Source organism: Bos taurus, chromosome 24, assembly GCF_002263795.3.
Source record: "Bos taurus isolate L1 Dominette 01449 registration number 42190680 breed Hereford chromosome 24, ARS-UCD2.0, whole genome shotgun sequence".
Taxonomy (NCBI): domain Eukaryota; kingdom Metazoa; phylum Chordata; class Mammalia; order Artiodactyla; family Bovidae; genus Bos; species Bos taurus.
In genome coordinates, this window is record NC_037351.1 from 47,320,945 (window position 1) to 47,393,033 (window position 72,089).

The window sequence follows — 72,089 nt, forward strand, 5'->3', positions numbered from 1 at the left end:
AAAGACAGGAGGTAGCCTCCCCTTCACCTCTGGCCCATTGAGAGGGGACTTGGGAGGGACGCCCGGAAAGCATGCTGGGTGTCCAGGAGCTGGAGGCAGTCTTGGCTGGGTGTGACAGGGCCGGAGGAATCGCAAAGCCAGCGGCTCTGGCTCCTGGCCTGAGGGAACAGGGGTGAGAAGGCCATCTTGCCGCACTGGCGCCCCCTTGAGGCAAAGCAAGCCAAAGAGGAGCTGGACCCTGGAGACCTAGCGCTACCCGGAAGGTATTCACGGCTCACCTCACCACCCTCACCACTTCCGCAAATGCGCTACCCTTTGCAGAAGTGCCGTCAAGAGTTCCCGATAGAAACCTTCAGGGAAGTGTCCCTGAGGAGAATAATCAGTTCAGAACTTCAGCCAACACAGAGAAAGTCAGTATGAGTTACCAGTTTCCAGATGGGAAAAAATCAAAGTCAGGCTGTGTAAGGCCCTCCCTTCTCTCTCCATTCTTACAAGGGATCGGTCCATGCCTGTGGGGCCAGGGGCAGAGGCAGGGAGGAGAAATGGAGAAAAAGCCGATTCTAACCCACTCGGCCACCAGCCCCGCCGATCCAGGCTGCCAGAGAATCCTGGGCTATGGGAGGGGCAAAAATTTACATTTAGACATTATTTTATCAGACATTTAATTACTAATGTGAGGTTATTCTTCTGGCTGGATGGGCCTTGAAGAACATTCATTATCTGAGGGCCAAACAGACAGGCTATGGGTTTCCTCCAGGGGCAACTGAGGCTCAAGACCCACGGAGTGGGTTTGGTGGGCCTGTGATGGGGTGAAGGGGGGATGGAGAATATAATCGTTTCCTAATTGAACCCTAATGAATTAGTTTCCTTGGGCTGCTTTGTAAAGTACCACAGACTGGGTGGCTTAAACAAGAGACATGTATTCTCTCACAATTCTAGAGGCTGGAAGTTCAAAATCGAGGTGCTGGCAGGGCTTTGTTCTCTGAGAAAGTGCCAGCAAAGATCTGTTCTAGGCTTCTCTCCTAACTTCTGGTTGCCGTTGTCATTCAGCCACTGAGTCGTGTCCAACTCTTTGAGACCCATGGACTGCAGCACACCAGGCTCCCCTGTCCTTCACCAGCTCCTGGAGCTTGCTCAAACTCATGTCCATTGCGTCGGTGATGCCATCCAACCATCTCATCCTCAGTTCAAAAGCATAAATTCTTCTACTGGTTTCTTTTTTCTTTGAATTGTTCACTTAGGAAGGCTTTCTTCTCTCTCCTTGCTATTCTTTGCAACTCTGAATTCAGATGGGTATCTCTTTTTATCCTTTGCCTTTCACGTCTCTTGTTTTCTCAGTTATTTGTAAGGCCTCCTCAGACAACCATTTTGCCTTTTTGTATTTCTTTTTCTTAGGGATGGTTTTGATCACCCCCTCCCATATAGTGTTATGAACCTCCCTCCATAGTTCTTCAGGCACTCTGTCTATCAGATCTAATCCCTGGAATCTAGCTTCCAGTAGCCTCAGGTGTTCGTAGATGGCCATTTCTCCCCAAGTCTCTTCACCTTCACTCTGTGCATCTCTGTATCCAGATTCACCCCCCCCTTTTTTTTTTATAAGGATACCAGTTGTTTTGGATGAGGGTCTACCCTAATGACCTCATTTTAACTTGATCATTGGAAGAGACCTTATCTCCAGATAAGATCACATTCAAAGTTAGGACTTCTACATCTTTGGGGGGACACAACCCAACTCATAACACCTAGGATCCTTGCTCGTTTGATGAATCCTTCTTTCTGGAGTGCCCCTGTGTGTCAGATGCTGTGCTGAGCACTAAGGGTGTTCAGTGCATCGCCTGGAGAGAACCACAGTTGGGGGGAGCACAGGACAGTAGTGTCCACCCCAGCAGAGGGGACCTCTCCTGCACCCGGGAGGGGATGTCTCTCTAGAGGAAGTCTTGAATTTCAAGTTAACAGCAGCTTGGCAGACTTGGGATGGGTGAGCCAGGCTAGGGGAAGGGTTAGGGTTACCCAGCTTGCCCAGGACCAAGACAGTTCCTGAGATCTGGGATTTTCAGTGCCAAAGTCAGAAGCATCCCAGGCGAAACAGGAAGAGTTGGCCACCCTAGAAGGGGAGACACCTGACTGCACAGCAGAGACAGGCAATCAGACAGAGTGAAATCAAAGGTGAGACGCAGTAAAGCTTGTGTGAAGGCTCTCTGTGCACTGCTTGGCTGAAATGTCTTGGGAAGACTGTGACGGGGAAGTGGAGTTGAAGTTGAGCTCTAGAGGATGGAAGGTTTGGACATGGGGGATAGCGCCTCTTCAGGTGGAATAATCAGAGGAGCAAGGTACTCGGGAGGAGGGAGTTGTACCTGTAAGGACTTCAGATGAAAGAGAAAGTACAGTTCCTGCCCCTGGAGCTTAGAAGCTTGTGGAAGGAAGACAGAATCATGTCCATGTGTAGAGGCACTGTGAGGAAGGCCAGTGGTCAAGCCAGACCAGCCAGCAGGGACCCCAGGAAGCCAGACTTTCATAGGGAAAGGCTGGAAATGACAGGCCACCAAGGGAGCGGTCCTAACCTTCCCAGACTCCTCCTGGGGGAAACTCTGCTCATTCCAGGATTCTGACGAGGGTGGGTCTCAAGGGCTAAAAACACTTTGGCAAATGAGAAAGGCCCTTTTCTTCCCTTCCTTCCTGTTGACTTCACTCATCTTTCCTTCCATCCATCCAAGAAATACTAAGTGCGCATTCCATTCCTTCCATGTCCTGGAGGCTAGGTGGGTGACCTTCACAGCAGTGAGTGGAAAGAGAAATGGCCTCTATGCTCACGGAAACTACAGTTCAGACGGAGGAGACAGACATTTATTAAATAGACAGGAAATCGCAACAAGGATCAGTGCAATGAAGATGAGAACCGAGGGTCCTCTGAGTGTCGTGACAGGGCTGAGATGACCTGGAAACCCAAGCAGCAGGGAGAGGTCTGACCATTCAGCAGAACTCCCCAGGATGGCACGGAGGAGGAGCTCAATCAATGAAAAAATTAAGCAGTGAATCTGAGACCTGCTGAGGAGTTGGGAGAAGGTGCAGGATGGTAAGAACCCAGGTCTTGCCTGTTCAGGAAAAGAATTATAGCAGGTAAAACCTGAGGACTCTTGAGACAGAGTAACCTGTAATTCATCAGATTTTTTTTCCTCATCAATTTGACCTGTTCCCACTTTGCTACCCAGATAACTGGATATCTGAATAAACTGAAGAAATTGTATCAGAGTTCTTTTCCCCATAGTAAAGAGCATGGTTCTCTCTACCTACATTCCTCCTTGAGTTTTTAATTCTCCTCCTTTCCTTCGTCTTTCTCCCCCTCAGGGATACTCAAGAAGGACCAGCCTAGATGCCTGGCACTCCACGCCTTGTTGTCCCCAGAAGAAATACTGGCAAAATGGGAGCCTTAAAATTAAATAGCATGGAGTGTCTAATAATTAATTTGATTTTATACCCATTGTTTATTTAATACAACTTTAAGACTACATTAAGAAGGCAGAACTGCGCAGCGTAGCATGAAAACGAGCTGGAAGCTTTCCAAGTGGAGGCCAGGAATTAGCAAACTGGTCAGACGTGCAGGATGGCTCCCTGGAAGATGTAATCAAGAAGCCACACTTCTGATGTTTCTTCAGCAAGCTATACTATCCAAAAGCATTCTAAGTCCTGCCCCCCCGGCTGTAGAATGGCCTGGGACCGCCTAACCAGAGCAAGTGGAGTCGGTATCAGCCATAGGTCTCCAAGGAGACTATGCTGAGCATCTCCAAACCCCGGGATCTGTGCTGCTCCCCAGGGAGACAGTCCATTTTAAGTGTCAATTTGAGTGGACTGGGGGTGCCCAGGTATTGGTTAAACATTATTCTGGATGTATCTGTGAGGGTGTTTCCAGAAGAGATTAGTGTTTGAATCAGAGGATTGAATGAAGTGGATTGCCTTCCCTAATATGGGTGGTCCCCATCAAATCCGCTGAGGGGCTGAATGGAATAAAAATGTGGCAGAAGGAAGGACTCACTCTGGCTCTGTTTGACTGAGCTAGGATATCAGCTTCCTGCTCTTGTTCCTCCTGGTTCTCAGAGCTTCAGACTTGAACAGGAATCTGTACCATTGGCTGTTCACTCTCAGGCCTTTAAACGATATCCCTGGCTTTCCCGGGTCTCCAGCTTGCAGAAGGCAGATCATGAGACAGCTCAGTCTCCAAAATCACGTAAGCCAATTTCTTAGAGTAAATCTTTTTCTACTGGTTATGTTTCTCTGGAGAAGCCTGACTAATACACTCCTATCCAGATGCCATTTGCTTCAGATTGCTTCCTTCTATCTGAAAGAAGGACCTTAAAAAGCCTCCCTGGGCTTGGTTTCTACCACCTTGAAAGGGAAATTGGATAAATTAGGAGGTCTGGACACGAGAAGCACAGCCATCTCAGTTAGCACGGGCTAACTAGACCTTGGTGCCTATTCCCGGCCCGTTGTCTGACACTCTCTTGCCTGCTTGGTTTTTGAGGCTTCCTTGGGTTTGACCATCTGCTAAGCTTACTGATCACTTTCTCACTTGAACCATAAACAGAGCCTTTGCTTGCCTCCAGGACTTCTGGGAGCCTGACCACAAACCCAGGTCTTCGCGCCATCCTACCCAGTCTTCTTCAGATGTCCAATCACCATCTACGGTTCCTTGACCTTCGATGCCTGCTCTAACATTTTTGCCTACCGTGGGTGTTGGCACCTGGCTTGGTTGGATGGAATCTGACTCACTGCCCACCCACACAATTCAAAGGCCTCAGCTCCATCTCTGCCCCCAGTCTCCAATCTCTCCTTGCCCCATCTTGAGCTCATGTTCTGGCCTTTTGCCTTCCCCCATCTCCTCTCTGCTGGTTCCTCCTCTGTTTTCACAACTCATGGCCCCTTGGACCTGCTGTGGTCAGCGTCTGCCTGGAGCAGTCACACCTTTCTCCATCCTCTAACTGGGTCATTTGATGACATACCTCCTTTCTTGCCACATTCAACCTGAAGCCAGGCTGTCTTCAGTCCAAATGCATTAACTGAGGAGTCCAGATGCCCTGGCCCAGGTTAGCCCAGCTGTTGGTGTCTGGAAGACCTTGGGGGTAATGGATCACACTTTATTCCTGAGGCTCAGTTGCATTTTGTGCCCCAGTTTGAGTAACTGGGCCCTTTTTTGTTCTCCTGACTCAGTCCCAATAACTGACCAGAATCTTAGTTTTTCTAGTCCTGCCTTGGTCCTACCAGCCCCACTCAGGGGCCTAGATCCAGCTGAAGGCTTACTCAGGGCCCTACTATTTCCCAACAGGGCTTCCTGCAGCTGCATCTTCTGTTGCTCAGCAACCAGGTAAGACCCCTCCAGTATCACATCCACTCCTGCACTTCTCTGGCACAGACTAGCCTACGATTCTTCCATATGCACTTTTGATGCTGGCTTCTTCACACTGGCTGCAATTAGTGCCATTCCCTGACTCAGAGTCCCTCTCCGGGATGGTGGGGTGGGGTACCATGGTATGCCTCAATGTCCACAGGCTTGATTCAATCTTGACCACCAACCTGGCCACCAAAGTCAAACAGTCTTTTCTAACAACAAGTTTCTACCCCATCAACTAATAAGGCCCTAGTATTGACCTAAACCAATGGAAAATATCATCGCAAACACTTGGTCAATTGATTTTTTCTACCTGTGTTACAGAAAGCAATAGAAACTCACATATTGCCAAAGGCTAGATGGTGTGTTAAGGCCTCTGACTGCAAAAGAGTTAAAGGAAGGAAGGGAGACTTCAGTGCAGGCTGGATGAGACAGAGGCCATTTAAGAGATCTTTGGGGCTTTCACTTGCTGTGCAATTAGAGACAGGAGACCTAGTCTATATTTTCTCACACCTAAAATAAGACTAACAATATTGACTCACACAAGGATATGAAACCAAAGGAATTTCATACAAGTTTATTTATCAATTCATCAATCATTTAAACATTTATTGAATGCCCTCTAGGTCTCAGGCAGGGTATTGGGGACTGGGGATATAAGATGAGTAAGACACAGTAGCTCAAAGAATTCACCATCTAGAGAGGAAGAGAGCTACTTGAACAAACATTTGTATTCAGTGTTGTGAAACAGACATGCCAGCAAGTAGTTGCGAGTGGGAGAGTGGGGAACAGAGATGAGACAGGAGGGCTTCCTGGAGGTGACAATGATGAGTCAAAAGAAGAAGTGTGGGTACCTCCTGGGCTGTCCAGTGGTTAAGACTCCACACTTCCAGTGCCTGAGGTGTGGGTTCAATCCCTAGTCAGGGAACTGAGATCTCACATGCTGTGTGGTACAGCAAAAATAAATAAATACTGATTAAAAAATAATACATTGAAAATATATTATTTTTTTAAAAAAGAATAAGTGTGGCTCCATCAGACAAAGGGGATAGAAGAGCTTTTCCGACAGAAAGAGCAGCATAAACAAAGATGTGTGGTAGAAGATCAACTTGGGGAGCGTGTGTGTGTGTGTGTGTGTGTGTGCTCAGGGACATGGGAGAACTAGAAACTGATCAAAGTTCTTAGAGCACAAGGCAGATCAGTAGAGGCTTAAATCCCATGTTAGGAAGCTGGAATATATCTACCTATAGGAAACAGGAAATCACTCAATATTTTAAACAGAGGAGAGGGAGAGTCAGATTTGGCACTAGAAGGCTCACAAGGCTAGAGAATGGAGGAATGGATTCGAGAAGAGCAAGCCTTGAAGCAGGAAGACTAGCACAAGGGCTTAGTTAGCAGGGATGCACATGAGGGGTCATGAGGGCCTGGGGGCCTGGTTATAGGTTAGACACTAGCATGGGAAGGTGAAAGGATGAGGAATACAGGGACGAGCACAGGAGCCGTTTGGCACAGGGTGACAAAATTCCCTTCACTGGAGCTGGTGTACCAGAGCTGAGAAAATCCATAAAGCAGCAGGAGGAAAAAGAAATATTACCTTCAAGAGCAAGAGTAAGACTTATAGCAACTTAGAGCCAACCCCTCAACAGAAATCACGGAAGCCAGAAGACAGGGACGAATATATCCAAAGTCCTAAAGAAAACAACTGCCCACATAAAATTCCTACAATGAATATATCCTTCAAAAGCAAAGATGAAAAGAATTTCTGCTTCCTGGTGGGATACAGTAGCTTAAGGCAGACCAGCATTCCTGCCAAGAACAAGTAGAAGAGCCAGATAAATAGAGAAATCATTCATTTGAAGTCACTGGAGGTCCACGAGGAAATGCTAACTGGAGGGACTGAGACCCTGGCGAGGAAGCAAACAGAGAGGTGAGCTGACCTCTGCAGCCATAAGGAGTCTGAGGATGGGGCTTTTCACCAATGAAAGGCTGTTGGGGACCAGAGAAACCAGCAGAGATTCTAGTGGAAATTTGAGGATGCTGGATCTCACGGCTTAGTTTTCTTTCAAGTAAATTCCTCTAACCAAGCACTGACTTGGCTTCCTTATCCTTATCATGATGCCAGATGTCATGGCCCAGGTAAGGATGGGGCTGGATTCTGTCCTCTGTCCTGGCTGCTTTCCATGGAGCTCAGATGGGTAGCGTTAGTCCTGGAAAGCCTTCGAGGTAGCAGAGCTATTCTGTTGAATGAGAAAGTGAGGGTCAGAGCCAAGACTGGGAGGCCAAGAGGAGAGTTCAGTGCAGAAATGGGCCACACCTGGGCCAGGTATTGGATGCCTTGATTAAGAGAAAAATCCAGAAACCTGAAACCTCACTTGTTATTCCCAGACTGCACTTTTCTTGGCTTCCCTCATAGGCATGAGAGTTTCCATTCTGTTTCTTCCTGCCTGGAGTACCCTCCAAATGGCTCCACCCTTCTCTAGTTACCCATCATTTCTCCCATGGGTCCTACTTCCAACCTGAGGCCATCCACATCCCACCCAGAGCCCTCCCTCCTCAACACCCTCAGACCACTTAACACTGGCCACAATCCCCCTCTATGGTGGCTATTCAAACCCTCCATGGACAGCTCCCAACTACTCTCTAGCCTTAGGTTCTTTGTTGCCTAGGAACTGGCAGAGCCACCTCACTCTTGCTACTAAGTGTCTAGGCTAAATAATGCCCCCCAAAGATATCCAGGCCCTAATTTCTAGAACTTGCTCATGTTACCTTATATGACAAAATGCACTTTGTAGGTGTGATTAACGGTCTTTACCCTAAAGATGTTTAAGATATGATTATCACAAGTTTAAGGGCTTCAAACAACACAAATACATTATTACTTTGCCGTGTTGTAGGTCAGAAAGTCAACATTCAGGCGTTTGCAGGGCTAAGTTCTGTCTGGAGGTTCTGAGAGAATCTGTTCCCATGCTTTTTCCAGCTTCTAAAGGCCGCCTGCTTTCCTTGGCTGGTGGCCCTAGCATTCAACCAGCAATATTGGCCCGAGTCCTTCTCAAGCTGCCATTTCTCTAATTTTCCTTTTCTTTCACTTTTAAGGATCCTTGTGATTACACTGGGTTCAAAGAGATATAGCAGGATCTTCTCCCTGTCTTAAGGTCAGCTTAACAAGCTTAATTCCCCTTTGCTACCTAACTTTCACAGGTTCTGGGGATTAGAACACAGACATCTTGGGCCAGGGGGCGGGGATTATTCTGCCTACAACAGAAGGAGATGACAAGAACCTTCCAGGTGGGATGGAAAAGTATAAGCCAATGTCTGGAAGAAGGAATGTGTAATGTAGGTTTGAGGGACAATGAGGAGACTCGTGGGCAAAGAAACTAGGGTTCCAGAGGTGATTTGTGAGAATAAGACTAAAGAGCTAGTTTGGAGCTAGATGGTGGGTGAAAGGCTTTGAATGCCAGGATGGTGAAGAGCTTTGCTGTACAAACAAGAGGGAGTAGGGGATATCTTAATGGAAGTGTGGTTTACTAGTTATTACGGGGATGTGGTAAGAGGTAAGACCACAGAGAGGTTTTGGCGTTTATTTCCTTGACCTTATTTCCATCATGATCCTGAGAATTGAGGAGAAGGGGTGATCCTGGCATAACGTGACATAGAGGTAGGAGTAATGCAACCAAAACAGCAGGACACGAAAACAGAGAGAAGGTGGGAGAGAGAGAAGGAAGAGACAGGGTGGAGAACGGGGTAGAGTTTAACCCACTCACAACCTGCCCCCGCCTTTTAATGCCCATTGAACAGGCCTGATTCTGTTTTGATAGAAAACACACCCAGCGCATGGTTCAGAAGGCTATAGAATTGAGAGCTATTAAATACTAAAAAGACAAGGTGAGAAACAATTTGCAAAATCTCCTCTTTTTATAGACTGCAGCGATTGAGAAAAATTGAGTAAATTCCCCAGCTGCCTCAACTGCAGTCTGTTTCAAGATTCCATCAATTTTTTACGGTACAATCAATATTTATGAATCCCCAAAGAAATGTCTCAAAGAGAAACCCAGCACAACATTTTCTCAGTGGTTTGCAGAGATGTAACAGGGGGACCTAAATAACTTTTAAAATAATCTCAATGACAATCAAAGACTCTTCCATAGCCAATATGGTTTAATGTCGGTGTTTATATTAGTGCTGTTCTGCCCAGGGTGGGGGCGGGGAGGGAAAGCGCTTGGAGTTTAATCTGTCCAAAAGATGACACGTGGCAATAATAAGTCCACCATAATATGGTACTTAAAAATTCAAAGGAAGTGCTATATTAAAAAGTCCCTGGTTTTTTTTTTTTTTTTAATGCATTAAAATATCCTCCATTGGTTAAGCAATGGATTTTTTCAGTCAGCTGGAAAAGAAGATTTCTGGGGGAAAAAAAAAACAGACAAACAAATCCACACTGCTTTAATGGCTACTTTAGGTTTAATATCTAAACTTATTTAAATAACTCTGAGCCCTCCTGCTGAGAAATATTGAAACTAATGGATTCCTTTGTGCGTAATCTCCATTTAAATGTAGAGTTTAATTTCCCTTTCGGCTAAACCTGTTTGAAACTAGTCTAGAAATGTCCCTCTAAAAAAAGAGAAAGCCCCATATAGAATATTTAGGGGGATTCCTTTATTTTATTTAAAATTGGTTTTGGGCATTAAAAGTAAATAGCCAGCCAACAGTGAGCCCACAGACCGCCTGAGTTTATACCTGGGGCTCCAGAGGTGGGGGTGGGGGCGGGGCTGCAGGGGCCTGGGGTCCAGATGTCCACGTGAGCAATGGGAACACCTTGGCCTGGCACCGACCAAGCGCCACCCGTGAGATATGCTTTCAGGGCCACCTGGCAGACGTTGGCACAGGGCCATCTGTGCCAACAGCACGCTGTCTGCATCCTTCCCATATTGAGAAAGCCAGAAATTCCCCTACTGGAGCTTCATCTCTGTGGCTTATGGCTTTGATTTCTGTTCCATGCAAATTGCCTCAGCCAGGGTTGCACTTCCCGTGCGGCTGAAGGCCATTTCGTGTGCATGAATATTCATAGCATCCCGTGAGGTCAGAGTACAAGCCAGGGCCAAGAAATTGATCTACGGTGCCCTTTTATTCAACAGGTAGCAAAACCGTGGCCCAGAGAGAGTAAGATCTCCCTGGTCAGTGTCAGAGGTGGAACGAGAGCCCAGGTGTCCTGATTTTCTAGCCACCAGGCTCCCTTTGCAGGGGTGCGCTCTACATGGACAGACTCTGGGTGCCCATGACTTCTACATCCTGGCGTTAATCCACGTGATTTTTCATCCTTGCCACATAACTGAGAATTTAAACAGCATGTGTGAATGTGTCTAAAATTGAGCATAGGGGTTTAAATCCAGTGTGTTTCTTATAACCAGTCCAAACTGTATGGCATGAGAACAGTAGAGTTCTCACCAAAGGATTCCTTTAGCCATCTTCTCAGTTGTATAAGCAAAAGCCAGGTTATAAAGATACAATTCATATATAAATCTTTTCATGGCACCCATGGAGAGGGCAATGGCACCCCACTCCGGTACTCTTGCCTGGAAAATCCCTGGTCAGAGGAGCCTGGTAGGCTGCAGTCCATGGGGTCGCTAAGAGTTGGACACAACTGAGCGACTTCACCTTCACTTTTCACTTTCATGCATTGGAGAAGGAAATGGCAACCCACTCCAGTGTTCTTGCCTGGAGAATCCCAGGGACGGCGGAGCCTGGTGGGCTGCTGTCTATGGGGTCGCACAGAGTCGGACACGACTGAAGCGACTTAGCAGCAGCAGCAACTGTGTGAAACAAGCTACACTGGCCAGGACAATTCACAAGCAAGGGCAGGTACTAATGGTTTAAATCTGAGAGCGAGAATGAGATGAAAGTCTTTAATACAACATCTCTGTGACTGAGAAGAGTCCTATGACAGAAGCAAGGTTCCTGGATTCTGGTCCCAATTTCTTCTCTTAGAGCCGTGAGAATGAGGCAGTCTTGCATGCCTGCTGAGCATCACTTGCCGCATCTTTCTGATAGGGATGATGAGAACAATAACTTAGCAGGCCCAAAGGCAGGACCCTGGACCATATGATTTGGGGGGATTCTTCAAGCTATAGGATTTGATTATATTGCATTACAACACTGCCAGCAAGTATAAGACAAAGAATGCTTGAGGTACACACACACACACACACACACACACACCAGCTCTGAAGTCAAAATCCACTTCACAGACTTGCATAATGTAGATGACTTAGAAAACTGAGGGTCAGCCATGAAACACAGCCTAAGGTGGTTGTGCTGGTATAAAGCTATGTGTCTGTCCTGTCTCTTGGCCTCTCCAAGACCACTTGCAGAACATCCTTGTATGTCAAATGGCTAGGCAGTGTGATCTGAGGGATACCAAGCTATGACAAATCTTTTTAATAAAAGCAAAGACATCACTTTGCTGACAAAGGTCTGCCATCTGTATAGTTAAAGCTTTGGCTTTTCTAGTAGTCATGTATGAATGTGAAAGGTGGACCATAAAGAAAGCTGAGCATTCAAGAATTGATGCTTTTTAACTGTGGTGCTGGAGAAGACTCTTGAGAGTCCCTTGGACAGCAAGGAGATCAAAACAGTCAATCCTAAAAGAAATCAACCCTGAATATTCATTGGAAGGACTGAAGCTGAAGCTACAACACTTTGGCCACCTGATGCAAAGAACTGACTGATTGGAAAAAAACCCAATACTGGGAAAGATTGAGGGCAGAGGGAGAAGGGGACGAAAAAGATTAGACGGCATCATTGACTCAATGGACATGAGTTTGAGCAAACTCTGGGAGATAGTGAAGGACAGGGAATCCTGGCATGCTGCAGTCCATGGGGTCGCAAAGAGTCAGACATGACTGAGGGACTGAACAACAATGAAGTCCATGCTCTGAAAATATCTTACCCAGCTGCCTGCATCAGGGATCACCATGCCTAGTCACTTCTGTCCTTGAGAACATTGAAAACTTCGGTTCAAATGCAGAATTAGACCAGGGGGAGACATTGCTGTTACTAGCCGTTAACATGTTAGCTAGAAATCAATTCTGTCACCTAACAGGGCTTTGAAGATTGCAGAAATTTACATCAGAAGAGAGGAAAGCATAGGACAGATCTCAGCTACTGCCCAGGAGAGCAAAGGCTAGTCTAGATGACAGCTGGAGTCAGTGGAAGACAGGGCAGTGTGGGGAAGGTGCTTGGCGGGGTGGAAAGAAAGCCTGAAGGTGAGCTGTTCACGTCAGAGTGTCTGCGGGCAGCACTGGTACCACGACTGCCTGGGCACCATACCCAGCTGCTGTGCTGACGTCTGAGCAACAGAAGAAACAGCTCCTGCTCTTAAGAAACTTGTAGTCCAGCTGGGGAGACAAAACATTACAGAATCCAGCTCACAACTAGAAGCAGACGGAAACTCAGAGCACTGTGGGGAATTACAGGAGAGACTTGGCTGCTTGGGCAGGTGGGAAAGTCTTCAGAGAGAAGAGGACAGGTGGAAAAAAGCCATCAAGGATTGGTCAGACAGAGGTGGGCAGGAGGAAAAGCCAGGGGAACAATGGAGAAGATGCCGAGCTCATGAGCGTGGCTCCAGAAAGTGGCATCAGTCACAGGGCCTCACTTTGAGCTGAAGGGCTATGTGGGTCATAGGTCAAGACTCAGACTCCACCCACGGGAGAAGGAGTCCAAACCCTAGGCCAGGAGATGGGAAACCTATCTATCTGACCCAGCCCTCAGGGCCCATGACTGCGTCTAGTGCCAAGTGGTGGCACTCACTTGCCTGATGGGAGTGCACTACAGGGTATATGGAAAATGAGGTGGCTGCAGGAAAAGGGGAAGAACTGGAAGCGTCACTGCAACCTACCACTCATGGCTTATTTCCCTCAAAGCTATTACATGCTGCCCAGGGCTGTGTCCTGTTCATCTCTGTAAGCTAATCCTTGCCATGGTGCCTGGTATAGAGGAAGTGGCTGAATTGGTTGACGTGTGTCCTCACTAAACTGCAAAGCAGAGTCAGGCTGAGTTCCTGTGTTTCAGCCCTGCCAGGGAACTGACTGATAACGGGCAATGATTCATCAAGGCGGGCAGAACTGACTCAAATAAATTTCAAGGTGCTATGCTTTCCTATGGCGCCTTCATTCAGTGTGCCTCTAGCCTTCTGGTGGTGCCGCTGGACTCCTCCTACAGGGTGCTCCTGCTGTGCCCAAACCGTGAACATTCCCCCCAACCACATGATGCTCTAGCCGGTTCCCACCTAGTTCGGTCAGACCCAAAACGACTGGTGTCTTTACTACAGAACTGCTGGTCTGCTGGTTCTGTAGGCACAAAATGTTAGGGGAGCAATCGAATTAACCTGTTTGTATATACTTGAACATTATTTTCTTATCTTGGCAGCTCTGTGTTTACCCTCACCCCCTCCACCTAGCAGGCTGTGCCCACATCCATGCACACCCTTCCCCATTTCTGGTCCCCTGCTCCAGTCATTTCTGACCTCCTGAGGTGGACTTTCCTATTTCTACTTAGCCCTTAAGAGAGGAATTCTACTTCTTTAAAAAAAAAAAAAGTTGAAATTTAATTTATAATATTGTGTTGGTTTCAAGTATATAGCAAAGTGATTCAGATATACATACATTTTCCACTATAGTTTATTGTAATATATTGAATATAATTCCCTATGCTATACAGTGGGCTTTCCAGGTGGTGCCGTGGTAAAGAATCCACCTGGCGATGCAGGAGACACAAGAGGCTCTGGTTTGATCCCTGGGTCAGGAAAATCCTCTAGAGTAGAAAATGGCAACCCACTCCAGTATTCTTGCCTGGAAAATTCTGTGGACAGTGAACCCTGGTGGGCTATCGTCCAGGGGGTTGCAAAGAGTTGGACACTACTGAGCAAGTGAGCACATCCACTATTCAGTAGGACCTTGTTGTCTATGTTGTATCCAGTAACTTCTGTCTGTGAATTCCAAACTCCTACTTTATCCCTCTGCGTCCTTTCCCCCTTGGTAATGATAAGTTTGGAGATTCCTTAAAAACTAAAAATGGAGTTACCATATGATCCAGCAATGCCACTCCTGGGCATGTATCTGGAGGACACTCTAATTCAAAAAAGCACATGCATCCCTATGTTCACAGCAGCACCAGTCACAACAACAAGACATGGAAGCAACCTAAGTGTCCACTGACTGAAGAATGGATAAAGAAAATGTGGTACGTATGTATATCTCATTGACCATCCAGCTTCCCCCAGGGAATGGGGCTGGAAATTATCAACGGCAAATTAAAGGAGGGGCTTTAGCTCATACATACATGTTACCTTCAAGGAAGGTGGCCATCCAGTCTCTTTGTCGCAAAGCATTAGGAGAACTCCTACAGCTCAACAGTGGGCAGACCACCCTGACTACTCTGACCAGAGCTAAGCTGATTCTGGTCCAGGGCACAGCCTGGAGCAACCACATAAGACCAGGCATTTGGTAACCCTAGAGTAGACTGACATACTCTGACATGTAGAATGCTGCAAATCAGCCCACCCAAACCTTCTTTTGGGGAAGAATGAATATTGACTGAACAAAGAGAAGACAGATGGCAGAATGTGTGCCTTCCTGAGGGGTACTGAACTCCTTTTTCATTTCTCCGTAAAGCATGATGCACAACATCTATGTCTTAGAAGAGCTGCTGAGTCTTGGGAGAACTATGGCTACTAAGGACATATCTGGAGCAATTCCACATTCCAGGATATCCTTCAACACACAGCTCCAAAACACACATCTCTTCCCTAGAAGTACTAAGGAATCTGATGGTAGAGAAAGGGAAGGGTCACAAAATGTTGTTTCTACCCTAGATCTATGTCCACCCACAGGTAATTTCATAAATCTGGTATTGACTACATTAAAAAAACAAAAGTTAATTCATTTTATTGATGTCACTGATTAGCTTACCATTGGTTCTTAATTATTGCAGTTCAGTAACAGTACCTTCAGGTTAACTCAGTGTGTTTTATGTAATTGTAACAGCAAACTCCTCTCTTTAGCCTTCTGCTTTTCCAGCTGGTTGGCCAGAACCAACTGTAACATGGTCATCGCCCGTAACACAGAGCACTCAGAGGGCACTCAAAATGAGGGTGAGTGGCTCATCTCGTTATCCTTGTTGATCTGGCCCAGAGTTAGAATCCCTGCTGGTGATATTACTTTTCAATATATGGGGCCTGGGTTCATGCTGATGGAATGTCTCTTAATTAAGAATCTTTTTTTGTCTTATGCATAAATTAATCAAGGTAATTATTGCAGCATTATTATTATTACATTGTACTTATAGAGCACTTACCTCCAAGGTGCTCAAAGCAGTTTATAGATTTTTTTTAATCTAATGAACTCTAGCAGCCTCTAGGCAAGATGGAGAGCAGAGCAGGGATTATTAGAGCCACACTCTAGTTGGAGAAAATGGGTCAGGCCAGAAGTAGGGGTGGTTGCTGGTTGCTGCAAAAATAACTCACTTAGATTCACTTATATGCTCGTGTCCATGTTCCCCCTGTCAGTGGAGGTATGGGGTGGGGGGTGCCTGCTGTTGGCTGTGGTAGAAGGTGCTCCTTCTTTATCTGCAGAAGCTATAATCAGACAGCACCTCTGGATCCCGGAGAGCCCCTCAAGTAGGGCTTGGCTTAGAAAGCAGACCAGGAATATTCATTTCTCCTCCCCCTCTTCCCCTTTTTGCTTCCTGCCCTTCCCTGAACTGGTGCTTCTTTGCGGAGCTGGAAGCAAAGGGTGCAAGGAGAGAGGAGGAACCTTCCTCAGCGCCTGGCATCGACAAACCTCCGTTTACCACGGCCCTGACTTCAGTCATCATGATTTCATATCTTCCTCTGAGGACCCTAGTTCCTTGGGAATACTGGGATGGCACAGAGCAGAGCCTGAAGGGGTCTGGGGGCGATCCAAGTGCTGATGAAGATGGGGTAGGATGGGGCATTTCCAGTCCACTCGTCCCTGTCTAGGGGGCAGCATCGTGTAAGAGCCTTGAGCTAAAAGTTCCTGTATTCAGTATCGTGTGTGTGTGCGCGTGCGCGCGCGTTACATCACTTCAATCGTGTCTGACTCTGTGCGACCCCATGGACTGCAGCCCCCCAGGTTCCTCTGTCCATGGGATTCTCCAGACAAGAATACTGGAGTGGGTTGCCATTTCCTTCTCCAGGATTCAGTACTGTAGGTAATAGTAACAACAAATAATATCAAGGAGGCAATCATGCAGATGAATTTCCAGGTACAGATAATAGGTTTTTCTCCCCTCTCACAAGATTTCTGGGCCATGCTTGGCTGTCAGCATACACTTTGTTTTAACCCAGCAGAATACAGTGGCTACTCATCAGAATGTAAGAAAATCATGGTGCCCACAGGGTAAACAATTGGTAACTGACAATGAGCAAAGAACATCTAGTGAGGTATTCAGTAACTGTAGAGTCTCTGCCTCCAGGAGACCCTCATTCATTTCATTAAGCAGATGTAATTCACAGCAATCCACGTGTTCCCTCAACAGAGAAAAGTTCTTCCCTTTCCTCTCCTCTGTCTGGCTTAGTCAAGACTCAAATCAGATAGCACTTGTTCATTTCACAGTTATTTTTGACAGTAATCCATTTACCTTAAGGATCAGGCACTGTCCTTGGCACTGGGGTAGAGAAGTGATAAAACAGATTTTTAAAAAATCCTTGCTCTCACAGGGCAGGGAAGTAGGGAGGACAGAAAATATGGAAATAACAAATTATCCAATAAGTTAGAAAGCTATAAGTGCCATGGATAAGCATTAAAGGAGGGAAAAGTTAATAGAGCATCCTGATATATATTGTTGTTCAGTCGCTCAGTCATGTCCAGCTCTGCAGCCCCATAGACTGCAGCACACCAGGCTTCCCTGTCCTTCACCATCTCCTGAAGCTTGCTCAAACTCATGTCCATAGAGTCAGTGATGCCATCCAACCATCTCATCCTCTGTCATCCCCTTCTCCTCCCGCCCTCAATCTTTCCCAACATCAGGGTCTTTTCCAATGAGTCAGTTCTTCGCATCAGGTGGCCAAAGTATTGGAGTTTCAGCTTCAGCGTCAGTCCTTCCAATGAATATTCAGGACTGATTTCCTTTAGGATGGACTGGTTGGATCTCCTGGCAGTCCAAGGGACTCTCAAAAGTCTTCTCCAACACCACAGTTGAATAATTTTAATAGGATATTTATTGAAGACTTTGGAGCAAAAATTTGAAGGAGATGGAAACGTGAACCTTGCAGGTGTAAGAAAATATTGCAACTAAAGGGAAAGGAAGTGCAAGGCACCAAGACCAGAGGATGACTGACTCCTCCAAGGAAAAGCAAGAAGTGGAGAGACTGTCCAAAATAAATATTTAACAAGTGTTGGCAAGGACATGGAGAAATTGGAATCCTTGTTCATAGCTGGTGGGAATGTAAAATGATACTGTTGCTGTGGAAAACATTTTGGCAGTTCCTCAAAAGTTAAACATAAAATTACCATATGAACCATCAATTCCACTCCTAGAGACATACCCAAAGGAATTGAGAGCAGTAACTTAAACAGATACCTGTATGCCAATGTTTATTGGTGGAAACAACCCAAATGCCCATCAATAGATGAATTTTACAACAAATGTGGTCTATCCATATGGTGGAATATTATGCAACAGATCTCCAAAAGGGCCTTGGCTTGGACTCTAGGATGGGAGTCATGTGGGGGAAGGGGAAGGAGCTGAGGAGTAACCTGATAAGAACATTTTAGCAGGTTTCTATGTTAAGAGGCAATAAAAGAGGAGCCAAGATGAAAGCAGAGAAACAAATAAAGAGGAGGCCATGGCCATACTCTGGGTAGGAGATGGCATGGTCTGGTGGTGGCATTGGAGGTGATAGGAAGAGATGATGTTCTAGATGTAATTTTCAGGTGAACATAAATATAGTTGCTGATGAATATTGGATATGAGAGAAAGAAAAGAGATAAGATAATCCAAAAGTTTTTTGACCTGAGCGACTGGAAGGATGGTGTTAGTTACCATTAACTGAATAAAAAGAATATCATCCTGCTATGCAGGTTGGGGGATGAGGAGATCAATAACTCATACAAGACATGGAAAGTTTGAAATGGAAACTTTCCAAGTAGAGATATCTAGAAGGTAGATGAATATATAAACCTTGAATTGAGAAATTCAGACTAGAGTTAAAATTTTTAGGGACTTTAGCATATAGTTAAGCCCACCAAAGGAGGGAGTGTAGATAGAGAACGAGAGCTCCAAGAACTGAGCCCCAGAGGGCCCAAGGTCAAGTGGTCAATGCGATGAGAAGGCGCAGAAGCAGCAGCCGGTACAAAGGGAGAAAACCAGAAGCATGGGGTCCCCTGGCAACCAAGAGTAGAAAGTATTTTTTGGAGAAAGTGTCACCAACTGTGTTCAATACTGCTGAGAGTTTGAATAAATGAGGACTGAGAACTGGCTATTAGATCTAGAAATATTATGACTTGACAAGAATAGTTTCAGTGGGAGGAGGAGGAGGTAAAAGCCTAAGTGGGGCAAGTTCAAGTGAGAATGGAAGGGGAGGAATTGGAGACAGCAAGTAGAGAGAAGACTTTTAAGAGTCTTGCTGAACAGCGGGCCAGAGAAAGGGGGCGGTAGATGGAGAAGTGGAGGGGCCTCATTCTCTCTGGTTTCTCCACTGCCACTCTTTGTGTTCACACTCCTACCTCCCCAATAGACTGTGAGCTCCTGGAGGGCAGGAAGTGTATCTCATGCCTCGCTGCGTCCCTATCAGCAAATGTTTGCTATATTGAAATACAGACTTGAGTATAGCCATCTTGATTTCCCGAGGAGTAAAATTTGGTGGGGAAAAGAAAGAATGTATAGCAGGGTGTCTGCTCTGTACTAAAGCCTGCACCATGCATCAACTCAGTTAACCCCTCTCAACACCTTTATGAAATGTATTCTGTTGCTGACCCCATTTTCCAGATGAGAAAAATTAAAGGACTTAGGATTTGGGTTAATTGGTAAGACTATGGAGCATATGAGGAGCCGTGTGGCTCTGAACCCCACACTGACACTGCTTCCTCCTCTTCTAAAAGAGTCTCGGGATTTTAGGAAAAGGCAAAAAAAACTTGCTTTTACTCCCATTTGATGTGCTGGTGTTCTCTGTGTAAGGATCCACTCAGCTGGAAGGAAAGAACCAGTTCCTGGTTCCACCTTTGAAACTAAAGAACTATTCTTCAGGAGGTTGTACAGCCATCATGTGCGTCCTTAGATGAGTCATTAACACATAACAATGTAGACTTTGGTTGCAGTGCGTGCAACGCTCTAGTTGTGGCACATGGGCTCCAGAGCACAAGGGCTCAGTAGTTGGCGTGCGGGCTCAGTTGCCCCACTGTGTGGGATCTTAGTTCCCCAGCCAGGGATCAAGCCTGAGTCCCCTGCATTGGAAGGTGGATTCTTAACCATTAGAGCACCAGGGAACTCCCACAACGGCCACTTTCTTGACTCCACCAAACTGCACAAGGGCTTGCTTTGTGACCATGTCATCCTGGGATATTATCACTTATCTTTCCAGGAGGCTCCCACTATGACCTGTACTCTAATCCCAAGGTAGGAAGTAGCTTACACAGCCTTTACTCTTTCATGTGCCCATAGACATATACAGGCATGCTTCATGTCCTGCCTCTCTGGAAGGTGCTGATCCCAGGCAGGCACCAACATCTCTTTGGTTACATCCATCAAATGGAATCTTCCTCAAACAGTTTAGGCCTCCCTGCCTTCTTTAGAGAGTAAACTGAATACGAGCTGGGCTTTTAATTCTGCAGCACCTGCAAACAGACTTGAGAATGTAGAGTGCCCAGGGTGGACTTTCCGTGTGAATACTCAGTCAATACTGATGCAACAGTAAAGCCAGAACACCATAGACTGTCCCTAACTTAGTGCCCCATTTTCTCACAGCTGGCATGTTTGGTACTTAAATGTTCTTTGAATGAAAGAATGAAGAGATGACTCTGTACTGAGCTGCAATGCACTAATTCCCTCAAAAGCTAAGCAAGTCCTTAGGGCTCCTTGCCCATCTCTGCACACACACATGCACCCTTCACTCTCAGTTCACGTCTGCCTTCTAAAGTCTCCAGTCCCTTCCCGCCTTCAGGGGTTTCACTGTCATGTTTCACTATGGTCAGTGCCTACCTCTGGCAGCAGCTTCCCATCTCACTCCAGCAGTTCTGATCTATTAATCATCCAAAAACCAGATAATTGATCTCCCTTCAGCAGTACCCAGGTAAAGGAAAAGTTCCTGGACTCTGAGATGGAGCCTCAGAAGCTCTCCCACTGATAAAAGGCTTGAGTGTCTGTGTATCAATAGGTGAAGCCTACTTTGGCTAGGACTTATCATTTACTTATTCATTAATTCAAAACATATTTGGGACCACTGGGTAGCCAAGTTTCAAAAAAAAAAAACAAAAGAAATGTCACCCTAAAAGTGATGTAGGTGCTGTAATAGTCTAAAATAACCAGTACTGACATCCTTGCTGTGGTTTTCAGCTTCAAAATTATAATTTATTGAGGTTTTTAGTCCTTGGAATTTCTTTAATGCTAATAGCTTCTGAGGAGTAAATCGAACCTGCCCTTGGATTTTCCTCACCTGGTGCATCAAGCAAGGACTGAGGCTTAATTAACATTTCTTGGTATCGACACTTCTAATCAAGGCACACCACAGGACTCAAGCCAACAGCATGTGTTCTCCATACACCAATTGTTAACAAGGCCTAGGTTGGAGGATTTTCTTCCCCAGGTCTTTCAACCTGAGCTTCTGATGGCATGTGTCCCCAAGTTACTGAGGAAGCCAGTCTCATCACTTAGACTCAGTTGTCCTCTGCTTCAGGGTCTGCTGGCCCTCTGTGACACCCTGATGTCTAAATATATACATGTGCAATGACAGTTAACTAGGACTTATTTGTGCCTTGGGAATTAAAAAAAAGTAATTAACTGGTATTTTTAACGCATTTTCTCTTTACAGGGTGATCTAGTTAAATGGTTCAGTTATAAGATCAGGGAATTTGGTACCTTTTGAAATAGCCCATCCAAAGTTACCTTAATGGGCTGGTAGCTTGTGCTTTGTCTCCTGGAGAAGCTAAAGTGGAGAGCAGACCTGATCCGAGGAGCAAGTGGAGACAGATCCAAGCGCACCCAGCATGGGAGGGTCGCTGTCAACATCCCCGTGGTCAAGCTAAAGGAAGCAATTCACTCCCTGAGCTCAAGAAGATATTTATAATATTATTGTAGACTGAGAAAATCCTTTCTTCCTATCACCAAAGTATTTACAATACTCACTGCCACATTTAAGAAACAGAATTCTCTCTAATCTCTTCAGACATCAAGCTCCAAATTCTACATTTGGATCCATTGGTCAGAACACATTGTTAGCTTAGAGGTCAGAAAATTTGAGCTGTGGCTAACATGTGCTGCCCACCAACATTTGGGGGGAAATGTGCATGTTAGCACCACCCCGGCAAAAAACAGAAAGCACTATGTCATAGAGACTGGCTACCAAAGGTGGTCCCCAGTGATCCTGCTTCCTGTACGCACACTTTCATGTCCCCTCCTTTATTATACCAGGGGTTGGTCCTTATTACCAATAGAATATGGCAGAAGTGATGGTATGGAGCTCCTCCAGATTCGTTTATAAAAAACTCTGTAACTTCTGTCTTGTGCTCTCTCTCTCTCTTCATCTCTATCTCTCCCTGTCTCTCTTTCTCTCTGTGTCTCCTCCTGCCAACAACCATGTGAGTGAACTTAGATGTGGGTCTTCTGGGGATTTCCCTGGTGGCCCAGTGATTAAGACTTCGCCTTCTAATGCAGGGGATGAGGGTTCAGACTCTAGTCGGAGAGCTAAGATGCCACATGCCCCAGGGCCAAAAAACCAAAACGTAAAACAGAAGCAATACTGTATCAAGTTCAATACAAATTTTTAAAAATAGTCCAAAAAAACAAAAAATGAATCTTCCATCCGTGCCAAGCTTTCAGATGAGGGGGGCACCTCCACCAGCGCCCTGACTGCAACCTCCCTGATCCAAAACCACCCGGGGCACCTGCTTCTAGATTTCCTGACCCTCAGAAACCGTGTGCTATTATAAATGCCTGTTATGTTAAGCCAGTCCATCTGGGATATTGTCTTACACAGCAATATGTAAGTAATTCAAAATATGAATATATGTCAAACTCTGAATCAGAACACAATTGCGTAGACATGGTATTAAGTGTAATGGTCCATATAGGTCGTTTCTGCCCTCTCATAGCCTAGAGTAATAATACCCTTAAGGCCTCTACTTCCTTCCCCTCCCTGAAAATTTTGCTTAGGGCATGGCCTTCCACAAAGCTTATCACAGCACTTTGCTTTTCAGTGGCTTTATTTATGGGGTCCAGCGTATTTGGCAGCTTTGGAGATCAGTTCTCTGGACAGGAGAGGCCTTGGGGCTTAAAGGACCTCTCACTTTCTAGCACATGGTGGTTGCTGGGCCTTTGACTTTGTGCACATGTGTATGAAGAATTATAATTGTTTGGGGCAATATGGGACAGAAACTGTTTACTAAAAAAGCAACAGTAACCAGGATCCCATCCCACTGCCCTCTCCTGCTGCTGTTTTGGGATCATATGTTGGTTCTGACACATGTGAGCTGTCACAAAGAGTGAAGCAACACCCCACAGATGGGGGACGCAGCGCTCTGAAGATGGCAAACATTTCCTGGATACAGGAGACAAGGGATCCAAGACAGGGAAGCAGGTTTCAGGCAAGGACACAGGAGCATCAGCTGAAGTTCATGTGGGAAACAAAAGTCATTCCATTTATATGAAGCAGAAAATGGTTTAACACGAGAAACTGGTCCTTACAAAGTCAGTGGGAAGGCTGAAGGAGTGTGCTGCAGCCTAGCCCTCCAGGAAGGACACTCTGAGCGTCCACAACCAAGCCAAACTGACCAGACCACAGGAGGTGCGAATCGTGAGCCCCCCAGGGACCTACTGAATTGAAGCGCATCCTCCCACAGTGCGAGCCAGAGGCGATGAGGCCATTGCTGCTCTCATCGAAGCTGCCCCTCAGCACCCTCAGAACTAATGTTTGTACCCAAAACTCTGCTACAGAAACCCAAGGTGTTTACACCAAGCTTCTCTGCAGCACTAGCCAAATTCTCAGGAAAACTGCCCTGGCCTCATCTCTCCCATCTAAATCTTACACAAAGTATCTAGTATATCTAGTGGAAATAATTTAATTCTCTGCCAGAGCTTTAGCTGCCAGGAAGTTTTAAAATATGGGTTTTATTAAAAACAGAGAGAGTTGCCATATCATCTAATAATCCCACTCTTGAGCACATATGCAGACAAAACTATAATTCAAAAAAGATATATGCACCCCAATATTCATAGCAGCACTAGTCATGATAGCCAAGACATGGAAACAACTAAATGCCCATCAACAGATGAATGGACAAAGAAGATGTTGTGTATTTATTCAATGGAATATCAGTCAGCCATTAAAAAGGATGAACAATGCCATTTGCAGCAACATAGATCTAGAGACGATCATACTAAGTGCAGTAAGTCAAAAAGAGAAAGACAAATACCATATGATATGACTTATATGCAGAATCTAAACTGCAACACAAATGAACATATGTTCTTGCCTGGAGAATCCCAGAGATGGAGGAGCCGTCTATGGGGTCGCACAGAGTCGGACACGACTGAAGTGGCTTAGCAGCAGCAGCAGCACAAAACAAAGACAGACTCACAGACACAGAGCAGACTTGTGGTTGCCAAGGGGGAGGGGGAGGAGGGAGGGAAGGGCTGGGAGTTTGGGATTAGCAGACACAAACTATCATATACAGGATGGGTGAACAACAGGGTCCTACTGTAGAGCACAGGGAGCTCTATTCAGATTCCTCTGATAAACCAAAATAGAAAAGAATATGAAAAAGAATATATATATGTATAACTGAATCACTTTGCTGTACAGCAGAAATTAAATACAACATTGCGAATCAACTATACTTTAATAAAAACAATTTTTAAGTGTAGATTTTAGCTTTCCAAGACTCCGAAATTCAGATTGGCCCATTACAAGCGGATCCCAAGTGAAGATGAATGAGACGAGCCTTTGTATCTACAAGACCTTATTTTTGTTTTCTTCTTCCCTTTTTGTTATCCATGTGCCTTTAATAAAGTTTCATCTAAATACTCCAACTGGACTCACCTGGAATTTAGAAAAGATTTGTGTGGCTGAACTAGGAGCAAAGCCTAAAAAGAGAAACAGGATGGTCACAACAGTGACTATCGTGACAGCTTCTCAAAGGGAAGTGAGCCTTGCTGAACAAGGGTGGCCACATGCATCTTGGAGAGACCCTTCCTCTATGCCAGTGGGGCTCCTGACAGCTGGAACTCCACCCGTCAGCCCTATTCTGATGTAGGAAGTTAAGCGAGTTTCTTAACATGGCTGAGCCCTGGCTGCCCTGTCCCCAGAGGTCCTGGACTGGACCAGGATTGCTCTCCCATTCTTCCCGCCTCTACTACCCATGAGCCCAGGCTCTGTGCTTTTATCAGTGGAATAACCAGCTAAGGCTGGCTGGCACCGATGCCTCTTACCACCTCCCTTGCTGCTGAATGGCCACGGCCAGGACTAGGGTGACTGAGTAAGGAGCCTAGGGCACAAGTTGATGGTGGAGCTCACTCTCAGGGTCCTGCAAAGGCCGACCTGGCATTTTCTTCAATTTCGCACCCCCGGTACCTCACTCTCTTCACACCAGACCCAGCCGATAAAGGGGTAACTGGAGACGTAAGGCTGCCATTTTGAATAAATCAAATAGGATCACAGAGACTGGGGTGTGAACTGAAGGGTGAAGGCCCTCTTGTCCAAACATTACTCCCATCTCCCAACTGCCACACTAGGGCAGAGGAGCTGGCCACCCATGAGCTTGATGTGTTTGGCTAGTGCCAGCTCATGAGTCTTCAGCTCCCTGTGAACACTGGCAGCCACCAGCCAGCACGTGGTGGAGAGTAGTCATCTGAGGGGTGAGCAGTGGGGCAGCCTTGGGTTCCTCAGGGGAGTCCTACGGGGTACGAGAGATTCTGAAAGGGATCAAAGACCAAACATGACGCTTCACAGTTGGGGCCATGTCAGTACGGGTTTCCCAGTGGATACGTCCTGATCTAGGATGAGAGAGCAGAAGAAGGCAGATCTCATACAGTCACTGGGAGGACTCCTGACCCCCATCGCAGGAAGGCCAGTGGGCCCAGCAACCGACACTTTTCAGGGTTAAGTTCACCCGGGCCACTCCCAGTGGAGGAGAAGCCCTCTGGGGACAGGTCCTCACTTGGCTCTTTTTAAGCTCTGTCCCCAAGGACAAAGTCAGTCCTCCACACTCAGAGCATGAAAGAGAAAACCCCAGACTCCCTCCAACCCTCTCTGCAAAGATATCCACTGGTGTATAACATCAGTTTAAATAGGAGAAGGGAGAAGGGGAGAAAAGTTAATTTAAGGGGAAAATTATTTCTCTTCTCTGTTAATGGAACCTGTAAATTAGGGCATTTAATTACCTAAAACAATTTGTTCGTTTTGGATGCTAATATTTACATTAGCAACTGCTTTGAAAGCATGAAATCTGATGAATTGGCAAAACATTTTTACTTTTTCCCCAAATTAATCAAATAAACTGTGATCAGGCTATTTATAAGTCTAGTTAAGTATATCTCCCTAGTGAGGGCTTTTTTTTTTCTTCCTACCTCCTTCACATTTTTGAGCTCTCACAGATATTCAGCTTTTCACCTAGATACTTGGTACCAGAGGATCTCAGTGGAAAGGTGTTTGATCTATTTCTATATTTAATGACACATTTCATCATAGCAGAACAGAGCACTGTGCCACCTTTGTTGAAATTATATTTCCATGATGATCCCTTCCATTTGTATAACCCTGAGTGACTTCCAAGGGGCTCTTATGGACATGAGCTCATCTCCAATACCCACTGACAAAAGACCCCCTTCAGATTCTGATATTGATGGCTGGTATATTTAATGGGCCATCCCCCTAAAAACAAAGAAATAGATAAGAAAGGGAGAGGAAGAGGCAGATGGGTGGATCCAAGATGGACACCTGACACCATCTCCTCTGATGCTGGTCATTCTGGTCTTAGAAGAGCTTCTCACCCCAGCTATTGACCTTCACGCCAGCCTGCATTATTCTGACCGCTACTCTGGCTCATTCAATCCTCAAAAGATCCCCCTCCTCAGTCCAGTAGCATCAAGGGGGATGGCAGAGACATTAGCCCCATTGTCCTCTCATCCAACTATTCTGCTGCTATAAACACTGAGCTTGAAATGGATCTTCCACCTGGGAGGAAACTGGGGTGATCATCTGGTTCAGCCTGTTGACGTTTGAGGACAAGGCAGCCAGAGCCCAAGATGTTAAGTCTGGAGGGGTGTCATGAAGGAACACGGAGGGAATTCAATCTGGGCTTGGTGATAGAGCTCTTTGACCTTTACAACCCTTCCTCCAGCCCTTAGAAGACCCACCTTGAGGCAAAACTGTTCATTGTTCTCCCTGGTCCCCAGTAAATGGATATAGGGAAAGACTATAGAGGTTGGCTTTGAGAGGAGACTGAATGTTAAGAGGGGTGATGAAGGATGGAAGCAGGGTTACTAGAGTCCCTGACCTGGCCACATGGGATCTCAGTAAAATGTCCTCATTGATTAAAAATAAAGACAAACTGAAAAACCTCCCAATGATCAAAAACTCAAGAGATATACATGTACTGAGAACCTACTATGTATGTAGACTATTCTAGGTGTGAGTAAGGAGGTGAAGGAAGCAGGCACATGGCTTGTCCTTAAAACATGACAGTTCCCTTTGGGAGAAGAGAGAAGTGTGACAAGTTAGCTAACCAAGTGGGCCTAGACATGGCAAGAGGTACAGAGGGTACACTCTGGGCCAGGGGTCCAGGATGGATTGAGATTCCTTGGGGAAGCAGGTGTATCAGTCAGGATAGGCTGAGTTCTGCCGAGGTCACAAATGACCCTGAACTGTTTATGTCTCACAGTAGCAGCAGTTTCTACCTGACTTGTTTCTCTCTCCATGTGGCCAGCTGCACTGCTTCACGGCATCTTCATTCTGAAACCCAGGCTGGGGCAGCAGTCTCTGCCTAGGACATTTCTGCTCATGATGGCAACTGGAAAGGAGAGAACTAGCTGATAAAGATTCCGCTTGGACGTGATACTTGTCATTTCCATTCACATTTCGTAAAGTTCTACACTGAACATCATTCCATTCACATTATGACCAAAGCAAGCCACATGGTCACGGCCACGATCAAATGGGAGAGAGGGATACAACCTTGCCTAGGGAAACAGAAGGTATTTATGAATAATAATATGGTCTCCTATAGCAGAGAAAACTTCCTGGCAAAGAAACAATGGATGTGGGTCTTGAAAGACAAATACAATTTAAAGAAGAAGGAAAAGAAAACGTTAATTCAGAAAGGCAGCATATTCTAAGTAAGAAGAGTGGGCTCAGGAGGCAGACTGCCCTGGATTAAGCTCTCTTTGCCTCTATTTCCTCAACAGTGATATAGTAATACCCTTAAGACACACTTGATAGGATTGCTGTGAAGCTAAATGAATTTGAGCAAATAAATTGAGGGGAAGGACCCAGAGTCCTGACTAAATATATACATAAATATGTACTAAATATGTACATATATACTAGATATATACTGAATATATACTAAATAAATAATATACTAAATATGTAAAAAATATGTATTTATATATATATTAAAAATATACTAGTCTATGAATATATACTAAATAATATACTAAATATGCTAAATATACACTAAATACATATATACTAAATATACTAAAATATATACTAAATATATATTAAATAAATATTATAATTATTATTTCAGATTTTATATTAGCCCAAAGGAATGAAGATTTAAGATGTGTTTGGAGAACAATGCCGTGGAAAATATTTTTATAGATGTAAAAGAGTTATGGTAAGATGAGACTAGCAGACAAGCCTAAGAATAGGGTACAGTGGAGCCCAATTGTTGAGAACCATGGATGCCAAGTTGGGAGGCTTGAACTTGATCTATGAATGTATGCATTGAAGACCCTTTCTCAGTGGTCACTTGGAAAAATTATGGTGGTTCCCATTAAAGCCAGACCAATCCTTCTGTTGCCACAAGGAAATGGCACTCTAAGTGGCAGTGGCGTGGTGCCATGCTGTGTCCCAACTCGTTCTCAGTCTGACTGGGTGACCCTGGACACGTTCCTTCACATCTCAGAGTCCTAAATCTCCTCTCCGGTGAAAGGAGAGGTGGACTCGAGGGTCTGCAGGGAATCTTCTGGTTCCCTATCAGCTGTCCCATCCGTCGTCTGACCTTGATGCTCCACTCTTCCTCCTAATCCACACTGGGCCCGGGGTTTTCAAATGTTCCTTAACAACTCAACCTTTTTATACTCCCTCCCAACCCCTCAGACAACTCAGTCTTCTTGTTTCCCAGGAAACCCCATTTTGCCAATGGCACCCAGAGCTCAAAAATGCAACCCAAGCAGTCCAAGTGAGCTGCACCCCCTGTCTCCACCCAGTGGAGCACGGAGGAGCTGGCCGGTATTTAATTAGCTTGCAATATTACATATCTTTTAAATCTTTTAATCCATTTAATAAAAAAAGTTAAAACACACACACACGACTAACCAACTAACAATGGCCCCAATTTGTGTTTTGTCTGACAGGGAGTAATATTCATGTCTACATGAGGATGGCATGTAATTAACATGTCATAATCAAAATGACTAAGTTTGACACATTATAATCACTGCATGGAGATTATAGCATAGCCAGGGGCGATCCACACAGCCTATCTTAATATCATTTGCATAATGAAAGCATGGTGGCAGTAATAGCTTTTTTCTCTTGTTATCATAATTTCACCCAGGGCTGCAAGGGGCTCCCGCACTGTCAGATGTTGCCTGTTTAAAGTCATTGTGACTTGGAGGAAGGCAGCAAAAGTGACCCAGAGGCTTCCTCTTGGAACAATAGCTCAACGGCTGGCCTCTGATGAGCAGAGTTGGGTAATACAGGGGATGCGCCCCCAGAAAAGTCTCCTGTGAACCCATGCCCAGCAGACATCTGGACAATCTGCTCTCCCCAGGCCTCTTGCTTGCAGTGGATTTGAGATAGCCTTCTGATGGACGGCAAGCACTGAAATCCTTAGACTCCAGGCAAATGTGACCAGATGCGCATATCACCCAAAACAGATTCCTTGCAGGTTGACAGTTGCCTAAATGGGATGCCTGGCCACTGGGGCCATGATGTCGACCACGGGGTCAAAGTCATGGGTTGAAGAGTCATATAAGCCAACCAACCAGCCTCCCCTTCAAGGCCACAGACTACATCTCCAACCTGGGTGAATGTCTCATGGAACCAGGTGGCAGGAGAGAGTGAGGGGACATTCATTCACATGGTATCCTCTCTTCCCTTAATTTGCACAGGTCCCAGTTAAACCTACTATCCTTAACTTCCCAAAGCACTTTGAACAATGATTACAGTTTAATCTCAGAGACTCTTATTCCTTAGGACAGGAAGAATTTTTTTGATTAGAATCTAGATTTTTAAATCATAAACCCCCCAAAATTTAAAGCATAAAAAAACAAACACACTTACCTCTAACAAACAGAAAGAGGAAAGTAGCAACTTTCCAGTGGACAAACCTGGCAGATATCACCCCAACTGAGTGATGAAGGTTACCATCATCAGTGATAATGCATGTTGATATTATGTACCCCTGATGTCATACTATGAAAAGGGTGCTTCACCCCTGTGGCATTTTTCCCCAAACCCAAAACCCCAGGCTGATCATGAGAAAACAGAAAAATCCACATTGAGGGACATTCCTCAAAATATATGACCAGAACCATTCAAAAGTATCAAGGTCATGGAGGAAAAAAAGACAGAAATTGTCATAGACCAGAAGACACCAAGAGGAAGAATGACTGCATATACCATAGTATCCTGATTGAGTCCTACATCCAAAAAGATTGTATAAAAACTAGAGAGATTCAGGTGAAGCCTATAGTTTATAATATCATACAAATATTAATTTCTCAGTTTTGATAAGTGTACCATAGTTACATAAAATGTCAACATTAGGTCAAACTTGGATGAAGGGTATCAAGGAGCTCTATGTACTCTCTTGGCAGCATTTTAATTTAGACTTTATTAAAATAAAAAGTTTTAGAAATACATTTGCAAAAATTCTCAAAAAATTCTGAAACCACAGAATTCTCACAAGTTTTTGGCAAATAGCCACAGAATCCCATCGTTCTTCTCAACCTCAGTTGCCCATGACTTAGCAAATTCTGCTTTCTGGGCTGCAATGATGCTTGTGATGCCAAATCTAAGTACATCTTGGGTTGTATATGAGACTGTGAGAATCTGGATCTATTATTGTCAACCACCCCAAAATATGGAGGTTTCTCTTTCCATGGAAGCCTGTTAACCAAACAGCAAACGATCTTGTTCCCCACCGGTCTTGCTGATCCAGTTCACAGCGCCAACTGTCTGACTATCTCACCGCGCACTGTTCGATGGACACACGGTAGGCGAGGTGCGAGCTAAGAGGCTGGAACAAAGTGCGAGGAGCCGTAGGAACTGCAGACGCGCTTATTCTCTGCTGGCTAGCGCAAGAGCCGTAGCAGCACACATAACATAACACAACGACCCACACACAACCCTCAGGGCTTTTCCTGGTGGAGCTTAAATATACTTACGGAAGGAAAGTAGCCCGTTGCCAAGCGAGTACCTCGTGATGCATGTGCTCAGAGCTATAAGTGATCTCAATTGTTACATAACCATGCAACGTCATTGTTTACAGGAACGTGGGGCTAGAGGGCACGAGAGCGTGGGGCGAGAGAGCCTGACTGGTGCCATCTTGTTAATTTCCCCACACCACCTCATCTGTTATGTCATAAACCCACTATGAAGAAAGAGCCTTTAATAAGATATGGAAACACAGCAAGAAGGCACTCTGGAGCTCATAGAGCTGAATTTCCAGTTTTGGATAAGGGTACTGAGGCTTAGAGAGCTCGGGCAATGCCTGGTGTCCCACAGCAGGTCAGCACAGAGTTGGCACCAGGATGAAGAAGAAGAAGAAGTCGCTCAGGCGTGTCTGACTCTTTGCCACCCTATGGACTGTAGCCCACCAAGCTCCTCGGTCCATGGGATTTTCCAGGCATGAATACTGGAGTGGGTTGCCATTTCCTTCTCCAGGGGATCTTCCCGACCCAGGGATCGAACCTGGGTCTCCCGCATTGTAGGCAGACGCTTTACCATCTAAGCCACCAGGTATATAGCTTTTCAAATTCCCAGCCCAGGGGTCAGAGTAAAAGCTCATGTCCAGTCATAAGGACTGCAAGGTGGTGTCCTGGCCACCCATCTGTCTCCTGGGAGGCAGGGACCAACAGCCCATCCAGGAAGCCATCAGGACACCTAGGCCAGTCTCGTTCTTCCTTGTACCCCGTGTGAGCCCCTCTCCACACTGACAGCCTCTTCCACTGGCTCCACTTTCCCTGAAATCTGCAAGTGGATCCCCTGCACCCGCCCAGAGATGTGCTTTCTGGATGTAGCTAGATACTATTCACATGGCCCCAGAGCTAAGAGCTTTGTTGCCAAGTCAGGGCTGTTTGCACCCTGCCAACCCCCTTCTCTTATTTTCAGAGCTTGTCATTCACAGCTGCCTGCCAGTCATCCGGGTCCTGGAAAGGAAATGAGGCCGAGGAACTCAGGCGCAGAGCCCCTCACTGCGAGGGAAATGTTGACTCACAGCCAATGCATTTTAACACAGGGAAACTCCCAGGAAAGCCAGAGGGCTGTGCCTGGACTCCTGAGAGTGCTGTTTTCCGTTCTTCTGCAGGCCTGGAATTAATGCCTTGGTTCCCTCCTGGGCCAGGAGACTGCAGGAACCTCCCCAGTACGATGGGCAGCCCTTCCACCAACCCCCAAGCACAGGACCGCTGCTCCCTGGTTAAATTTCACAAGTATCTTCTTAATCAGGAAGTCCTTAGAGTTGGCAATATTATTTGAAAAGCATTCAGAAGGCCCCTCCCCTCAAAAATATCTCCCACCACCCTTTTTCCTGATGCCTGAGATTCCTTCATTTGATGTGGATTTCTCTGAGTTCAGAAGAGGTTTTGTTTTTTAATCTCTCTAGCGTTGGTTGCTAGGGACAGAATCCTCTCAAATTTCCCTAAGTAAAACGAAGATGGAGTGCTAACTTCTAAAGGAGGCAGACACCAAGAGCTGCATGGCACCATAAAGACCACCACTTCCTCTCTAAGCTTTGCCAAACCCTAGACTAAACTGGTGCATCCTTTATTCATTCCCAGCTCTATTTAACTTCTTCTCACATACCTTCATTGGTAAAGAATCCACCTATAATGTAGGAGACCCCAGTTTGATTCCTGGATGGGGAAGATCCACTGGAGAAGGGATATGCTACCGACTCCAGTATTCTTGGACTTCCCTTGTGGCTCAGCTAGTAAAGAATTCTCCTGCCTTGCGGGAGACCTGGGTTGGGAAGATCCCCTGGAGGAGGGAATGGCTACCCACTCCAGTATTCTGGCCTGGAGAATTCCATGGACTGTATAGTCCATGGGGTCACAAAGAGTCTGACATGACTGAGCAAATTTCACACATACCTTAGCTCAGCTAATAATTACTATACACTGATTCTTGGGAATATTTGCTTCTTTTCTCTCTTCCCAAGAGAATGTGGCCTCCCAAACATCAGGGGCGGATGAGCTTTGGCTCATCAGTGTGTTCTTGAAACTAGCCAGTGAGAAGACCAACAAATATTTCAGAAAGAAGGAACGAATGAACAAGAGTTGGTGGGCTTCGCAGAGACAATAGTGGATAGAGGAAGGACAGGTGCGACCGGGATCAATCATCTCCTGCCAGGATACATATAGCTAACATGAGATCCGGCCATGTAGCCCAGTGTAACCACACGGCCTGTTCTCTGGAAGCAGCTCCAATGGGTCACTCCATTCTCAGCATTGTGAGATGAAAAGCAATGTACTTAAAAAGCAAATTGAATTCTTCTATATTAGAATTGTTTTCAGCTTTGATCATCATAAAGGTCAACTTCCCCACAAGGAAATTCTTCCTCTGATTAACGTTTGCAAAGGCACGCTAAACAAATGATCAGTAAATAGAGCCACTTTGGGAAAGAGAGCCCATGTGCCCTGAACTGCTATGGTGGTGATTTAGTCCCTCAGTCATGTCCGACTCTTGTGACCCCATGGAATGTCGCCTGCCAGGCTCCTCTGTCCATGGGATTCTTCAGGCAAGAATACTGGACTGGGTTGCCATTTCCTTCTCCAGGGGATCTTCCTGACCCAGGGATCAAACCCAGGTCCCCTGCATTGTAGGCAGATTGTTTACCATCTGAGCTACGAACTGCTATGGGAGGCACCCAAATGAAATTAAAAAAAAAAAAAAAAAGATTTGATGGTGTGGAGTCTTTCAATGGGTTTTACTTTTGTTCTGTTTTTCCCCAAGACCTCTATCTAACATCACCACCTCTTATCTAAGAGCACCTCTCTCTATGAAACAAGAAACGTGGGCTTGAGTTAACCTGCAAGTAACATAAAAGCTGTTTAACGAGGCTTACACATCTGTACGTTTATCCCACAAGAAGTCAAGCGCAACTGCCTGCCTAGCACATGTGACAACTGCTGCTGCTGCCGCTGCTGCTAAGTCGCTTCAGTCGTGTCCGACTCTGTGCGACCCCAGCCCACCAGGCTCCTCTGTCCATGGGATTTCCCAGGCAAGAGTACTGGAGTGGGGTGCCATTGCCTTCTCCAGTGACAACTGCAATGAATCATTTTTTAAGTCTCCTCTTTACAACAAAATTGTCTTCAAATTAGCATATTTTGTTATGTATTTTTGATGAAATCATATTCAGTATAGAAGTTAGTTCACGGAAACCCCAATACGTTGGTAACAATCATCTTGTTTTGCTTTGAGTGTGCTTTGTGTCTCTTAGCCTTGCACTTATCTGTGTTTAAACAGCAGATTCCAAGTAAAAAATGGCAGCACAATGATTGTAAAAGTAGAGAATCTGAGCTTGAGTTACTTCAGTTCTGTCATTCAATATTCTATTCAATTCAGTCACCTAGTCGTATTCCACTCTTTGTGACCCCATGCACTGCAGCATGCCAGGCCTCCTTGTCCATCACCAACTTCCAGAGCTTGCTCAAACTCATGTCCATGGAGTTGGTGATGCCATCCAACCATCTCATCCTCTGTCATCCCCTTTTCCTCCTGCCTTCAATCTTTCCCAGCATCAGGTCTTCTCCAATGAGTCAGTTCTTTGCATCAGATGGCCAAAGTACTGGAACTTCAGCTTCAGCATCAGTCCTTCCAATGAATATTCAGGACTGATTTCCTTTAGGATTGACTGGTTTGACCTCCTTGCAGTTCAAGATACTCTCAAGAGTCTTCTCCAACACCACAGTTCAAAAGCATCAATTCTTCAGTGCTCAGCTTTCATTATGGTCCAACTCTCACATTCATACATGACTACTTTGGAAAAAGAATTTCTAATTCTGTGTTTAAAATCTGAAATATGAAACAGGGTGGCTGGAGTGATCATTGAAAAGCCCAAATGAATCTGAATCTAGGGGAAACCTGTCTAGTTTACTGTTTAAATGAACATATGTATTTATTTCAGTCCATATATGTCCTGTAGGTGACTGGCTGTAACTTACATATATGTTATTAAAATGCCATAGTAACTGGAGAAATTTCCCAGAACTTAAATTAATAAAAGACTTCTTTGGGAGAGGAGGAGTATTTTGTCCATGGCATTGTTTAGAACTGCTGACAGGAAAAGCAGACTGACTTCCAGTTGGTTTTATTATTGTTTTAAATTTTCTACAGACAAGGCAGCCCCTTATTGCCTGCATGCTGTGTGGGTACCTTCCACCCTTGGTGAATCACGAGTCAGAAGGAATATTGCCCAGGGTTCAGCAATGCATTAAAAGACCAAGATTCTGTCTGAAGCTCTCCATCAGCCTTAACTTTTTGGCATTTATCTTCAAGCTTCTCCCTTCAGTCACCAAAAGGCAGCTGAACCTCCAACTGTTAACTCCACAGTCCAGCCAGGACAAAGTAGAAAGCCATGGGGGTTGCTGAGGTAAAGGAGAGTAACAGCCAAATTGGTCCCTTTTGGTAATTTTTTTTTTAATTACAAAGAGTCCAAAAGACCCTTAAGAGTCTTCTCCAGCATCACAATTCAAAAGCATTAATTCTTTGGGGCTCAGCCTTCTTTATGGTCCAGCTCTCACATCCATACATGACTACTGGAAAAACCATAGCTTTGACTATACAGACCATTGTCAGTAAAGCGACGCCTCTGCTTTTTAATACACTGCCTAGGTTTGTCATAGCTTTTCTTCCAAGGAACAAATATCTTTTAATTTCATGGCTGTAGTCACCATCCACAGTGATTTTGGAGCCCAAGAAAAAATCTGCCACTGTTTCCAATTTTTTCCCCATCTATTTGCCATGAAGTGATGGGTCTGGGTGCCATGATCTTAGTTTTTTGAATGTTGAGTTTTAATGCCAGCTTTTTCACTCTCCTCCTTCACCTTCACCAAGAGGCTCTTTAGTTCCTCTTCACTTTCTGCCATTATGGTGGTATCATCTGTGTATCTGCGGTTGTTGATATTTCTCCTGACCCCAGCCATAAACCCAGAGAAATACAGATTTGTTCTCCTTCATGGTTATTTTGCCATTTCTTGAGTGTCATATGAATGCAGTCAAGCAGTGGGAAACATTTTGAGTCTGGTTCCTCTCAGTAGAATGCATTCAAGTTGCTGTATATAATAGTTCATTCCTACTTATATTTAATATTATTCCATTGTATAGATGAGCCATAGCTTGTTTATTCAAGCATCTGTTGAAAGACATTTGGGCCATTTCCAGTTTTTGGCAATCATTAAGTCTGCTGTATACACTCACATGCAGACTTGTGTGTGAACAAACGTTTTCATTTCTCTAGGATAAATACCTATGAGTAGGATAGCTGAGTCATATGATTAGAGTATGTTTAATTTGATAAACTACCAAACTATTTTCCAGAAAGACTGTGCCATTTTATATTCCCACCAACAATGTGTGTGAATCCCAAATGCTCTGTATACTCACCAGCATTTAGTATATTGTCAGTATCTTGGTTTTACTTTTATAATACTTTAGTCATTCTAACAGATTCATAGTGTTATTTCATTGTGGCTTTAATTTGCATTTTGTTAATAACAAATGATGTTTAAGCATATTTTCACTGTATATCTTCTTTGGTGAAGGATCCATTCAAAACTTTTCTTATTTTTAGAGGGGAGGAGCCAAGATGGCGGAGGAGTAGGACGGGGAGAACACTTTCTCCCCCACAAATTCATCAAAAGAGCATTTAAACGTCGAGTAAATTCCACAAAACAACTTCTGAATGCCGGCAGAGGACATCAGGCACCCAGAAAAGCAACCCAACTCTTCGAAAGGAGGTAGGAAAAAATATTAAAAACAAAAAAAAAGAGACAAAAGAGGGAGGGACGGAGTTCCGTCCCGGGAAGGGAATCTTAAAAAGAGAGAAGTTTCCAAACATCAGGAAACCTTCTCACTGCCGAATCTGTGCCGAGCTTTGGAAGCACAGAGGGCAACATAACAGGGAGAAAAAATAAATAAACAATTTAAAACTCGCAGATTGCGAGCCCTACGGTAACTCCCCCAGCAGAGAAGCAGCGCAGACGCCTGCATCCGCCATTAGCAAACCGGGGCTGGGCAGGGAGGCGCGGCGTGGGCTGCATCACTGAGAGTAAGAATCTGGCCTGAATACCCTGAGCGCTATCTGAGCGAAATAATTTGGGCTAGCAAACCAGACTGTGGGATACCTACCACGCGAAAAGCCAGCCCTAACCTAAGACCGCCAGGCCCGCGCACGGAACAAAGGACTGAACAGAGATAGCCGGCTGCAGACCTTCCCCCTCCGGTGACAGGCAGCCAGAGCCGGAAGGGGGCAATCGCAGCCCCAGAGAGACATTATCTATAAAATTGTAAGCAGGCTTCTTTGCTAACTAAAACTTCTTGGGGGTCTGGACGGTCAACATCTGCCTGAGAAGGTGCGCTGGTTTTACATCCAGATAACCGAGTGGCGGGGAGGCGATAAGTCGCAGCATTGGCGCTCGCCTGGGAAGAGCAAATTGGCGCTCGGACCTGGGAAGAGCACAAAACGCAGGCCCAACTGAGTCTGCGCCTCTGAGGACTACCCGAGTGCCTGAACCTGAGCGGCTTGGACCTGGGAGGTGCATGCAGCCCAGGGCCAGCCTCGGATTGTTCCCGGCGGAACAACCTAGAGTCCGAGCAGTGTGGACAGGGAGGCTACACGCGCCGTGAGCAGGGGCAGACCCAGGGTGGCTGAGGCATTGCGAGCCCACGCCAGTGTTATTTGTTTGCAGCATCCCTCCCTCCCTCCCCACAGCGCAACTGAACAAGTAAGCCTAAAAAAAAAAAAAAAAAAGCGTCCTCCACCGTGCCCTTTGAGTCAGGGCGGAAACCAGATACTGAAGAGACTAGCAAACAGAAGAAGATATAACAGAGGGAAACGCCTTGGAAGCTACAGGCAATAGATCAAAACCCTGTGGTTACTACGGACTACATAGGAAGGGGCCTATAGATCTTGAGAAATATAAATCTGACCAAGGAACTAGCCAAAAATGAACTGAACCCACAACACCCAAAAAAAAAAAAAAAAAAAAAAGTCCTAGATATATTTTTATTATTTTTACGATCATTCTTTCTTTTTTTTTTTAATTAAAAAAAAAAAATTTTAAGTCCTCTATTGTTCCTTTAATTTTCACTTTTATAACCTATTACTTTGCAAAAAAAAAAAAAAAAAGACCCTATTTTTTTTCTTCTTCAGCAAACTTCATATATATATATTTTATAATTTTTTGACCTTGTTTTTTTTGTTTGTTTGTTTTTGTTTTTTTCTTCTTTTCTTTAACATTGTATTTTTGAAATTCCAAACTCTACTCTAGATTTTTAATTTTCGCTTTTTGGTATATGTTATCAATTTTGTACCTATAGTTTTTTTTTTTATATATAATTTCTGTGACTTTTTTTTTTTTCTTCTTCTCTGTTTCTTTCTCTTCTTCTTTTATATAACATTGTATATCTGAAATTCCAAACTTTACTCTAGATTTTTAATTTATGCTTTTTGGTATTTGATATCAATTTTGTACCTGTATTTTCTTTATAATTTTTGTGACATTGTTCATATTTGTTTGTTTGTTTTCTCTCTTTATTTTTCTTCTTTTTTTTTTTTTTTAACATTATATTTTTGAAATTCCAAACTCTTCTCTAGATTTTTAATTTTTGCTTTCTGGTATTAGTTATCAATTTTGTACCTGTACTTTCTTTACAATTTTCGCGACCTTGTTTGTTTTTGTTTGTTCGTTTTTTCTCTTTTTCCTTCTTCTTTTCTTTAACATCGTATTTTTGAAATTCCAAACTCTACTCTAGATTTTTAATTTTCGCTTTCTGGTATTAGTTATCAATTTTGTACCTGTACTTTATAATTTTCGCGACCTTGTTTGTTTTCGTTTGTTCGTTCTTTCTCTTTCTTTTCCTTCTTCTTTTCTTTAACATCGTATTTTTGAAATTCCAAACTCTACTCTAGATTTTTAATTTTTGCTTTTATGTATTTGTTACCAATTTTGTACCTTTAAGGACCCAATCTTCAGGACCCATTTTTCACTAGGGAGTGAGATTACTGGCTTGACTGCTCTCTATCCCTTTGGACCCTCCTTTTTCTCCACCAGGTCGCCTGTGTCTCCTCCCTAACCCCTCTCTACTCTACCCAACTCTGTGAATTTCTGTGTGTTCCAGACGGTGGAGAACACTTAGGGAACTGATTACTGGCTGGATCTGTCTCCCTCCTTTTCATTCCCCCCTTTTATCCTTCTGGCCACCTCTGTTACTTTCCTCCTTCTTCTCTTCTCTGTATAACCCCGTGAACATCTCTGAGTGGTCCAGTTGTGGAGTGCACATAAGGAAGTGACTACTGGCTAGCCCACTCTCTCCACTATTGATTCACCTCATCTCATTTGGGTCACCTCTAACTCCCTCCTCCCTCTTCTCTTCTCCATGTAACCCTGTGAACCTCTCTGAGTGACCCCCACTGTAGAGAAACTTATCATCTTTAATGTAGATGTTTTATCAATGGTGCTGTATAGAAGGAGAAGTTTTGAAACTACTGTAAAAATAAGACCGATAATCGGAAGCAGGAGACTTAAGTCCAAACCCTGACTCCAGGGAACTCCTGACTCCAAGGAACATTCATTCACAGGAGCTCATCAAATGCCTCCATACCGACACTGAAACCAAGCACCACACAAGGGCCAATAAGTTCCAGGGCAAGACATACCAAGCAAATTCTCCAGCAACAAAGGAACACAGCCCTGAGCTTCAAGATACAGGCTGCCCAAAGTCACCCCAAAACTATAGACATCTCATAACTCATTACTGGACATTTCATTGCACTCCAGAGAGAAGAAATACAGCTCCACCCACCAGAACACCGACACAAGCTTCCCTAACCAGGAAACCTTGACAAGCCACCTGTACAAACCCACACACAGCGAGGAAACACCACAATAAAGAGAACTCCACAAACTGCCAGAATACAGAAAGGACACCCCAAACTCAGCAATTTAAACAAGATGAAGAGACAGAAGAATACTCAGCAGATAAAGGAACAGGATAAATGCCCACCAAACCAAACAAAAGAGGAAGAGATAGGGAATCTACCCGATAAAGAATTCCGAATAATGATAGTGAAATTGATCCAAAATCTTGAAACTAAAATGGAATCACAGATAAATAGCCTGGAGACAAGGATTGAGAAGATGCAAGAAAGGTTTAACAAGGACCTAGAAGAAATAAAAAAGAGTCAATATATAATGAATAATGCAATAAGTGAAATTAAAAACACTCTGGAGGCAACAAATAGTAGAATAACAGAGGCAGAAGACAGGATTAGTGAATTAGAAGATAGAATGGTAGAAATAAATGAATCAGAGAGGATAAAAGAAAAACGAATTAAAAGAAATGAGGACAATCTCAGAGACCTCCAGGACAATATTAAACGCTACAACATTCGAATCATAGGGGTTCCAGAAGAAGAAGACAAAAAGAAAGACCATGAGAAAATACTTGAGGAGATAATAGTGGAAAACTTCCCTAAAATGGGGAAGGAAATAATCACCCAAGTCCAAGAAACCCAGAGAGTACCAAACAGGATAAACCCAAGGAGAAACACCCCAAGACACATATTAATCAAATTAACAAAGATCAAACACAAAGAACAAATATTAAAAGCAGCAAGGGAAAAACAACAAATAACACACAAGGGAATTCCCATAAGGATAACAGCTGATCTTTCAATAGAAACTCTTCAAGCCAGGAGGGAATGGCAAGACATACTTAAAATGATGAAAGAAAATAACCTACAGCCCAGATTATTGTACCCAGCAAGGATCTCATTCAAGTATGAAGGAGAAATCAAAAGCTTTTCAGACAAGCAAAAGCTGAGAGAATTCTGCACCACCAAACCAGCTCTCCAACAAATACTAAAGGATATTCTCTAGACAGGAAACACAAAAACGGTGTATAAACTCGAACCCAAAACAATAAAGTAAATGGCAACGGGAACATACTTATCAGTAATTACCTTAAACGTAAATGGGTTGAATGCCCCAACCAAAAGACAAAGACTGGCTGAATGGATACAAAAACAAGACCCCTACATATGTTGTCTACAAGAGACCCACCTCAAAACAGGGGACACATACAGACTGAAAGTGAAGGGCTGGAAAAAGATTTTCCATGCAAATAGGGACCAAAAGAAAGCAGGAGTAGCAATACTCATATCAGATAAAATAGACTTTAAAACAAAGGCTGTGAAAAGAGACAAAGAAGGTCACTACATAATGATCAAAGGATCAATCCAAGAAGAAGATATAACAATTATAAATATATATGCACCCAACACGGGAGCACCACAGTACGTAAGACAAATGCTAACAAGTATGAAAGGAGAAATTAACAATAACACAATAATAGTGGGAGACTTTAATACCCCACTTACACCTATGGATAGATCAACTAAACAGAAAATTAACAAGGAAACACAAACTTTAAATGATACAATAGACCAGTTAGACCTAATTGATATCTATAGGTCATTTCATCCCAAAACAATGAATTTCACCTTTTTCTCAAGCGCACATGGAACCTTCTCCAGGATAGATCACATCCTGGGCCATAAAGCTAGCCTTGGTAAATTCAAAAAAATAGAAATCATTCCAAGCATTTTTTCTGACCACAATGCAGTAAGATTAGATCTCAATTACAGGAGAAAAACTATTAAAAATTCCAACATATGGAGGCTGAACAACACGCTGCTGAATAACCAACAAATCACAGAAGAAATCAAAAAAGAAATCAAAATTTGCATAGAAACGAATGAAAATGAAAACACAACAACCCAAAACCTGTGGGACACAGTAAAAGCAGTCCTAAGGGGAAAGTTCATAGCAATACAGGCACACCTCAAGAAACAAGAAAAAAGTCAAATAAATAACCTAACTCTACACCTAAAGCAACTAGAAAAGGAAGAAATGAAGAACCCCAGGGTTAGTAGAAGGAAAGAAATCTTAAAAATTAGAGCAGAAATAAATGCAAAAGAAACAAAAGAGACCATAGCAAAAATCAACAAAACCAAAAGCTGGTTCTTTGAAAGGATAAATAAAATTGACAAACCATTAGCCAGACTCATCAAGAAACAAAGGGAGAAAAATCAAATCAACAAAATTAGAAACGAAAATGGAGAGATCACAACAGACAACACAGAAATACAAAGGACCATAAGAGAGTACTATCAACAATTATATGCCAATAAAATGGACAATGTGGAAGAAATGGACAAATTCTTAGAAAAGTACAACTTTCCAAAACTGGACCAGGAAGAAATAGAAAATCTTAACAGACCCATCACAAGCATGGAAATTGAAACTGTAATCAAAAATCTTCCAGCAAACAAAAGCCCAGGTCCAGACGGCTTCACAGCTGAATTCTACCAAAAATTTAGAGAAGAGCTAACACCTATCCTGCTCAAACTCTTCCAGAAAATTGCAGAGGAAGGTAAACTTCCAAACTCATTCTATGAGGCCACCATCACCCTAATACCAAAACCTGACAAAGATCCCACAAAAAAAGAAAACTACAGGCCAATATCACTGATGAACATAGATGCAAAAATCCTTAACAAAATTCTAGCAATCAGAATCCAACAACACATTAAAAAGATCATACACCATGATCAAGTGGGCTTTATCCCAGGGATGCAAGGATTCTTCAATATCCGCAAATCAATCAATGTAATACACCACATTAACAAATTGAAAAATAAAAACCATATGATTATCTCAATAGATGCAGAGAAAGCCTTTGACAAAATTCAACATCCATTTATGATAAAAACTCTCCAGAAAGCAGGAATAGAAGGAACATACCTCAACATAATAAAAGCTATATATGACAAACCCACTGCAAACATTATCCTCAATGGTGAAAAATTGAAAGCATTTCCTCTAAAGTCAGGAACAAGACAAGGGTGCCCACTTTCACCATTACTATTCAACATAGTTTTGGAAGTTTTGGCCACAGCAATCAGAGCAGAAAAAGAAATAAAAGGAATCCAAATTGGAAAAGAAGAAGTAAAACTCTCACTATTTGCAGATGACATGATCCTCTACATAGAAAACCCTAAAGAGTCCACCAGAAAATTACTAGAAATAATCAATGACTACAGTAAAGTTGCAGGATATAAAATCAACACACAGAAATCCCTTGCATTCCTATACACTAATAATGAGAAAACAGAAAGAGAAATTAAGGAAACAATTCCATTCACCATTGCAACAGAAAGAATAAAATACTTAGGAATATATCTACCTAAAGAAACTAAAGACCTATATATAGAAAACTATAAAACACTGGTGAAAGAAATCAAAGAGGACACTAATAGATGGAGAAATATACCATGTGCATGGATTGGAAGAATCAATATAGTGAAAATGAGTATACTACCCAAAGCAATTTATAGATTCAACGCAATCCCTATCAAGCTACCAACAGTATTCTTCACAGAGCTAGAACAAATAATTTCACAATTTGTATGGAAATACAAAAAACCTCGAATAGCCAAAGCGATCTTGAGAAAGAAGAATGGAACTGGAGGAATCAACCTACCTGACTTCAGGCTCTACTACAAAGCCACAGTTATCAAGACAGTATGGTACTGGCACAACGACAGAAATATTGATCAATGGAATAAAATAGAAAGCCCAGAGATAAATCCACGCACATATGGACACCTTATCTTCGACAAAGGAGGCAAGAATATACAATGGATTAAAGACAATCTCTTTAACAAGTGGTGCTGGGAAATCTGGTCAACCACTTGTAAAAGAATGAAACTGGACCACTTTCTAACACCATACACAAAAATAAACTCAAAATGGATTAAAGATCTAAACGTAAGACCAGAAACTATAAAACTCCTAGAGGAGAACATAGGCAAAACACTCTCTGACATACATCACAGCAGGATCCTCTATGACCCACCTCCCAGAATATTGGAAATAAAAACAAAAATAAACAAATGGGACCTAATTAACCTTAAAAGCTTCTGCACATCAAAGGAAACTATTAGCAAGGTGAAAAGACAGCCTTCAGAATGGGAGAAAATAATAGCAAATGAAGAAACCGACAAACAACTAATCTCAAAAATATACAAGCAACTCCTACAGCTCAACTCCAGAAAAATAAACGACCCAATCAAAAAATGGGCCAAAGAACTAAATAGACATTTCTCCAAAAAAGACATACAGATGGCTAACAAACACATGAAAAGATGCTCAACATCACTCATTATCAGAGAAATGCAAATCAAAACCACTATGAGGTACCATTTCACACCAGTCAGAATGGCTGCGATCCAAAAGTCTACAAATAATAAATGCTGGAGAGGGTGTGGAGAAAAGGGAACCCTCTTACACTGTTGGTGGGAATGCAAACTAATACAGCCACTATGGAGAACAGTGTGGAGATTCCTTAAAAAACTGGAAATAGAACTGCCTTATGATCCAGCAACCCCACTGCTGGGCATACACACTGAGGAAACCAGAAGGGAAAGAGACACGTGTACCCCAATGTTCATCGCAGCACTGTTTATAATAGCCAAGACATGGAAGCAACCTAGATGTCCATCAGCAGATGAATGGATAAGAAAGCTGTGGTACATATACACAATGGAGTATTACTCAGCCATTAAAAAGAATACATTTGAATCAGTTCTAATGAGGTGGATGAAACTGGAGCCTATTATACAGAGTGAAGTAAGCCAGAAGGAAAAACATAAATACAGTATTCTAACGCATATATATGGAATTTAGAAAGATGGTAACAATAACCCTGTGTACGAGACAGCAAAAGAGACACTGATGTATAGAACAGTCTTATGGACTCTGTGGGAGAGGGAGAGGGTGGGAAGATTTGGGAGAATGACATTGTAACATGTAAAATATCATGTAAGAAACGAGTTGCCAGTCCAGGTTCGATGCACGATACTGGATGCTTGGGGCTAATGCACTGGGACGACCCAGAGGGATGGTATGGGGAGGGAGGAGGGAGGAGGGTTCAGGATGGGGAACGCATGTATACCTGTGGTGGATTCGTTTTGATGTTTGGCAGAACTGATACGATTATGTGGAGTCTAAAAATAAAATAAAATTAAAAAAAAAAAAAACTTTTCTTATTTTTAATTAGGTTTTTTGTCTTATTATTGAATTTTGAGGTACTTCATATATTCTCTCAGATAAGTGATTTGCAAATATCTTCTCTCAGTCTGTAACTTAAATTTTCATTCTCTTTTACAGAGCAAAACTTTTCATTATTGTAAATCCAATTTACCACCTCCTCTTTTATGGATTATACTTTTGGTGTTTAGCTGCCTAACCCAAAGTCACAAAGATTTTCTCCTAAGTTTTCCTCTAAAAGTTTTATAGTTTTACACTTTACTTTTAGATCTATGATCTGTTTTGAGTTAACTTTTGTGTAAGAGCTGAGAGATTGGTCACAGTTCAATTTTTTTTGCATATGGATGCCCAATGTTCCACCATCATTCATTGAAAAGACTATTTTCAGTTGAGTTACTTGTGGATCTGTGTCAGAAATCAATTGTTCCTATTTGTGTGGATTTATTCCTCTGCTTTCTTCTCTGTTCCCTTTATCTACGTGTTTACCTTGACGCCAACACTACATTGCTGTGGTTACGGTACGTCTGCAGCGTGTCTTACACTGAGACACTGTGAGTCCTCCAGCTTTCTTTTTTTTCAAAAATTGTTTGGACTACTGTAGTTCCTTTGAATTTCCACAAAAATTTCACAATCAGCTGGGGAATGGCCACAAAACATTCTGCTAGTATTTTTATTGGCATTGTGTTATAACTACTTACTGAATTTGTGGAGAATTGATATTACAAACAATATTGAGTCTTCTAACCCAAGAACTTGGATATCTCTCCAAATATTTGGGCCTTTAATTTCTTTTATCAGAGTTTTCTCTTTTTGAGCACATTTTTTTTTAGAATATCTTGCACATGTTTTGTTGGATTCTCATCTATTTTCTAAGTTATTGTAAATTGTGCTCTAAAATTGGGGAGCAGGGGGGCATGGTTTCCAAGTGTTCATTACTATTATATAAAAACATGCTTGGATTTTTTTTGAATGTTGACTTTGTATTCTGTCACCTTGCTAAAATCACCAATTCTAGAAACTTTTTGTACATTCCTTGAGATTTTCTGTATAGACAATCACTTCATCTGAAAATAGTGCCAATCCTCTTTCTTCTTTGCCAGTCTATATGCATTTTATTTCTTGCCTTATTACACAGGATAAAAATTCCGGTATAATATTGCAGAAGGAGCACTGGTAAGAGTGAATATCACTGCCCTGTTCTTGAGCCTAGTGGGAAACCATTCATCTTCCATCATTAAGTGTAATGTTAGCTTTAGTTTTGCTTGGATGAAAGAGGTCCTCTTCTATCACTAGTTTGCTGAAAGTCTTTATCATGAAGAAATGTTGAAGTTGGTCAAATATTTTTTTTTTTCATCTGTTGATACAATAATACAGTTTTTCATACTTAGTCTGTTCGTATCATGGGTTATTTTGAGTGATTTTCTAATGTTAAACCAGCCGTGCATTCCCTGAATAAACCCCACCTGTTTATGATGTAACATTCTTTTACTATATTATCGGATTCAGTTAGCTGATATTTTGATTTTTATGTTTTTGTTCATAGGAACATTTGTTTCTAGTTTTCTTATACTATTCTGAGTTTATCTAGCTTATGTTTACTAATTCTTTTCTCTGTCATATCCATTCTCCTATTAAGCCTCTCCAATGAATTTTCAAATATTAAAACTGTCATTTCTAAAATTTCTATTTGTCTCTTTTTTACATGCTCTACGTCTTTGCTGACAAATTTTCTTCTTCTCATTCTTTTCACTAGTGTTTGATCAGTTTTTGATCTAACTTCATGGAGCATGGTTATAATAGTTGCTTTAAGCCTTTGATAATTCTGCATCTGTATCATCTCAAGTTTAGTGTTTCTTTATTATGCTTTCCTTGAGAACTGTTCAGATTTTCCTTGTTTTTTGTATATCAAGTAATTGTGTCCTAGATATCTAGAATATCATGAGACTTTTGGTCCCATTAATATGCTTTGAAGAATGTTGGTGGTAATTTAACAGAAAATTAACCCAGCTAGGTTCAGAATGAAAGTCCTGACCTTCCTTCTTTGGTGTGCGGATCCAGTGTCAGTCTTCTTTGCTAAGCCTTTGTAGTGCTTAACTGGCCCATCTACTGTAATCACTTATCAGAACCTTTGTTCTGGTGCTTTGGGTCAGTTTCATACCTGAACAACTCAAGGATGATTCCAAGGTTTCAGACACATATTTAAAAGATCCCTTTTTAAAGTTTCTCCTCTTTATGATTTCCCTCTACTTTCAGGCTCTAAAGGCCCCTTTTCCCCAGCATTTTGGCTAGAAAGACTGAGATTTAGCTATCACATGCTTACCATGACTAAATCCATCTTGGGATGAAGCAGCAAAAGGAAAGAGAGGGGGAAAAAAATGGGCATTGCTTCTCATGTACATTCTTCAGACTTTGGGAGTCCTTTTTCCAGTTTCTCTGGTCAGAGAGAGATTTTCTCTCAGAGTTTTAGATGCGTGTGAGGTTAGTCCTGTCATCATTTCTGATGCCACTATGGCAGGAGTGCATTTTGTGACAGGTTTGCCTTAGGGCAGGACCAGAAGATTAATGAGAGAAAGGAAAATAAATGGAAGCAACCACTACCACCCTACTTTCTATCTTGCAGGATCATCCTTCCTGGTCCATCATCTAGAAAGAAAGAGTTTTCCTCGAAACTTTTTGTGTCTGTGCCACTTTGGGATTAGGGTTGTGCCAGAATATACTCCAAGATCCTATGAGGGATAAAGGGTGGGGGGATTCAACATGATGTGAATCATTCTTTGAGTTTTTATTTCCCTCTTCAGTTCACCTACTCTTATTATATTATTTACTTTTCAGAGTCCTCAGATAGTTTTGTGTATTCTGTCCAGAGTTTTTTTTTATTGTATTATGTGAGAGAGCAGAGTATGCTTACCCCATCTTAGTTGGATCCAGAAGTGCCCAATCTGCTTCTTTGGAAAGGAGATGCAAGATGTTCCTTTTCTAGAAACTCAAGAGAACAAACAAAATCTCTTTAGCGTGATTATGTCCCATGCCCCTGGCCACCCTTGGCTAGCAGGAGTCTAGAGAAAGGGAAGTGGAAGTTGGATCAGCCAACAACAGAGCCAGTTCCATCCAGTAACGCCTGGTCCAAATTGTTGTTCAGTCACTCAGTCATGTCAGACTCTTTGAGATCACCATGGACAGCAGCATCCAGGCTTCCCTGTCCTTCATCATCTTCCTGAGTTTGCTCAAACTCATGTCCAAACACCAAATTTGTGTTTCCAGTTCTCCACTGGAGTGGGTTGCCATTTCCTCCTCCAGGGGATCTTCCTGACCCAGGGATTGAACCCCGGTCTCCTGCATTGCAGGCAGATTCTTTACCATCTGAGCTACCAGGGAAAGTTTCATTATTTTCTAGTTTGTGGTTTGATTTGTCCATCCCTCCCCAAAATGATATGCTATTAGAGATAAGGACTAACTGCAATCTGGTTACTTGAAGGCTCTGTTTAATGAAGTTTTATTGGTAAAATAATATTCAATATTGCAGACATTTGTTAGATACTTTGATTGGTTACAGGTATTTCATGGAATAAAGAGATTTTTGTACTTAGATAATTAAGGAGTTCCTCTACTGAAAGTACTCAGAATTTCCTCACTTGAAGTGTAGAGTGGGGCTGGAGGAAGGAGGAAGTTTTTTAGTTATGGATATTTGAGACTAAATAGACTTCCATCTGTCCATGGCCTTGTGCAGCCTTGAAGGGCAGTGAGCAGAGAGCTTGGGGCTTCAGCTCATGAGAGCAGGGGAACCTGGCAACCCTCTACTCTATCCCCAGCCCAGAGCCAGGCAGTAAGTCTACCGTCAGATATATTAGAGGTGGCCAGTACTGGAACCCATTTCTGACACAATTCCAGTTGATGTGTGTGTCTTTTACACTATTGTTGTGTTGTCAAAGTTGAGAGGACACAGCAGACAGGAGCACACACACACACACACACATACACACACACACACACACACAGTTGATGCTGATTAAAGGTTTATGAGAAGCAAGAAAATCTGATAGGATTTGGGCAGAATCCTACCAGTTTTAAGTTTTCCATCCTTAAGCTGTTAAGTCCTCACAAGCCATTATTTTTGTCCTTGATGTAGAAGGGAGACTAAGTTGCGGAATGTAAATGGAAAGGCCCAGAGTTTTGTGAGATGATTATCAGATTTGTATAAGATTTACTCTGCTCTTTAATAAAGATTATACTCACGCACATACGCATGTACACTGCTGTTCTACAACTGCAACACATAGATTACATTAGCAAATTCTACTTTCAAATGCGAACTGTGAGCAGGAGAGCTGGAGATCTCACACTCGGGCAGATGAACTGGATGGTCGGAGAAGAAGCTTCCAGGGGTCTTCTGGACCTCTCAGGGGCAGCCTTGCTCACAGAAAGTCAAACAGCTCTGTGTCTCCAAAGAGAAACTTTCCAGTTTGCCTAAAATTTTACTCTTAAGTGACGTTTCATTCATTTGTGTCTGGGACCTTTGGATCCTTCAGGTCAGTTCAGTTCAGTCGCTCAGTCGAGTCCGACTCTTTGCAACCCCATGGACTGCAGCACACCAGATTACCCTGTCTATTACCAATTCCCAGAGCTTTCTCGAACTCATGCCCATTGAGTTGATGATGCCATCCAACTATCTCGTCTTCTGTCATCCCCTTCTCCTCCAGCCTTTAATCTTTCTCAGCCTCAGGGGCTTTCCCAATGAGTCAGTTCTTCACATTAGGTGGCAAAAGTATTGGAGCTTCAGCTTCAGCATCAGTCCTTCCAGTGAATATTCAGGACTGATTTCCTTTAGGATGGACTGGTTGGATCTTCTTGCAGTCCAAGGGACTCTCAAGAGTCTTCTTCAACACCACAGTTCAAAAGCATCAATTCTTTGGTGCTCAGTTGTCTTTATGGTGCAGCTCTCACATCCATACATGACTACTGAAAAAACCATGGCTTTGACTAGACAGCCCTTTGTTGGCAAAGTAATGTCTCTGCTTTTTAATATGCTCTCGGTCGGAGGCGCCTGGTAGGCTGCAGTCCATGGGGTCGAAAAGAGTCAGACACGACTGAGCGACTTCACTTTCAATTTTCACTGTCATGGATTGGAGAAGGAAATGGCAACCCACTCCAATGTTCTTGCCTGGAGAATCCCAGGGATGGGGGAGCCTGGTGGGCTGCTGTCTATGGGGTCGCACAGAGTCGGACACAACTAAAGCGACTTAACAGTAGCAGCAGCAGCAGGTTGGTCACAGCTTTTCTTCCAAGGAGCAAGTGTCTTTTAATTTCATGGCTGGGTCCTTCAGCGCTACCTAAAAGGCAAACCCCCATGCAGAGGGTATTTCTGAGGACCACCTCAGGTGGTGGTACTAGTTACCATATTTTAGCACTGCTAAGTTGCTTCAGTCGTGTCCGACTCTGTACGACCCCACAGACGGCAGCCCACCAGGCTCCCCCGTCCCTGAGATTCTCCAGGCAAGAACACTGGAGTGGGTTGCCATTTCCTTCTCCAATGCATGAAAGTGAAAAGTGAAAGTGAAGTCGATCAGTTGTGTGCAACTCTTAGCGACCCCATGGACTGCAGACCACCAGGCTCCTCCATCCATGGGATTTGCCAGGCAAGAGTACTGGAGGGGGGTGCCATTGCTTCTCCATATTTTAGCACTGGGTATAGGTAAATTGCTAAGTGCTGTCTCCTATAATCCAGCCCCTCCAGCTATAGCCCCAGTTTGCCAGTTCCCTTTTCCAGCAAACTTGTGGGCAAGCTAACTTGTCATCACTGTTACCACATGCTTACCTCAGGCTACGTCTGCAATCCACTTTGCTAGAGAGCCGGCAGCGCATCACCAAAACCAATACTTCTCAGTGTCACCAAAAGCTTCCATGTTGCAATATACAAGGGTCAATTGTTCTATCTCCTGTGCTTAACCTCCCTCCTGGACGTATTGCAGGAGGGAGATTTGGCTTTGGCTTCCACGGTGACACCGGTCCAGGATCTCCCCCATCCTTGCTGGCTGCTCCTGCTCACAAGCTCACCCACTCCCTTTCCCTTTGATCTCACTGCTAAGTGTTGCTATAACCCAAGGTTCAGACTTGGGTTTCATTATTTTCTCCATCTATATATCCTCCCCAGGTAAAACTACATAGTCCCGTGGTTTCCATACCATCCATTTATAGATGCCCTCATCTATTTCTCCCATTCTAACTTCCCTCCTGAGCTCAGTCCAGTCTCACGCTTCCAGCTGCCTGCCTGATGACCCCACGTGGATTTATTACAGGCTTAAGGGACTTGCCCCAGGTCACACTGCCAGTAAGTGGTGGGGGAAGAACCTGAACTCAGGTGGATCTGGTCTCAGTGCCTGCGTTCTTAACCATTCCTGGGCTAGTACCCAAGCGTATGGCTATAAATCCTCAGAAAGAAGAGCATCTCCATTCCAAAGATCTCCAAATGGCCTAGGACATAATTATTTCATCATTTCTCACTCCAGGGACCATGTCCCCTAAGTCTACCTCTGCAATTTCAAACAGGGAAGATGGGCCAAAGCAAACATGGAGCCACCTTAGAAATTCAGGTACGTCTTCCTGGAACGTGAAATCCACTCAAAGATTAGCACAGAATGGTGAGGAGCAAGAGTAGAAGGAGAAATCATTTTCCTAGAAAAGAAGATGGTTACATCTCGAGGAGCAAACAAGATCCATCTTTTTATAAGTTGAAAATAAGACTTCAAGGAGACCTTGGACCTGAAATGGGCAGCCTTGTCCTGTCCCATCATCCGAAGGGTAAGTCAGGAGAACTAGTCACAGATCATTGGCAAGTGGGAGAGAAGACACACTCATGAGACTCACAATCTTGACCTCCACAGAGCTCAAGTCCCACTTTCAAGAAGCTTGTTTCTGATTCCTCCTTTTATCAGCCTTCTTTTAAACCAGCTGGGCAGTACCTCATCCAACAGCATCCAAACAAACAGTGCACTTTGGAAAGGAGCTGATAAGCACAGAGACTCCTGCCAGGTCTCTGATGTCTTCAGCTGAACAGAATAAATCTAGAAAAAAAAAAACAAAAAACAGGATATTCCCCAAAAACTTTATACAGAAAGAAAATAGAAAGCTTTTCAGAGGTTCCCAGAGAAACAATGGCTGTTTTCAAAACAAAGTTTGATTAGAAACTTTAGGAAGCTAAAGATAGTTTTGAAAACCAGTGGAGGAGGTCTTCAGCTTAGCAAATCAGTGACAGAAATGCAAATCTGAGGTTAACTTGGCCAGCAGAATAAAACTTAGAGGCTGAATTCATTTTTTCACTCAGATGAAAACGGCAGCTTCTCTAGGTTGAATGCAGAAACATAAAGTCAAAAGCTCCAGAAAGTTTTGGAAAATGACAAGTCAAATCCTCACTAAATGATCCAGAGGCAATTTCAGATTCTCATTTCTGCCCCTACCTCTCTAAGGCTGAGGACTTTAACAAGCACTTTCTAATCTTGCTTTGCTAACTCCAACCTGCCAAGGCTTTCCGTGGATAAGCACTTATGAAACCTACAGACACCACTCCTCTGTCACCTCCCTCATCCTGAGTTTCCAAAGCAAATGGAAGGTGAACACACTTAGCCCTCCTGTGGTCCACATCCTGTGGATGGTTTCTGATAATATCGGCTACCCTCCTCCATGGGTTACACTATGTTGTTAGGGGTGGGATTCTGCTATCAGTCATTCTGCATCTGAGTCTTCGTTCCCCTACTTACTATTTAGGTTGTTACAAAAGTAATTGTAGGTTTGGATCATGAATTTTAAATCATTATAACTAGGTTCAAACATTTTTAGTATCAAAATAGGAACCATTACAAGCAACACATTTTTGCCAATGAGAAATAAGTTTGTTTATTCCTGCAGTGTAAAAAATCCACGCTTGGGGATTTGACGAACTCTTGGAAAGTATTTTCTGCTTCCTGTGGAAGCGTTTGGCCTGCAAAAAGTTGTTGAGATGCTTGAAGAAGTGGCAGCCAGTTGGCAAGAGATCAGGTGAATATGGCGAATGAGGCAAAACTTTGTAGCCCAATTCGTTCAACTTTTGAAGTGTTGGTGGTGTGACCTGGGGCTAGGTGTTGTCATGGAGAAGAATTGGGCTGGCATTTCAGTTTTCTGTGCATCTCATCGATTTGCTGAGCATACTTCTCAGATGTAATAATTTCACTGCGATTCAAAAACTGTCACAGGTTAGATGGGCAGCCAACCACCAAACAGTGACCATAATCTTTTTCTGATGCAAGTTTGGCTTTGGGAAGTGCTTTGGAGCTTCTTCTCAGTCCAACCATCGAGCTGGTCATCTCAGTCCAACCACTGGGCTGGTCGGTTGTCATATAAAATACACTTTTCATTGCATGTCATAATCTGATCAAGAAATGGTTCATTGTTTTCGTGTAGAATAAAAGAAAGCACTTTAAAACAATGGCAATTTTTTTGATTTGCTGTCAGTTCATAAAGCACCCACATATTGAGTTTTTTCACTTTTTCAATTTGCTTCAAATGCCAAATGACCACAGAATGGTCAACATTGAGTTCTTAAGCAACTTCTTGTGTAGTTGTAAGAGGATCAGCTTTGATGACTGCTCTCCATTGATCGTTGTCAACTTCTAATGGCTAGCCACTATGCTCCTCAACTTCAAGGTGCTCGTCCCCTTTGCAAAACTTCTTGAACCACCACTGAACTGTATGTTCATTAGTAGTTTCTGAGCCAAATGCATTGTTGATGTTTCAAGTTGTCTCTGCTATTTTATGACCCATTTTGTACTCAAACAAAAGAATTGTTGGGAATTTGGGTTTTGTCTAACATCATTTCTATAGTCTAAAATAAATATAAAATAAACAGCAAGTAATAAGTCACTCGCAGAAAAACATAAACCAAGAAATGTCCATTAAAATGATGTATAACAGAACCACATTTATTTAAGAATGTTTTCCAATATCAAACGGCAAAGTTTAACAATGCTAAACCACAATTACTTTTGCACCAACCTATCGTTGAGTCATCTTGGACAAGTTATTCATTCGCTGTGAGCCCAAATTTTCTCATCTGTAAAGTGGTGATAATAACACTTCCTACCTGATGAGGTTGCTGAGAGGATGATCTGAGAGCAGGAAGTTATTAGCAGTGTCTGGGGCACAGAAAGTATTCAATAAACAGACATCAGTATTGTTACTAGAGGTATCTGACCCAGTCATAGTAATCCTTTAATCCCTGATGTTTCATTCATGCCTTATATGTACAAACCATTAGTCAGGAATAGTAAATGAAGTCTGTACACTTCGGGTCTCACCTGCACCCTCTTAGGTTGTTGGCATCCCTACCTCCCTCAAATTCCTGCTCACAGAGAAGAGCAGGTCCTTCTTCCAGAGACGTACAAATTGTGACACGTTCAAAGAACCCACAGCTAGAAATTGGGGTCTCAGATTCTAGACCAGGTGGCGAATTATGGCCCAGGGGGCAAATCCTTCCAGCCACCCCCTTCTGTAGATAAAGTTTCACTGGAACATTCACATCCAGTTGGCTATGGCTGCTTTCATGCCAGGAGGGCAGAACTGAATAGTCACTTCACAGACTGTATGGCCTGCAAAGCCTAAAATGTTCAGTCTCTGGCCCTTTATGGGCAAAACTTGCCAACCCTGGCTCTAGACCCTCCTTCTCAGCTACAGCATCACACTCCTTGTGGAAGGCCCCTTTCTATGTCTTCTGGTATAGAAGTGGTTGCTGAGAAACGCTTCTTAACTTCTGTGTAAAGAGATGATTGATGTATGTTGACAAGGACAGTTTGATCTGCCCCTCCACAGTCCACCCCGTTTCTTGTCTAGACAGTTGATCTCAAGTTAGACTTATAGGATTGATGAACTGTGACCTCTAAGCTGCCTTTCCTAATATGCTCTCTTGAACTCCCTTCACCAGAATCACCTGGGATGCTTGTTGTATGTGCTGATTCCCAGTCCTGTCCCAGACTTTCAGAATCTAAACCCCCAAAGTGGGGTCCAGAAAACTCTGTTACAATGAAAACAATAATAATATTCCCCCAAAGTACTAGTCGCTCAGTTGTGTCCGACTCCTTGCAACCCCTTGGACTGTAGCCTACCAGGTTCCTCTGTCCATGGGATTCTCCAGGCAAGAATACTGGGGTGGGTAGCCATTCTGTTCTCCAGGGGATCTTGCTGACCCAGGGACTGAACCCAGATCTCTCACCTTGTAGGCAGATTCTTTACCATCTGAGTCACATGGTGGATCTTAAATCCATTTAAGTTTGAAAAATCTCTGTTCTTGAGCTCTGAGGTTACATATAATTCCAAAATAAATCTTTGTACAACTAGGTATTCAAGAGATATCTGCTTGTTAAATTTTGAAAAGGCTATTACTGAGTATGTGCTTTTGCAGTGGGTTGTGCAACCAGAGCTGGTAAATGGAGCCCACTTTGCCCCTTGACTGACATCATTATAGCAGAGATGCTTTGTTTTTGTTTTCATTGATTTACAGGGTCAGTGGCTCCTAATCCTTCCGTTTTAGATTTTCTGTCTCCAAGACCTTAGTCAATTGCTGCTTATCTATAAAAACACTCATCTGAAAGGTTCTTCTGTACAATGAACAGTTCCCTTCCAACCTGTCATTTGAATTAAAGAGGTTTTTTCCTACTTGGAGTCTCTAAAGGCACAAACTCCTTAAGACAACGACCCTTGATGATGAGGCTCTAAAATGAGAACTTCAGCCATATTTGAGTCCTCATTCAGCACCCAGCCCCACTTTGCTCAGGATCACCTCCCTCTTAGATCTGGAGACCCAGAAAGGGGATGTGACTCAGCCAAGGTCACCTGAAGAATTTCAAAATCAGAACAAGAATAGAAGTCTAGGCACTTCTGGAGCTTGGTCCCCTTAGACACCTATATGAAGACCTCCTGAGAAGACTGTGTTCTCCAGAAAACCTTGTTAGTACGCTTGTACCATCAGACCACATGGCCCAATGTCTTACTTGGAACTAATGGTCACATGGTTCTGGGCAAAGACAGTCTGAAATTTTTTTTTCTCTCTAACACACACACACACACTCAGCTTTACCTAAAAAAGAAAGAAAAGTGTTAGTCAGTCAGCCTGTCTTTTTGTGACCCCATGGACTCTAGCCCACTGGGCTCCTCTGTCTATAGAATTACCTAAGACTCACCTCTTAGAAAGAAGAACCCATTTTTCTCCCAAGATCCATCCATCCATTTGAGTTCTGGACATCTGTAAGAACCATGTCTTATATTTTCCATACTATGCTGGCCTTTATATCTTATTTGGGGCTTTGCTGACTGCCCTTCTCCTTCCCAGCTAGGGTGAGCTAATTCCTGGAGATAATAAACAATCAATGAGCCCCTTTTCAAATACAAACAAGTCAGTCCAGAGTCTACACCCACAACCAGGCCACCAGCCTCCTTGTCCTAACCACCTAGGGCCATGTTCCAGACAAAGAGGGACAGTCCTCTACCCAGAATCAGCTGGAATTATTCAGACTAGTCAATCCAGAGCTTGTTATTGGCCTCACTGATTCCTTTCCACAAAAACTACCATAAAGGCCCACGTCTTGGCCTCACCCCTGCCTCCTGATTGAAGCTGGTGCTTCCCTGTGTTCCCCCCACGTGGCCAAGGCCCTGTGTGACCCTCCTCTCAGGAACTGTGCAAAACCATATAACTTGGTTACATCCACATTTGTTAAGTGGAACAGGATGATGAGTCCCTCAGTTCCACAATAGACCACAAGATAAATGAAAATAAGAAGCTTATTATTCACAGGTCCTGGAGGAAGTAACATGGCACACTTCACACCTTTCAAGGAACCACATGGGGAAGTCAAGGCAGGGTGCAGGCAGAGAGAAAGGCAGACCCTGGAGTTCGTATCTTTATTAGGGCCTGTGGATGGAGTGCCTTGGGAGTTCCTGGGCAAGGTCCAGCTTAGTCATTTCAAATCAGAAGAGTGGGGTTTGGTGAGCCTCACAGTGTCTTATCTAAGGGGTGCATGAGGCATACAGGCACCAGAGGCAGGGGAGAGTATTGGGAAAGTCATACCAGCAGCTCACGTGTACTTGTGACTCTGGGGCTGCTACCTCAGGCTGTGCTTATGTGAGGGGGTTGCTTCCAGGTTAGGGTCCCTGCAGGCAATTTGGCCAAGTTAGATGTCAAGGCAGCAGTATTAGCTAAACTCTTGAATATAAAAAATTATATTTTCAATGACAATTGTCTCCTGATCTGTTGGACTTACAGTACCTCAAATTCCTAAGAATGCACTACATGAATATTTTAAAACAAGGCCATCTCTACTCATCTACCAGACATCTTCATCCATGAAGCATCTTCTCTCAGTGTGTACCATCCACTCTTCATCCATTGGTTCTTTCTCCTCAGTAATCAAACATGCTCAAGTTACTCCTGCACGTTCAGGATGTGAAAACGCCTCCTCTCTCCTCCACTGCTTTCCAATCAAGTTTCTCACAGGTCTGTGTGTGTTCTTTCTCCCTCCATTCAGTCTCCCAGCCCCTCCAATCACCGCCCTTCTGGAACCAATCTGGCAAAAGTCACCAATCCTTCATGACTAAACCACAGGGGCAGGTTTCCTCTTGCTAGACCAGCCTGCCGCGCTGGTTATCATCCATCTCAGGGTCCTCCAACCCCACTCTCTCACCCGTTCCCTCCTCCTCACTCCCCATAGCCATTTGCGGGGCCTCCACCTCCTCCTCCTCCTCCTCTTCCTCCTCCTCCTTAGAAACATCGCTGCTCCCAGGACTCTTTGTTCAGCCCTCTCTCCTCTCGAATGCCCATAGACCATTTGGAAAACCCAAGGAGAGCTGAGAACCCTATTCCCAGAAAAATACACTAAACACATTCAAACAATTTCAGTTCAGTCTCTCAGTTGTGTCTGACTCTTTGCAACCCCATGGACTGCAGCACACCAGGACTCCCTGTCCATCACCAACTCCCGAAGTTTACTCAGACTCATGTCCATCGAGTCAGTGATGCCATCCAACCATCTCATCCTCTGTCATCCCCTTCTCCTCCTGCCCTCAATCTTTCCCAACATCAGGGTCTTTCCCATTGAGTCAGTTCTTCGTATCAGGTGGCCAAAGTACTGGAGTTTCAGCTTCAGCATCAGTCCTTCCAATGGATATTCATATAGATTTCCTTTAGGATGGACTGGTTGGATCTCCTTGCTGTCCAAGGGACTCTCAAGAGTCTTCTCCAACACCACAGTTCAAAAGCATCAATTCTTCGGCACTCAGCTTTCTTTATAGTCCAACTCTCACACCTGTACATGACTACTGGAAAAACCATAACCTTGACTAGATGGACCTTTGTTGGCAAAGTAATATCCCTGCTATTTAATATGCTGTCTAAGTTAGTCATAGCTTTTCTTCCAAGGAGCAAGCATCTTTTAATATCATGGCTGCAGTCACCATCTGCAGTGATTTTGGAGCCCAAGAAAATAAATTTAAGCAAATGTTTGCATAAATTCTGAAGGATTCATCAACTCCCTCAGGTTCATCCTTTGGCCTTTAGGGAATCAAGAAAATCTTTTTTTTTTCTTTTTTTTTATTGCGATTTATTTATTTCTGTCAAATATCTTTTATTTATCTTAAAACTTGAGTTATAACAGACATACTATACCATACTAGTTTCAGAGGTGTAACAGTGATTTGATATTTTCATACATTAAGCAATAATTAACATCAAGTCCAATTACCATCCATCACCATAAAAACTTGTTACAATATTATTGGCTATATTCCCTATGTGTATATTACATCCCTATGACTTGTTTATTTTATAGCTGAAATTTTGTACCTTTCAATCCCTTTCACCTATCTTATCGATCTCCTCAGTCCTGTCCCCTCTGGCAGTGACCAGTTTGTTCTCTGTACCTATGAGTCCATTTCTGTTTTGTTATGTTTATTAGTTTTGATTTTTAGATTTCACATATATTGAAATCATATGGTATTTGGTTTTCTCTGACTTATTTCACTTAGCACATATATATAAACTTCTTTATCTGTTGTTTTCATCCTTATCTTGTCTATTATAAATAATGCTGCAAAGAAAATCTTGTCTCTACATGCACCAGCCCTAATTCCTCTCTTAGTCTCTAGATGTGCATACCCTACAGTTTACTGGACAGTGTCTCCCAGTCACCCCACGGGCACCTAAATTTATAACGCCCAAGGTTAAAGCTATCAGCCTCCCCACAAATCCTGCTTTTCTTTTAGGATCTTTTCTTATAATGGTAGCATTACCTGTCATCCAAGACAAACACATGGGAATTGTTCTCAATTTCTCCTTCTCCCTCAGCCCTTACATTTGGTGGGTCCCCAACTCTCATCCACCTTGCTTTCTCAACACCTCTCAGTCTGACCCCCTTTTCCCATCCTCACTTCACTGCCTAGGTCTACACACTTATCATCATGCACTGGATTAGTGCTCATTTTTATCTCCTAATTAACCACCCACACTGCCAATAGAGCAGTCATTCCAGCATACAGAGATGTGTTCAGTCCAGTTCAGTTCAGTTGCTCAGTCGTGTCCAACTCTTTGCAAACCCATGAATCGCAGCACTCCAGGCCTCCCTGTCCATCACCAACTCCCGAAGTTCACTCAAACTCATGTCCATCGAGTCAGTGATGCCATCCAGCCATCTCGTCTTCTGTCGTCCCCTTCTCCTCCTGCCCCCAATCCCTCCCAGCATCAGGGTCTTTTCCAATGAGTCAGTTCTTCGCATCAGGTGGCCAAAGTATTGGAGTTTCAGCTTTAGCATCAGTCCTTCCAATGAACACCCAGGACTGATCTCCTTTAGGATGGACTGGTTGGATCTCCTTGCAGGCCAAGGGACTCTCAAGAGTCTTCTCCAACACCACAGTTCAAAAGCATCAATTTTCGGCACTCAGCTTTCTTCACAGTCTAACTCTCACATCCATACATGACCACAGGAAAAACCATAGCCTTGACTACACGGACCTTTGTTGGCAAAGTAATGTCTCTGCTTTTGAATATGCTATCTAGGTTGGTCATAACCTTCCTTCCAAGGAGTAAGTGTCTTTTAATTTCATAGCTACAGTCACCATCTGCAGTGATTTTGGAGCCCAAAAAAATAAAGTCTGACACTGTTTCCCCTGTTTCCCCATCTATTTCCCATGAAGTGATGGGGCCAGATGCCATGATCTTCGTTTTCTGAATGTTGAGCTTTAAGTTACCAGTAGAATTATAGATGAGTAGATATTGGGTGGCAAGAACAAAAGCAGAAATACACTACAGAAAGGTTTTTGGCAGAGAGTTTGACTTTGTTGTTAGATTTGTAATTAAAGACAAACCATCCTTTGTAATTAAAGACAAGCCCACACTGTTGTGGCGATGGGCAGAGTGGGGGCGGGGACATACTGCAAACAGGAAGCACAGTAAGAGGCCACTGAAGTGACAAATGAGAAGGCAGGGTAAGTAGAATGGAGACAAGTGACACTTAGAGGTAGAGCTAAGAGAACACAGACACCTACTGGTGGAGGCTTAAAGGAGGAGGGTCAGTTGGGGGAGGTGAGATGAGTTCTGTTTAGGTAATATGGAGTTTGAGAGGCTCAAGGAAACTGCCTGTGGGAAGATCCAGAACTGGCTGCATAAACTGGGTCTGGGGCTCAGGAGAGTAACAGGAGCTGGAGATACAGATTTGGGTCATGAGGACACAAAGTTAAAGATGTACGTAGGCTCTCCCAGGCAGAGAGTATGGAGAACAGAGGAAAGGGCCGACTCATGATGAGGACCGACACCTGAGCAGAGGAAGAGGAGTCAGAGTAGAGGAGGGGCTGGGGTGACAGGAAATCAAGAGAAAGGAAGTCATGGAAGCCAGGGAAGAGAGGGCTGCAGAAGGGGTCAGGGTCAGCAGGACCAGATGCTGCCAAGAGGTCAAGCAAGACGTACTGCAAATGGGGCCACTGGATGTATTCACAAGGTCACCTTACTCTTGGGAAAAGCAGTTCCAACGAGGTGAAAGGCGAACTGAAGAGTGAGTGGAAAATGAGGTTTCTTTTCTCAGAAGTTGAATTCTGAAGAGAAGAGAAACACAGCAAAGACTGGTGAGAGAAGTTGGGGGCATCGTGTTCAGGACAGGAGGCTGGGCAGATCCGAGGACACGGGTTCTCTCTTGTACAGCTGGGAAGTGCTAGAGGTTGGACACCCCACCTCTAACTTATCTTCAGAAGCATCTCCTTCATCTCCCTTTATTCTTATGGGGAAAAAAACTAAAGCAGAAAATAATGTTTAGAAGTCATTCTTATCAATGCTTTGTTTCTACAGATGAGAAAACTGGGTCCAGAGTGATTAAACAACTTGTTCAAGGTTTTGTAGCAAATTAGCTGTAGAACCCAGGACTTCTGACTTCCGGGTCAGACATTCTCTCTTCTTCTCCCTGTGTGTCCGAGACCCCCTTGCACAGGACTCCACAAGACCCGCCCCAGCCTGTCCAGCTGAGCCTTTGACTTGTGTGGCTATTTTCTAGCTGAATTCTTCCAGATGCTTATTCTGCATCCTGACCCCTCAAGGTCCTACTCACTACAAAATTCATGAATTTTGTGTCAGTGGTTCCCAGGGTCTGCTGCATTGAACTGCAACTTCCATGATTTCGCCATTAACCTGTTGGCAGTGTCTAAGTGTTGGGTGAAACAGACATTTAGGGGAAAGTAAGGCATTTTAGTCCTTCTTAATCCTGCTGGGAAGAGAGTGTGTCTGTGTCTGTGTCTGTGTCTGTGTCTGTGTACATGTGCACACACAAGCATTATGTACTGTGTTTGAAAAAAACAAGAGTGTTCAAAGCCACACCCCAAACAAGAGTGTATATTTTTGTCACTAAGAGAGCTTCCCTACCCGTGGCATGCTCAAGCGCTTGCCACACAGGTTTCAAAGCAGATGGGTATTTACTGCGCGCAAATGCTACATTGACTTAGGAATGTTCTCACACGAGCTCTTATAGATTAATGAGCTCCTAATATGTGAATAATCATTTTCCATAAATATGCATAGTCAGCTTTTAAAAGTGTCATATGGGATAATTATTATTTGGGTGCTAATCGCTTGGGGAAAATATTTACTTGCATGTGAAATGGAACCTGTGTTTGTTTTGTTAAGTGCACTGCCTAGCAACAAGCCCAGAACAATCACCAGCCTGATTTAAAGGGACTTGGATGCCAGGGAGCCAGGATTGAGAGAGGGATCTCTGCCAGTTATCTGAAGCCTTATCTAGCTTCAACACTTCATTCATGAGGACTTGTAAAGTGTTTGGTTAGACATCATTTAATGAAAGTATGCTGAGAACCTACTATGCATAAGGTCTTTTAGAAAGAGCACCAACTTTGAAGCTAGAGAGTGAGCTTAAATACTAGCACTTCGTGACTTTGGGTAAGTTATTCAACTTCTCTGCACCTCAGTTTGCTCACCTGGAGAAAGGGGTGATATTTACCTCCTAAAGTTGTTAGGAAGGATTGAATATCATACATAAAGCATCTAACACAAAGTCTAACGTATGTCAGACCTTTAACAAATATTAGATCTTTCTCTCTTCTCACAACACACACCATGGAAGACACGAGGATGATAAACACACAGCCCACCCCACCCCCCACGCCCACCCCCGCCGCCCCCTGGATCTGTCCAAGTCCAGTGCCTTTAGGACTGAATCCAAAGAGAGCTTGATGAAAGAGTCTCTACTGATTGGTAGAGGATATCATTACTTAGGGGAAAATCAAGGGTGGGTTCCAGTCTCCCAGGGGGCCTAGCATTGCACATGGACAGAAGGCATGGCATGACCTGAGGAGGCCTGAAAACCCTCCCTCAGACCCTCCCTCACTGGTGCCTGAAAATCTTCCCTTTATACACTCATTTCTGTGAGACAGTACACTCTCTTTGCATACCTCCCAGGGGGTGAGACAGTAAGACCCCAACACTTCAAGATACATCAATGCTTTCTGGTTATAGGGCAAAAGATAAAGGGGGCTGAGATTCATGAAAGGAAGCTTTCAGATCAGATCAGATCAGTCACTCAGTCGTGTCCGACTCTTTGTGACCCCATGAATCGCAGCACACCAGGCCTCCCTGTCCATCACCAACTCCCAGAGTTCACTCAGACTCACATCCATCAAGTCTGTGATGCCATCCAGCCATCTCATCCTCTGCCATCCCCTTCTCCTCCTGCCCCCAATCCCTCCCAGCATCAGCTTTAGACGGCATTAAAGAAAGGAGGTGAAGGGAAGAAAGACCATCTCTCTATGTTGGCTGGCCCTACTTTTCCTTCTCTTCCTTCCTGGCCTGGAGTGGGAAGTCTCTGTCCTATAGACCACAGCAAACCCACCCTCTTCTTGCCTTGCTAACATTGGGGCTTAACAAACAGGCAAAAATAACACATGTCCACACTCATCCCTTGGAAGTCTGTGACCAATAACTTGTGCTCAGCCATGCTCAGGAAATGGAATGAGTAAGATTGCATGGGGTAGGCTTACCTGACCCAAGAAATTGAAGTACTCTGAGGAACATTAAAAGCCTTCATTTACCTGCAAAAATATGCATAGGTGCTCATTCCAAATTATTCTGGATTTTAGAAGTTTGTTTTATGGAAAACCCCCAAAGAATCTGGACACTTAATTATTTGAACTAATGTGTACTTGAAAATAATCTTACTGTATTTCCCTCCAACTTGCTTTCTAATTTAAATTTTCCCTTGTCCAGACCATTTTCTCCTCTTGCCACAAACCCTAGCCCCAAGGGATGAGAATTCCAGGTAGAAAGCAGAGATTGTGACCCCAACAATTCAGTCCCTTGGCCTCCATTTTCTCTCCTTTACAGCAAGAGTTTTGGTGCATTACTGAGGCTCTTTTGGTTACAAGAAAAGACCCCCTCAGTTACCTCACATAAGAAAATGTTTTACTTCTGATTGAAGATGGCAGCCTGAGCAAATATATTCATTTTTCTGCCCTTTTAGAATTTCGCTTAAATTAAAGTACAGAACAATAAAAAGAAGCAAACCATAACAGTGAAGAAACTGGTAGAGTTATAGACAGAATAACAAATGAATGAGATAGATTTCTAGAAGACAAAAGGTAGATGGAAGCTTGTTGCTGGCACCCCACCTCTACATACTCCACATCCACATCCATTTATCTCCCGAGTGTGGATACCCAGCAAGTATCTCTATGCTAAAAAATGTACGGGCTCAGTTGATAAAGAAATGCAAATCAAAACCACAATGAGGTATCATCTCACAAGAGTCAGAATGGCTATCATCAAAAAGCCTACAAATAATAAATTATAGAGAAAGTGTAAAGAAAAGGGGAACCTTCCTATGTTGTTAATAGGAACGCAAATTGGTATAGCTACTATGGAAAACAGTATATAGTTTCCTTAAAAAACTAAAAATATAGCTACCATATGATCCTGCAATCTCATTCCTAGGCATATATCCAAAACAGATGAAAACTCTATTTTGAAAAGGTACACGGATTCCAATGTTAGTAACAGCACTATTTATAAAAACAAAGACACGGAAATAACCTAAGTGCTCATCCACAGACAGTTGGTTTAAGAGGATGTTGTGTGTGTGTGTGTGTGTGTGTGTGTGTGTATATATATATATATGGAGAGAGAGAGAGAGGAATATTATTCAACCATAAATTTAAAAAATGAAATTTTGTCATTTGTATGTCCATTTAGAGAATTTCTCTGGTGGCTCAGATGGTAAAAAATACCTGCAATGAGGGAGATCTGAGTTTGAACCCTGGGTCAGGAAGTTCCCCTGGAGAAAGGAATGGCTATGCACTCCAATAATCTTGCCTGGAGAATCCCATGGACAGAGAAGCCTGGCAGGCTATGGTCCATAGAGTCCCAAAGAGTCAGACACAACTGAAGCAACTAAAAATAAAAATACATAAAAGTATCATTTATATCTAGAATCTTTTTTAAAAAGATATAAATGAACGTATTTACAAAACAGAAACAGTCACCCAGACAGAGAAAGCAAACTTATGGTTGCCAAAGGAGAAAGGGGTGGGATATAATTAGATTTATTTAACAAATTAGCAGGTACAAACTACTACACATACAAGAGATATAACAACAAGGGTTTACTGTATAGCACAGGGAATGATATTAAATTTCTTTAATAACATATAAAATAATCTGTATATATATATATAACTGAATCACTTTGCTGTACACCTGAAAATAACTCAGTGTTGTAAATCAACTGTACTTCAATTTTTTTTTTTTAATGTAGCAGTTCTTTTCTATGGGAATTGAATGAACTGGTAGGAAGCAACCAAGGTTCCAGGCAGACCTGTGGGGACCATAGAGTAAGATCATTCTGTCACTGTGTATGTGTCTGTGTGGTATCGAGGATTGGGTGCCCTGACTGATGTGCTCCAGCTCATGCCTTTTAAATTAAAATGTGTTAGCCAAGCAGCCACACTGACAAGCTTCAAGTCACATGTTTCTTTCAAGGGAAATGTTTTGAGGACAAGAGGAAAAGGCTTGCTCCCAGGAAAAGATACTCAGACCAGTCTTCCTTCCATATGGTGAACTGTCCACAGTCACCCAGCCCATAGGAACAATCACCAGTGCAGAGGAAGAGACAAGCAGAAACAGTGACTCCCCAGGAAAACTGCAAAGATTCAGAAAATTCTTAACCTTTTCAAGTTAAGCAGTCATGACGGAGATTTCAGAGCACATTTTATCAATTTAAAAAGAAGAGAGTGCTATGAAAAAGGAGGGATTTTTTAATCATAAAGAAACAAGCTCTTAGAAATGTAAATTGTAACATTTTTTTAAAAATAGAAAGACACACAAAAATAAAGTTAAGGAAATTTCTCAGAATATAGACCACCCCAACCAAACTAGAGAAAGAGGAAATACGAGTGAAATGGTAAGAATCTTAGCGCACTTTTCAAAAATATTCTTAGTTCCATAATCTATTGCAATCTAGTCCTCAACTCCACTTCCCAGTGTTCCCCTCCCAGGACCATCCCCTGCTCTGAGACTTGTCCTCTTGGCTGATATTTAGCCATCATCTAAGGAGTCAGAATCAGTCTTTCCAGGACCCTACCTTTATCTTTCCAGTTTTGTTTCACTCTTCTGTTGGATATGTCTTCAAGTTACAGCGTTTCTTTTTTGCATAAGGAGAGACAGGAGAGACAATATTTGATTAGTAGGTTCCCAGAAAGACAGAACAGAGACTATGGAGGAGAAGAAATTATCAGAGACGTAATACAAGACAACTTCCAGAGCTGAAGCAGGAGACTGGTTTTCAGACCACAGGCTCCACACAATGAATGAAAAGAATCCCACCTAGATACCCCTTCCTGGAATTCCAGAACACCAAAGACAAGAGAAGATCCTGAAAGCTGACAAAAAAGGACAAATGAAGAATGAAAGCTCAAGCACCTCTGTGCACTGAGAGACAATAGAGCAATGCTGCAAAGTCTGAAAGAAAATCAGTCAGAACCTAAGCTCTGTACACAAACAGCTATCAATCCATAGTAAGCAATAGAATAAAGACATTTTCAGCCAAGTAAGGACTGAGAAAGCCTACCTCCCAAATATTCTTTCTAAAGAGCTTATGCAGAAAAGAAAAGCTGTAACTTGAAGACATATCCAACAGAAGAGTGAAACAAAACCAGAAAGAGAAAAAGGTAGGGTCCAGGAAAGACTGATTCTGACTCCTTAGACGATGGCTAAATATCAGCCAAGAGGACAAGTCTCAGAGCAGGGGATGGTCCTGGGAGGGGAACACTGGGAAGTGGAGTTGAGGACTAGATTGCAATAGATTATGGAACTAAGAATATTTTTGAAAAGCTGAGACTATGATTAAGTTATATTTTACAAGAAAAATCAAAGATAGCAATTAGAAACTTCAAGGGATCAAAGGGGAGCTGTACACAAGAGTGATGCTCCAGGTGAAAAGTAAGCTAACCTGTAGCACAGTTTTCATGCATTGTTGAAGAATCCACGTGAGTTCAGTGCCAACCAAGAGAGATGTAATCCCGGTCCTTGTTTGGCCCAGCAGAGTACACGGTCATAAAGTTGTAAAAGCTGTTTCTCACTCCAGCACCAGCTTTCAGTTACGTGAAAGACTCAGTTGGATCTGCAGGGCAGGATGGAAATGTAAACACCCTTGATTCTGTGTTATTCAGGACAGTCTAATCATTTCATTAAACAACCAATAAATCTCAGTGACTTACCACCATAAATGTTGATTTCTTGCTTATGTCACAGTGATTGAGGTGAATGGTAATGAAGAATTAGAGGTGGCTTTCTGCTCTATGAAGTGACCCAAGGATCCAGGGTCCTTCCATCTAATAATGATACTTTCATTTTAAGGTCTCCAAGTCCTCCACCAAATGGTCCACACCATCCTGCAGACTAGAAAGGAGAATGTGTGGAGGCCCGCACATGAATTTTCAGAGGTCAGACTCAGAAGTGGCATACACAGGCCATTGGTTAGACTTTGCCACTTGGCTTCAGCAAACTGCAGGGAGGCTGAAAAATGCAATGTAGTATGTATCCACGAGGAAAAAGAAGTGGGGTCTGGTCTCACTTTGCCATGTGATGCAAAAAGTACAAATGCCAGGGGAAGAAAATTGGAGGGAAGAGTAGAGGTCTAATTCCTGATGTTACAAAGTGAATAGTCAAGACTCTGACGAACACCAGAGAAACAAGAAACAGGTGTTTAACTATATTATTTAAAGTGATGATGAGTGCTACTACTAGAACCAAGAATAGTCCTGTGACTTCAGATATCTGTCAACAATGGGTCTTCTTCTGGATTACAGTGAACCCTCCAGATATGTCAATATCTTAACCCCTGGTATCTGTGAATATGACCTTGTTTGGAAGTAGGATTTTTGCACATATAAGGTTAATATGAGATATAGAGTAGGACCCAGTTCAACATGACTGGTGTGCACTTATAAGAGAAGACAGAGACATATGGGAAAGCGATGGCCATGTGACAATGTAGGCAGAGATTGGTGTTCTGGGTCTAAAAGCCAGAGGATGTCAGGGATTGCCATCCCACACCAAAGAAAAGATTCTCCCCTACAGATTTCAGAGGGAGAATGGCCCTGCTGACACGTTGATGCTTTTGAACTGTGGTATTGGAGAAGACTCTTGAGAATCCCTTGGACTGCAAGGAGATCCAACCAGTCCATCCTAAATGAGATCAGTCCTGAGTGTTCATTGGAAGGACTGAGGTTGAAGTTGAAACTCCAATATTTAGGCCACCTGATGCAAAGAGTTGACTCATATGAAAAGACCCTGATGCTGGGAAAGATTGAAGACAGGAAGAGAAGGGGATGGGAGAGGATGAGATGGTTGGATGGCATCACTGACTCAATGGACATGAGTTTGGGTAAACTCCAGGAGTTGGTGATGGACAGGGAGGCCTGGTGTGCTGCAGTCCATAGGGTGGCAAAGAGTTGGACATGACTGAGTGACTGAACTGAACTGAACTGACACCTTAATTTCAAACTGCTGGCCTACAGAACTGGGAGAATGTTTCTGTTGTGTTAAGCTCCCCAGTTTGTGCAACTTTCTCAAGGCAGCCTCAGGGCACTACTCCAGGCCCATTCTCACCTGCCCAGAGCTGAGGTGAGTTGGCAGGAATGGAGTCCAGGAAAGCTCCTGGGCCGGGTGGAACAGAATAGGGTCTTGGTTGGAGTTTTCAGAAGACTTTTAATGGGGAATAGAGAGCTAACCAAGGAGAGATTTGAACTTGATCTTGCCCAGAGTGTAGAATCACCAGGAGGCTCTTCCCAAGGCAGACCTAGTATCTACCACAGCCCACACCTCTCCTTCCTATTTCTGTATGACCTGGGGAGTTCCCCTTCCTGATCATGACCTTAAAGGGGGTCTTGACATTAAAGACTTAAAAAGATGAAAGTTGACTCTTTCTTCTCTGGCATTCAACAGCCAGAATTGCTAACTTCTATAAAATAGAGGAGCCCCAGGGAAATCTAATAACAGCCCTACTTAAGAGCACACGACAATTATTACCTCCAACTGTGAGAGAGGCTGAGTAATTAAAAAGGGTTCTTTATTTTGATTAAAAAGATTCCTTTTAGTGTTTCTGAATCTTTAGTGAAAGCCCAGAACTCTATTTTTAGACACAAAACAAGCTACGTGGCCGGGGGCAGGGGTGTAATTTAAAACATGGGATGAGCATTTGTAACCTGAAAAATGAGCACGCGCCCCCAGTGGCCCCCAGATCGAGCCCATCCCCACCCAATGGCTTTTAGAAGGCACAGCAGCATCGCAGCCCCAACCCTGTTGCCTGGATTAATAGGAGGCCCAAATTAATTGGTTTTAATCACTATAAATTTCCTTCCCAATAAAATTTCAAGAATTTCCAATCATGCTGATTTATATGTGTAATTAGAAATCCATTCACAGATGTCACACTGCTAGGTGGTGGGAAATATAAGCCCCGGCTTCACTCCAGCATGAGGCCTGAGCCGTGAAAAATGGTGGAGCACTTGGCAGGAAACTGGGAGAAGGAAGCATGTCCCTACCCCCGCGAGCTCCACCCCCAAGGTCACATGGGGGCTGTTGACCACCAAGCATAGAGTTTTGCCTTCTCAGGCCCCTGTCCCTTTCTGCTCCAGAAACCCCAAGCCTAAGCTGGAGCAGAGCAAGGGGCTTGGCAGGCACCAAACACAGGCAGACTGAAACTACACCACAGCACCCAGGCCTCCTTCTGTCCACAGTAGCAAGGAGCATAATAACCATGGGATGACAGAGTCACAGGAAGAGGGGACTCAGCCTGCCAACTTCCTGCATCCATCAGGCAGATTATTGCCCTTGCAAACTGTCCACATTTCAGATGATCCAAAGGCAGGCTTTTCTGTACAAGAGGCCAAGGCTCTGGCAGCCCAGTGTCATAGCAGGAAATATCAGAAAAGAAAGGACAGCAAAGGCCACATTTCGGGCCCTGAGAAGATTGCAGTTCAGCCACCAAAGGAGTTGCAATCCTTTCCGTACAGTGCTTAGAAGGAACAGGAAAGTCTATGGATGCAGAAAGATGCCCAAAGAGTTTTAGGTCTGGACTTTAAGAATATCAATACCGGGCAGGGAGAAGAAAGGAAAGAAAGACAGAAACTGAGGCTTAGAGTGGCCGTGAGACTTTTCAAGGTCACTCAGCAAAGAAAAGGGCAGGGAAGGAAATTAACATTTATGCCAGGGCTTCCCTTGTGGCTCAGACAGTAACAAATCTACCTGCAGGAGACCCGGTCTGATCCCCGGGTCAGGAAGATCCCCTGAAGAAGGGAAAGACAACCCACTTCAGTATTCTTGCCTGGAGACTCCCATGGACAGAGGAGCCTGGCGGGCTATAGTCCATGAGGTCGCAAAGAGTCGGGCACAACTGAGCAACTAACTCTTGCTTACCTATGATATGCCAGGTGTTCTCTGTGGATTATCTTCACTAGAATTCTAGTGAATCCTAGAATCAGAAAGTGACCAAAGAATGAGGCTCAGATAAATTATGTAGTAAATCTTTTGCTTGTTGTTGTTCAGTAGCCCAGTTGTGTCCGACTCTTCGTGACCCACTCTTTGTGACCCTATGGACTGCAGCACACCAGGCCTCTCTATCCTTTGCTTACAACCACATAACTGGGAAAGAGTGAAGGCAGGAGGAGAAGGGGATGACAGAGGACAAGATGGTTGGATGGCATCACTGACTCAATGGACTTGAGTTTGAGTAAACTCCGGGAGTTGGCAATAGACAGGGAGGCCTGGCGTGCTGCAGTCCATGAGGTTGCAAAGAGTCAGACATGGCTGAGTGACTGAACTGAACTTAACTGAACAAAACTGGTTGGAGGTAGAGCCATGTGGTCCCTCCTTTGAGAATAAGAGTACCAGCTCGGGTCCCAGCACCTGTCTCCCCAGCACTCAGCTATGTGAACTGAGTCGTGAAGGCGGTCAGTATGCTGGTTTGTAAATGTGGGGACAATGGAAAGACAAACACAGGACTGAACCTGGAGATACTGCATCAGCTTAGCTCTGAGTTTGGGGTCCAGGTGAAGGGGCGAGAAAGCACTGGGGGTTTTGAGTGTGTCAGAAGACTCAAGGCTCTAAGCGGAAAGATGCAAAAGGACATTCAGTGGGAGCTGGAGTGTTAGACCCTAGGAAGGTATGGCGAGATCAAGCGGTTAAATAGAAACCCCTTCCTCTTGCTGTTTCTGTGTCAACTGAGAGAGAAGTCAGGCAGAGGAAATCCAAAACCACAGCGTCTTTGGTGAAGTGGATTTGGAAATATGATCTGAACCACCAGCTCCCTGATTCTTGATTCTTGAATTAGACAAGTATCCTCTCATCCTAGGGAAATCGATGGGACTTTCCCCACCCCAGGCTGGACCTGCCTCTGAAAACTGACCATGCGGGGCAAAGGGTGAAACCACACACATCAGGGCGTGGAAGAGCTGGGAAGAGAACTGAGCCGGCCTCCTCCCCTGGAGGCCGCTCTCTCCAACATTCCAAACGCTGGGGGCGCCTGTTCTCTGGGCCCAGGTGGGAACCCCAGAATGGCTCCCTTACATCACCTTGCTGACAAAGGTCCATCTAGTCAAAGCTATGATTTTTCCAATAGTCATGTACAAATGTGAGAGTTGGACC

General features: G+C 43.6%; 2 long non-coding RNA genes across 2 annotated transcripts; both read right to left on the reverse strand.

Annotated features, from left to right (window-relative positions):
• Window positions 1-24,425: 24,425 nt before the first annotated feature.
• LOC112444197 (uncharacterized) lies at window positions 24,426-27,583 on the reverse strand. Its single transcript, XR_003032443.2, has 2 exons — window positions 27,500-27,583; window positions 24,426-24,644 (listed from the first exon to the last, which is right to left on the reverse strand). It is a non-coding gene; the product is annotated as an uncharacterized lncRNA (long non-coding RNA).
• A 3,068-nt stretch (window positions 27,584-30,651) lies between these two features.
• Window positions 30,652-31,535, reverse strand: LOC132343785 (uncharacterized). Its single transcript, XR_009492744.1, has 2 exons — window positions 31,223-31,535; window positions 30,652-31,074 (listed from the first exon to the last, which is right to left on the reverse strand). It is a non-coding gene; the product is annotated as an uncharacterized lncRNA (long non-coding RNA).
• Window positions 31,536-72,089: the final 40,554 nt, after the last annotated feature.